Source organism: Phoenix dactylifera, chromosome 1 (genome assembly GCF_051530095.1).
Source record: "Phoenix dactylifera cultivar Ajwa chromosome 1, Ajwa_hap1_PhDact_Kaust_v1.1, whole genome shotgun sequence".
NCBI classification, from domain to species: domain Eukaryota; kingdom Viridiplantae; phylum Streptophyta; class Magnoliopsida; order Arecales; family Arecaceae; genus Phoenix; species Phoenix dactylifera.
In genome coordinates this window covers 11,095,647-11,156,594 of record NC_143190.1, presented here as the reverse complement: position 1 = coordinate 11,156,594, position 60,948 = coordinate 11,095,647, and the positions used below count along the sequence as shown (strand labels likewise).

The following is a 60,948-nucleotide window of genomic DNA, read 5'->3' as shown; positions in this document are numbered from 1 at the left end:
ATAACTAACTATTAAATTTTTGATAATCTGTTATGGTAGAAGATGCTATCTTTTCAAAGAGGACATGGGGTCCAATAATTTTCCTCTCGCTCTCTTCGAAGAACTTATTTTGTCAAAAATTTAGAGTTATATTTTAGAGGCTATTTGAATATTTTTATGAAATTAACCTAAAAATTCTATAAGAATTAGATCTGTTGGTCATCTATCTTGCATTTTTTAAGAGTCTGTCTAAAACTTAATCCTAGAGTGTAAGAAAAAAAAAATTATATAGATATAAAATTAGATGATATTTGGTTGATGTAGGACTATACTTAAATAGGCAGTCCAATTCATAAATCCTACAATTTTTTTAGCCTTCCATCCCAGATAGTTTAGTAAAATGAATCCTTCAAACATGGGTTAATCCAGGTTAAAGCAGCCAGGCAACTGATCCCAAAAGAGCTTGGATGAAACAAGGACTGCGGAAGAAGTTCTTAGACGAACATATTCTCATGGTTTTCACCTCGTCAATTTCCATGCAAAATAAACTACAGTCTTGCCTGGTTCATTTACATGCACGAGAGGGCCATGTTTTATAAAGACATCGCCAGCTCTTTAGTATCAATTGTGGGGGCATATATATTTAGATTGATCAGAATTTCTCGCTGTCTATGCCATCCACCAACTGTTTAAAATTAAACTTTTTAACCAAACTAATGGCAGTGGAGACCGAGACGCGGAAAGCAAACAGTTATTTCATGGCTCCGTTACAGCCAATTATAAACTTCCAACCAGGAACACAGCTAAAATGAATCACGAATCCACATTTAGGCTTAAACCCACCGTTGCTGCTTAGTTTTTTTTTTTTTTTTGTTTCCATAGTTTTTGCGGATAAATATAGATTTAATAAGCTTGAAAGCAAGATAAGTCGTCCCATACCAATTTGGTACTGGTAAAAGAAGTGTATCAATACTTGGTATATCAAACTGATTTTGTACTATACCATACCATATCGATACAGTGCTAGAGTGATACTAATATGACTTTATTAACCCAAAACAATGAAAAACCTAATTAAGTTTTGAATGCCAAACACCTGGACTTAATCACCTTCAACAGCTTCAACCACAATCTAAACCAAGCTCCTCGCTTTTCAGTAAGGGCTCGTTTGGTTCGCAGGAAAAGAAGAGAAGAAAGTGTTGTCCACGGAAAAATAATGAGATGCCTCTTGTTTGGTTGTAATTTTTAAAAGAGAGAGATGAAAAAGTTGTATTCCCATGGGAATATGATTCCTACATTTCATGGAAAAGTCTTTCCCATGAGAAACATGAAAAAGTTACTTTTCCATGAGGTGGAAATTATTCTATTTTTATTTTTTTTCCAAAAAAATTCTTCAGCATTAAAGAAGCATTAAAGACCTAATTTTTATTAAGGGTATAATAGAAATTATACATAACTTTTCCATGAAAGTGGATAGTCAACCAAACATAAGCAATTTGGAAATCTGTTACTTTCCCATAGTCAACTAAACATACCAAAAGTACTTTCCTTGGCATCTTCTTCCTAGGAATCTACTTTCCGGAAATCATATCTCTAGAAGAAAAAATGCTTCCTGCGAACCAAACGAGCCCTAAATAGATTTCTGAACTAACCATAACTTGCTGCAGATGTGGACGCACTTGATGTTGATTTCATGATCATTTTGCCTTACCTGCATAAAAGAAAGAACAATTAACTTCTTGCAAGCATTCATCACGTCATATGCAATCAGTAAATTAATACTAGACATGAAAGAAACTAAGAAAAGTTAAACCTATCAACAAGCAATTATTCTCATATTCCATTACTCGACTTAGATCATAAGGTGAGAAAAGAACAGTGTAAGAAAATATAAAATATATAAATAAATCTACCTCATCTTATCAGTTTAAGCTTCTAGGATAATTGGTGATTTTAACATGGTATCAGAGCAGAAGTCCTGAGTTCCAACCTTGTCTCCCACACTCTTTAACCTTATTATTAAAAATTTTACATGTTGAGCTCACCCATTAAAGGATAACATGCATGGAAGAAACAAAGCTGCCGAGGCCAAAGGCCATTTGTGAAACCTAGCTCTTTGTGTAATTCATGTCCATGGTGATGCTGTACTCCCTCGTCCAAACTTCTCCATCATAGTCTTTTAAGGTCCATATTTGCAACTGGCTTCCATGGAAGTGGCATCAACATGAGCAACAGGATTCTCTATCTTAAAAATTATGTCCCACCCCATGTCCATGTCCTTTGAAACACTTCGCTGCTTAGTTCCAGTGAGATTATATAGATACATGCAACCGTGGGTAGCTTTTGCTAAAATATGGTGCGTCCCTCCAGTAGGCTCCATCTACTGAAAAAGGATACATCTCAGTCCTTGGTTTTCCAAGTATTTGAGCCTGCTGTTAAGATTTCAGAGCCATCTTGCCACCAACCTTTTCAAGTCTGTTTTGTTTTGATGGTCACCACCTTATAGCACTTCCTTGATTGATCAAAATCGAAACCACCGGAAGCTTAGAGTAATGACAATTAGTCTGAGGAAGAGGTATCCATTTCTCTATCATTAGAATAGGAATATAAAGCTTGCCCTTCTGCTGCAAGCTTTCAAGGCAAACCAAATCATTGCATAACAGAGACCATGTCACTAATGTAACTAAAGTCTGCTTTTCATTTCGAAATCTTGTGGGTCACTGCCCATAAATAAGAAACATATTAGAGCTGAAACATTTGTGGCTAAATCATTTATCACTGTCCCATTTTGGATGGAATTCTTGGTGTTGTAGATGTTAGAAGACCTGAAACCAGGCTCATGAACTTCTTGATGAGCTTTAATGGAGAAGTGACTGAGGAGCATGCTGTAACATTGCGTGTGTGAAAGCTTCCGCCTGTGATGGGTCTCTCTAGGAACTTTCACAAGTATTTTTTTCGCAAAACTCTCTGGGAAATGAAGTGCGACCTCTCTTACTGTTGCCTGTAATCTAGTCAGAAACATAGAAAGAAAAATGAAGCTTGAGTCAGTGCCTTCATGACAAGGCAAGGAAACCATCAAATAATTCAGAACTGATTAAAATGATACAAATGGTCTAAAAATAGGTGACCAATGGAATGATTAGTATCGATTCAGGTTCAGCCTGAAGTCATTAAATCCTTAAAGTTGCAGAATTTTGTCCTATACACTCCCTGCATATCTAATGCTAGTTACTTTATAAATTATTAAAATGGGAACTCCAAACCCAAAAAGATTAGGATTGTGTGTGCCAACGACCTGAGATTTATTTCTGGAGTCAAGATGGCCATCAACCATGGGACACTAGTGCTAAAACTGCAAAATTTGCTACCACGGTCTGAAGATTTTCTTGTAATTCTTTAAACTAGTGGAGTCAGAGTTATAATCAACAGATTAGCATACTAATGTAGCATAGTTATGATTAATAGATTATCTGGGGAAAAGGAAGAGAACAGGCTATTATGTCAGAGTCAAAAAACGTAAGTTCTTATGCATTCTCCATGCACATGTCCACATGAAGAAACTAAAACAGTCTGCAGAAAGGTGAAAGAGAACAGCTAAAGGAAATAGTCAAAAAGAATCCTGATTAAGGCCCAATAACACATGCAAACACGCATTGATGCATGGGATGCGTGCTTGAAACAAACCACATAAATGCACGCGTGTGCATGCAGACATTTACAAGCAAAATTTGTTCAAAATCTGCGAAGGTTCAGCGCAGAGCTTTGAGCTCAATCTGATTATCCTTCTAAAGATAACATTGATTCTGTTGGTGATTCTTAACAATGTTAGGACCATGCACTGCATGAGGAATCACCTTAACCAAAAAAATGGAAAAAGGAAAACTCAAATAGTCATTATTTTCTTTAGGTGTATGAATACACATAGTGGTAGACTTAACATGTAGACTATCCATAATTGATTTCTAATTTCTACATCCCTCTATCCACCAGGGTATCCAGGATGGGATAGTGAGTAATTTATGCTTCGTAGGGTCAAATGCACTATATTTTTATGCTTTATATAACAATTTTCTGTCAAAAAAGAAAATCAGGAGAATCCTTTTGCTTTCAGTAATAGATGGTTTATAGACTTCAAAAAGGCTATCAGATAGTAGAGGTGGTGATGGTCATGGACAGACCCAAGGTCTGTTTTGCCTCGGCGCTGTTAAGTTCTTGAAGCTGGTTATAGTGTCAACTTCTTGGATCAACCTGATTAACTTGTAACAAAGTTGTAACATGAATAATTGATTGAAACATGGACTAAACTGACCTTCAGAGAACAACTATTTAGCTTCAGTTACTGCACTCTTTTCGGAAAAATAAATCCGATTCAGGAAATATATATATTGGCACTAACATCGGCATGCAATAGATCTAAAAGATTTCGTCGAGATAAAGGATGGAATAGTTTAATGTACAACACTCATGGCTGTTTTCTTTTAATCATTTAAAGAACAGTAAATAGTATAATGAATTTAGGAAAACTATGTTGACAAAATTTGGCCAATTATAACAGATATCATTAGCTAAGTGTCAAGCATATGCACGCAAGCAAGAGAGTAAATATGGAAACAGGGGAGCACAAGAAGACATGTCATCAATCCGTGGGAGGAGATTATGCTTCTTTTGGCCTGCGTCTGCTTTGACTTAGTCAACGGCCAAGTGTCAAGCATCCGCACACAAGCAAAGGAGCAAACGTGGATACAGATAATATGATCAAAGGAGCACAAGAAGACATATCATCAATCCGCGAGAGGAGATTCTGCTTCTCTTGGCCCGCGTCTGCTTTGACTTGGTCAATGCCTGTTACTATTTTGGGTGGCCTACGAGCCTATATAAAGGGCTCTAGGGATTATTTCAAATACAAGAAAAATTCTTCTTCTCCCTCTTGTTCTTATTCACTTCTCCTCTATTTTTTAATTATTTTTCTAAGTTTCTTTTGAGCTATTTGCAAGCGTAAACGTGCTCTTCTTTCTTTTCTGGAGGCACACTGACGGGGAAGACGTGGTTCTGTATTGGATCATCGTATCTCTAAAAGATCTGTGTTAGCGGACCTGTACATGGGAGGCATAAACTTTTCTAGAATAGCACATCAGCGTGCTTTGATCTACAGGCCATCTTCTTTCACTTCATCATTTTATTATTCTATTGTCAAGTAAATAATTTGCTAGTTTATTCTTCTTATTTACTGTTTATAAATATTAGAAACATTAAATTATTGATTTATCAATTATATATGTGCATCTAGGCTAATAATATAGGAAAGTTTATGTACTGTTAGCACTAGATTTTAAATTACAATATTTATTATACATTTTGCTGCATAATTGCAAATTGTTATATTTTAGCTGTTATTGTTATAAAATAAAAGATAAAGAGATTGGAGACAAGAAACTAAATAAGACACAGAAATTGTAGAAAATTAGTTCTTCAAGAACTAATAGTATTTCTCATTTCTTTCTCATTTCACTTGTGTACATTTCATCCTCTTCAAGGTACCCTTTTATAGGTCTAGGGTTATAATGAGGAGATATAATGGTGATAATAAGGAGATATAATAGTCATAATCACAAGACACCTAAGGATAAGAGAAGGTGAAAATGTGGATGAATATAGATATTCCCAAAGGATAAGGGGCACATCTAAGAGTTACAAAAGATGGAAAACCCAAAAGGTGGGGAAACTCAAGAGGTGAGGCTATGTGGTCATCCATACAAATATGGTGGATCCATAACACTCCCCCTTGGATGACCACATACAAAGAACATGCCTCATTAAAACCTTGCCAAGGAAAAACCTAGTAGGAAAAAACTAGTAGCGAATGAAAAAGAGTATAGTATTCTTGTGTACCATCAAGTGCTTTAGGATTGCCTCATTAAAACCTTACAAAGGTAAATCCAGTAGGATAAAATCTTAGCGAAGGAAAAAGAGTATAATTGGCACAAAACTTTAAGTCCTTGACTCCCCCTGAAAAGTGCATGATCCAAGCTCTTTAAGTTGCCGCATTCCAATGTTATGCACAATCTTCTTAAATATTGCAGTTGGCAATGCCTTAGTGAATAAATCTGTTAGATTTTCACTTGACCGTATCTGTTTGATGTCAATATCACCTTTCTCTTGGAGTTCATGAGTATAAAAGAACTTAGGTGAAATATGCTTCGTTCTGTCATCTTTAATATAGCCTCCTCTAATATGGGTAATTCAAGCAGCATTATCTTCATACAAAACTGTTGGACTATCATTGATTGTGGATAGACCACACTTTTCTCGAATATTCTGAATTACTGATCTCAGCCAAACAAATTTCCGACTTGCCTCATGGATAGCAATAATCTCCGAGTGATTCGAAGAAGTAGCAAATAATGTTTGCTTCACAAATTTTCATGATATAGCAATACCTCCACAAGTAAATAGATATCATGTTTGTGATCGACCCTTATGTGGATTAGATAGATAGCCAGCATCTACATATCCAATTAACTGTGAGTTTGATCTATTAAGATAAAACAATCCCATTTTAGTTGTTCCATAGAGGTAACGAAGTATATGCTTGACCCCATTCCAATGTCTTCGGATTGGAGTAAAACTGAGTCCTGCCAATAAGTTAACTGTAAAGGCTATATTATATCGAGTGCAATTTGCGAGATACATTAGTACACCAATTGCACTCAAATATGGTACTTCAGGATCAAGAATTTTTTCATCCCCTTCAGAAGGACAAAATGGATCCTTCTTCACATCAAGTGATCGAACAACCATTGGGGTACTCAAAGGATGAGCTTTATCCATATAAAAGTGCTTCAGAACTTTTTTTGTATATGTTGACTGATGAACAAAAATTCCACTTGGAAAATGCTCGAGTTGCAGACCAAGACAAAATTTTGTTTTTCCAAGTTCTTTCATTTCAAACTCATTTTTTAAATAAGTAGCGGTTCTTGTGAGCTCTTCAGGAGTTCCAACAAGATTAAGATCATCAACATAAACCGCAACAATAGCAAATCCAAATTCTGATTTCTTAATGAAAACACCTGGGCATATAGGATTATTCTCAAATTCCTCCTTCAATAAATATTTGTTGAGGCGATTATATCACATGCACCCAGATTGCTTCAACCCATATAAAGATCTTTGAAGCTTAATAGAGTACATGCTTCGAGATGTACTTGAATTACATGCTTTAGGCATTTTATATCCTTCAGAGATTTTTATGTATATATCATGATCCAATGATCCATATAAATATGCAGTGACCACATCCATCAGCCGCACATCTAATTTTTCTGTAACTACCAAGCTAATCAAAAATCTGAATGTAATTGCATCCATAACGGGGGAATAAGTTTCTTCAAAATCAACCCCAGGTTTCTGCAGAAAACCTTATGCAACAAGTTGTGCTTTATATCGCACAATTTTATTATTTTTATTGCGCTTCCGTACAAATACCCACTTATATCCAGCAGGCATTACACCTTCAGGTGTTTGGACTACAGGTCCAAAAACTTTTCGTTTTGCTAATGAGCTTAATTCATCCTTAATAGCTTCTTTCCATTTTGGCCAATCATTTCTACATCGGCATTCTTTGACGGTCTTTGGCTCACTTTCCTCATTACCTTTGGTAATGCCAATATTACTTCTAGTAATGTCAAGAGCCACTTTAAATGAAAATATGTTATCGACAACGATTTTGTTTCTATCCCATATTTCTCCTGTACTTATATAATGTATTGAGATCTCATTATTTTTAGATATATGTTCCTTTTCAGGAGGTTGTATTTCTGGAGATTGTAGAGTCGAAGTTATGGTCTCTTTAAGAGCACCAAATTTTATGGTCTGTTTTGTAGGTATGGCCTCTTCAGGAGCATCAGTTTCTTTTCTTTGTACTTTTCTCTTCCAGAAATTCTTATCTTTCGATCCAATAGGTCTTCCACGCTTCAGGTGTGCTTCAGACTCATTCGCTGCTTTATTAGCAAGTTGTTCTTCAGGGACTTCAATCCTTATTGGAGCATTAACAGCAGGAATATTAGATTTTACTACACTTCTGGTGTCAGTAAATATATCCGGTAATTGATTTGCAATACTTTGCACGTGTATAATCTCTAAACTTCTAGTTCACATTGATTTGTATGAGGATCAAATTGAGATAAGGGCAAATTATTCCAAGTGATTTTACGTCGTGCTTCAGGCACCGACTTTTCTCCCCCTAATGATGGGAAGACTGTTTTATTAAAATAACAATCCTCAAAACGTGTCTTAAACAAATCTCCTGTAAGAGGCACAATGTATCTAATAATAGATGGAGAATCAAAACCAACATATATACCAAGTCTACGTTGAGGACCCATCTTAGTGCGTTGTGGGGGTGCAATTGGAGCATATACAACAGAACCAAAAGTGCAAAGATGAGCAATATTTGGTGGTTGACCAAATGCAAGTTGCGAGGGAGAATATTTATGATAAGCAGATGGTCTAACCCAAACTAATGATGTTGCATGCAATATAGCATGTCCCCAAGCAGAAACAGGTAATTTTAATTTCATAAGCAAAGGTCTAGCAATCAACTGAAGTCTTTTGATAAATGATTCAGCTAAACCATTTTGAGTATGTGTATGAGCAACAAGATATTCAATATTAATTCTAATTGACATGCAATAGTTATTAAAAGCTTGAGATGTAAATTCACCTGCATTATCCAACCGGATTGTCTTAATTAGATCATCAAGGAATTGTGCTCTCAATCTGATTATTTGAGCAAGAGGTCTAGCAAATACAACATTTCTAGTAGAAAGAAGAGAAACATGTGACCATCTAGTTGATGCATCAATCAAAACCATGAAATATCTAAATGGTCAACATGATGGATGTATAGGCCCACAAATATCTCCATGAATTCTTTATAAAAATGAAGGAGATTTAACAACAAGTTTTAAGGGAGATGGCCTAACAATCAATTTACCTTGAGAACAAGCAGAGTATGGATAATCACTTGGTAAAAGAATTTTTTGGTTCTTTAATGGATGCCCAAATGAATTCTCAATAATTCTCCTCATCATTATAGAACCTGGATGTCCAAGGCGATCATGCCAAATCATAAAAATCTTTGGATTAATGCACTTTTGGTGCATTACAATATTTGATTCAATCATTCTCATTGGTGTATAATACAACCCAGATGAGAAAGTAGGCAACTTTTCTAAAACGAGCTTCCGACCCGAATTCATTTGAATAATAAGAAGAAGGTCTTTGTTGCCTTCGTCGATGGTTTCAATATGATAACCATTATGATGTATATCTTTAAAACTCAATAAATTTCTTCTAGACTTCGAAGAAAATAGAGCATCATCAATATAAAATGTTGTACCTTTTGGTAACATGATATATGCTCTTCCAGAACCTTCAATTAAATTCGATGAACCCGATATGGTTTTGACATTGGCATTGCCTAATTTCAAACATTGAAAATACTTTTTATTTGTAAGAATTGTGTGAGTTGTAGCACTGTCTACCAGACAAACATCATTACCATTCAATTCATCAGTAAGACCCATGCCTCTATATACAAAACATATATAAAACTTTATTACTTAAAACATAACATAAAGTCTTACAACATGATAAAGAAAAATGCACTAATTAAAGGAAACACTTCCATCACCAATTAAATGATCAATTCCACCACTAGGATCCTCAAAGAAATCAGAAACATCAAGATGAGTAATATCAACCCCATCAGAGTTTTCGAAATATGTTAATTGTTCAGCAAAATTTGTTTCAATTTCTTTTTCTTTTTTTTTCAAAGAGGCTTGGTAGAGATCTGCCAAATGCCTAGGCGTACGACAGGTACACGACCAATGTCCATTCATACGACATCTATAATACACATCTTCATATTTCTTTTTATTTTGAGAGCCTTTGCGCTTATCTGAGTTATTCCACTTCTGGTGGTATGGTACGTCACGCTTGTTATTTTTCCTTTTGGTGAGTTCACTTCTGGTGCCACCATGATAATATTTTCTACCACGTCCTCTCTCATATCCATGATTCTTTTAGAATGATTTATCATTCGCTTCAGGGAATGATGTGTCATTTGCTTCAGGAAATGGTGTGGAACTAGTGGGACGAGATTGGTGATTTTTCAACAAAAGCTCATTATTTTGCTCAGCTACTAGAAGACAAGATATAAGCTGAGAATACTTTGTGAACTTCCGCTCCCGATATTATTGCTGCAAGAGCATATTTGAGGTATGAAAAGTAGTAAATGTCTTCTTTAACATATCCTCATCGGTGACTTTCTCACCACATAATTTCAAAAGTGAGCTGATTTTAAAGAGTGCAGAATTATATTCACTAACACTCTTAAAATCTTGCAACCTCAGGTGCATCCAATCATATCGAGCTTTTGGGAGGATTACGCACTTCTGGTGCTCATATCTCTTCTTTAAATTATTCCACAAAATGAGGGGGTCTTTTACCGTTAGATACTTAGTTTTCAAGTCTTCATGAAGATGGTGCCGAAGAAAAATCATTGCTTTAGCACGATCTTGCAGAGACGTTTGATTTTCTTCCTTTATAGTATTTCCAAGGTTCATCGCATGAAGATGGATCTCAGCATCAAGGATCCAAGATAAGTAATTCTTGCCAGAAATATCAAGAGCAATGAATTCAAGTTTGGTAAGATTCGACATTCTAGAGATTGGAGAATGGCACAAAAAATTTTTTTGTAAAAAGAACACTACGTACTTCCACAATTGGTAAAGCCTTCGTGCTGATAATGTGTTATAAAATAAAAAGTAAAGAGATTGAAGACAAGAAAATAAATAAGACATAGAAATTATAGAAAATTAGTTCTTTAGGAACTAATAGTATTTTTCATTTCTTCCTTATGTCTTTCTTTCTCTTTTCACTTGTGTACATTTCATCCTCCTCAAGGTACCCTTTTATAGGCCTAGGGTTATAATGAGGAGATATAATGATGATAATGAGGAGACATAATAGTCATAATCACAAGATACCTAAAGGACAAGAGAAGGTGAAAAGATGGATGAATGTAGATATCCCCTAGGGATAAGGGGCACATCTAGGAGTTACAAAAGATGGAAAACCCAAAAGGTGGAAAAACTCAAGAGGTGAAGGCTAAGTGGTCATCCATCCAAATATGGTGGATCCATAACAGTTATACATTTTTGCTAGCTTCACTTTAGTACTTAAGTTTTCAAGCAAAATATTAGATTGCCTAACCTCCAAGAGGTTTATTAATACCTCTATTTGGACTCCTTGCGGAGTAATTTTCAGATTCCATTCAAACGAAAATTTGTAAATTGGTTAATTCTTAAGAGCTAACTTAATATTACACTTAGGATGAAATTGAACGATATCTAGTAAAATTATCTATTGAATAACGGTGTCTAAGAAAAGCTTGTCAAAAAGGCCTACATGCCTAAAAGAGGTAAGTACTTAAGTGAGCCAAGAGTACCACCACTGATCTGGAGCTGATCTGGCTATTATTCTTTGAATTTTTCAACTAGACATCTAAAGTTTAAATTAGATATCAACACAATAATTTGTCATAAATCTTTTTATTTTCACAGGTGTCGAAACTGTGTTAAGCTATAAATCAATCTCTTTCTTCTTTTCTAATCAATGGATTCCCACGTATCTGAAAATCTTAGTGCTAAATTTGAAAAATTTAATGGTCAAAACTTTAGGAGGTAGCAGAATCAAATGCAGTTCTAGCTCATCACTCTAGGCTTAATCTCAGCCATTGGTGAGATTACTACTAAAGTCAGTAATGGGTCTAACCCATCTGCTTCACGACCTGCTACTTGCTGCAACCCAAACCTTGCTCCTTCCTCTTCCCACTCAAGGTGATCTGTCTCTAACTCAAGTCCTAAATTCTATTAGGATTGAAAAACAACATCGCGTTAGAAAAATATCTTACTCCTCCAATCCTTTGCCCAAAGTTAACAATGTTGAACCCAAGCCCAAATCCAAAAATCAGAATTGTTCTTTTCGTTCCAACCACAACAAGTCCTTCAAGAAGAAATCATTCAACCATAAAAACTCCTTCCAGCCCAACAACAGAAGACCCAACTTCTTTTAGAACCAGAAGAAAGAGAAATGAGAGTTTGTTCGTTGCTGTTTTGTCTGTGGTCGGACCAACCATTTGGCCAACCGATGCTTCTACAAGATCACTACTCCTCGTCAACCTAGAAGTAAGGGTCTTGCCACTTCTAGCGCCCAGGCCAACATGGTAACCTATGGGGCTGACTCCTCTGGGACTGCTATCAGGTCTGTTTCCTTCATACCTGAAGTTAACATGACCCAATTAGCGAGCTAGTATACATGTTTGTTCTGATTGTTCCTGGTTTTCATCTTATCAGGTCTTATGTGGAAGAAATGTGACCATGGGTAATAATGCTGTGGCGCGCGTGCTTGGAGTAGGGCGAGTGGATCTGACACTTATCTCTGGAAAGATCCTTACTCTGTTCGGACATCCGTAGGAATCTAGTTAGTGGATCCTTGCTTGTCCAGCAAGGATACTGAATTATTTTTGAATCAAATAAAGCTGTAGTAACCCATGGTGTCTCTTTCATCGAAAAAGATTTTCTTTGTGATGGGTTGTTCAAACTCAATATAATTATTTCATCTATGAACGAAAATTCTATTATTCTTTATATTGACTCTCCTGTTGTCTGGCATGGTAGGCTGAGATATGTAAACTACAGTTCAATTAAAAAATTAATGCACTTGAACTTAATTCTAAAATCATAACTTAAGAATAATGACAAATGTGAGATATGTGTAGAGGCCAAATTACCTAAAAGATCCTTCCACTCTGTAAGTAGAGATTCTGATCTCCTTGAACTCATACATAGTGATGTATATGACTCAGAGAAAACCTCAAGGGGTGGAACAAATATTTTGTAACTTTCATAGATGACTTTTCTTGATACTGTCACCTTTATCTTAGCCCCACAATCTGGGTAGCCTCCTTCTTGTTTGTTGTAAGCCTGTATCCAAAAGTCTGGTCTCTAGAAGTACACAAATGGTTAGCTCATGCATGTGCACTAGCCTCCGAAAAGTCGGGATAAAGGACGGTTTATCCACACCCCGGCAATTCCATAGGAGCATCTTCATGACTAGTGATTTGAGGGGGAGATTCTGCCCTTCACACTTTAAGACCCTTCCCAACCTTGGATGGCCTTCTTCAGCTTGGTCACAATATGTCTGTTAGCATCCTCTGTGGGTGGCTGACCTGCATACCCATTGCTTGCCTCCCCTTTTCCTTCACACTAAGAGACACCCTGCCATCTGCATCCATGCTAGTCGCCTTCTTCTCCCCCACCATTCTTTGAGTCTGCCGCCTACCTCTCCTTATTTGGTCACTAGGCTGCCGCCTAATGGGGCCAACCCTCGGATCACCCTGATCCTTGCCATGTCGTTCCTCAATCGTGATGACCACCCCTCGCTAGCCATTAGAACCCATGTCAGCAGCCTCTGGTGCAACCTGGGTTCCCAGAGGTTACCCCCAATTCATCTCCCTGAATGCAGCCCCGCAAGGAATCACGATCCCCAATTGCTCCTTGCAAGTCCTCCGCCACCGGTGGATTCTTCACCATCGATCGTTCCTCTGCCACCGGTGTTGGGGTGGCCGAAGATTTGGTGAAGAGCCCGGTGGAATCTGATGAAGTCTGCTTCCTGGTATCAGATGGGGCTCGGTTGGTCTCAGGTGAATGGGTCCCGGATGCAGATCCGCCTTCCAGTCCACCCACCATACACTGACTCGCTAACCCGGACCTGCCTTGGCCTTTCACTGGGTTTTGGGCCGGTTTAGGCAAGCCAGGTCCATGGTGGGCTGTTGGCTGGCCGAACTCACCACTGCCCCCGTGGGTCAGGCTAGGCCTCCCGATCCTTCAGGCCTATTCCAGCCGCGGCCCTTCAGTGAACTTTTGGCCCATTTGGACGGGCCTGGTTCGTTGAAGGCCCATTGCTGGCTCGATCCCTTCTGGGCTCCCATTGCTCGGCCTGATTGGGCCCGCACAGGATCCATATCCTCCATGTTGAGTTGACACGGCTCAGACTCAAAGGTAGAAAGTGAGTCAAAAGAACTAACCTCCACCGGAAAGCCCGAGTCATTGCCGTGACCATCCACTGTCGGCGCTTTCCCCCAGTCTGGCATTGCCCCAATCCTTTGCTCATTGACCTCCACCAACTGCTTGACCGGCCCCGGCTTGGTTGGCGAGGTCTAGGGACCCTGGTTGACAGCGGGTGGATCACGAGTTGACTCAATCCCCAACCCGGTCGTCTTCTTCCTCAGCTCCAAGCCGAAATGCTCCGACTTGCGGTTCCAACTAATGGCCAGCCATGGCCCATAGGCTGCCGGTTGTTCTGGTCGGGGCAGTCCTCGACTGGAATTGTTGGGGTTGCCTCTTTCTTGCCACTTTGCCTCAGGTCCCCCCTCGTAGCCGGAGGTGAAAGGCCACATTTCTCCCTGCCGTGGCCGAGACACCCGCACTTGTAGCAGACTCCCGACAGGTTTTCAGAGGTAAAACCCTGCCAAATCTTCTCCAATTCTCCTTGGAGGTATATCCCCAACCTCAAAGGTTTTAGGCCTTCTAGTTTGATTTTAACCCTAGCAAACCCTAGTCGACGCCTGCCATATGTCGTTGCATCCATTGCCAACGGGCATCCGGCCACCCCAGCTATGTGAAGAATCAATTCCCTATCCCAAAATTCGAGAGGAAGCGCTGGCAGTCGAACCCACGCCACCACCCTGGTGACCTCGTGGACGTCGAGAACGAAATCAAAGCGCCATCTCTCCATAGCCAGAAGCTGTCCGGCTATCAACCACGGTCCACTTTGAAGCATCGCATCCTTGTCCTCCTCCTTCTTGAAGCAAATGGCCAGATGCTCGGCCGCTAATGGGAATCCTTCGACCTCAGCCAATCCAAGCCCTAATCCGGATCTCCTTCACAATCTGATCAGTCGGGACGGGGCGGCCGAGGCTTCGGGCTAGGAGGGTCGTCGTCGCCCAGGTTCTCTGGGCCCTGTTAATCCTTTCCAGCGGTAGCTCCAAGATCTCAGAGAAGATCCTCTAGGTCTGCCGGAGTTCTACTTGGAAGATCTCGAATGAGGTCCATTGGGGTCGCCGAGAGAGTGCCTAGGCCACAAACGACCATTGAGGCTTCTTCGCTGCTACCTGGTGCTGTTGAGTTTCCTTCCCCCCGTTTGCCTTGGTTTTTGTCGTCTGGTTGTCCCGCTGCTGCTCCTTCGCCACTCTGCCACATCACTCCATCTCCAATAGCTCTCCTCTAGAGTCTGCAGAACCCTCATGTAGTAGTCTTCTCAAAAGTTCTTTTTAACTCTAGTTCTTTTACTTCTCCTAGGTTCAGTTTCTTCTTCTTCATCCTCTCTAAATTTTGTTCTGCTTAAACTAGTCCCTAGATTATTATTGATATTTATTTGATCATTTATCCTTATTTTAATAAAAAATATACTTTCAAAGTAGATTGCATCTCTTGCTTCCATTATGGTGTTATTATAATTTTATTTATTTGAGAGTTAAACACTAAAAATCTATTAGCATTACTCTCAATTGCATATCCTATAAATATTGCATCTACTGTTTTGGGTCTAATTTTTTTTTTCTGAAATTTTTTACTTTAGCTAAGCATCCTTCTTTTTTAAGTTAGGTTTTCTATGTTTTCATATTTCATATGGGGTTTTATCATTATGTTAAAATGGAATTCTATTTAAGATATAAGATGCAATTACTAGTGCCTCTTCCCAAAGATTTTTTGGTGCACCTAAACTAATTAGTATAGAGTTAACCATATCCATTAAGATTCTATTCTTTCTTTCAACTACTCTATTAGATTGGGGTGAATAGGGAGCTATAACTTCATGAATTATCTCATGTTCTTCACAAAACTAGGTCAGCTCAAATGAGGTATATTCACTTCCTCTATCAAACCTTAAGGTTTTAATCTTTTTACTAGTTGGTTTTTAGCCTCTGCTTTATAGACTTTAAATTTATTTAAGACCTCATTTTTAGCTTTAATAAGATAAAGGTGATAGTATCTAAAAAAGTTATTTATGAAAGTTACAAAATAATTGTTTCCACCCCTTGAGGTTCTTCCTGAGTCACATACATTACTATATATGAGTTCAAGAAGATCAGAATCTCTACTTGCATAGTGAAAAGATTTTTTAGGTACTTTGGCCTCTACACATATTTCACATTTGTCATTATTTTTAAGTTCTGATTTTAGGATTAAGTTCAAGTGCATTAATCTTTTAATTAAACTGTAGTTTACATGTCCTAACCTACCATGCCAGATAACAGGAGAGTCAATATGAAGAACAATAGAATTTTCATTCATAAATGGAATAATTACATTAAGTTTGAATAACCCATCACAAAGAAAACCTTTTTCGATGAAAGATACACCATGGGTTACTACAACTTTATTTGATTCAAAAATAATTTGGTATCCTTGCTGGACAAGCAAGGATCTACTAACTAGTTTTCTACGGATGTCTGGAACGTGGTGCACGCCTTGCAGAGTGAGAATCTTTCCAAAGGTAAGTGTTAGATCCACTCGCCCCACTCCAAGCATGCGTGCCACAACATTATTACCCATGGTCACAGTTCTTCCACATGAGACCTGATAAAATGAAAATCAGGAGCGATCATAACAAACATTTATACTAGCTCCGATATCAATCCATCAGTCAAGTGCTAATTGAGTCATGTTAACTTTAGGTATGAAGGAAACAGACTTGATAGCAGTCTCAGAGAAGTCAGCCCCACAGGTCACCATGTTGGCCTGGGCGCCAGAAGTGGTAGGACCCTTACTTCTAGGTCGACAAGGAGTAGTAATCTTGTAGAAGCTTTGGTTGGCCATATACTTGGTTTGACCACAGACAAAATAGCAACAAACAAATTCTCCTTTCTCTTTCTTCTGGTTCTGAGAAAAGTTGGGTCTTCTATTGTTGGGCTGGAAGAAGTTTCTATGGTTAAATGATTTCTTCTTGAAGGACTTGTTGTGGTTGGGACGGAAAGAATAATTTTGATTTTTGGATTTAGGGCTTGGGTTCAACATTGTTGACTTCCGACAAAGGATTAAAGGAGTGTAACTTTTTCCTAACGCGATGTTCTTCAATCTTAATAGAATTTAGGACTTGAGTTAGAGACAGATCACCTTGGATGTGGCTCAAAGTCTTGGCAAAGTCTAACCAGGTAGAGGAAAGTTTGTCTATGATACAGGCAACTTGGAAAGACTCATCTAGGTGGGTTCCATTTGCTTGGAGTTGAAGAATTCGGATTTCATATTAATAGATTTGATCATTCATAGATTTGGAATCAACAAATTTAAACTTGCTAAAGTCAGAGACCTTGAATCTCTTTACCTCGGCATCATCAAGTCCATATTTATTTTCTAAGGTGTCCCAGAGATCTTTGACACTCTTACCTATATAATAAATATCATAAAGTCTATCAGAAAGGGCTCCTAGGATTCTATGAAAACAGTGGTAGTTGGTTTCTTCTGAAGTCTTAGTGAAGGAGGTGGAGAAAGCAGCAGTAGTTTGGGGAGAGGAAGGAGCAGGGTTTGGGTTGCGGCAAGTAGCAGGTCATGAAGCAGATGAGTTAGACCCATTACTAACTTCAGTAGTAATCTCACCAATGGCTGAGATCAAGCCTAGAGTGGTAAGCCAGAACCGTATTTGATTCTGTCATCTCCTAAAGTTTTGACCATCAAACTTTTCAGGTTTAGCACTAAGGTTTTTAAATGTGTGGGAACCCATTGATTAGAAGAGAAGAAAGAGATTGATTTGTAGCTTAACACAATTTTGATACCAGTAAAAAAAAAAAGGTTTATGACAAATTATTACAATGATATCTAATTTGAACTTTAGATGTCTAGTTGAAAAATCAAAAAAATAACAGCCAGATCAGCTCCAGATAGGTGGTGGTACACTTGACTCACTTTTTTTTTTTGGTGAAATGGCTTCTCACTACACTCGGCTGTGAGAGAGCCCAGAGCCATCACAAAACAACTTGGCTCACTTAAGTATCAACCTTTCTTAGGCATGTAGGTCTTTTTGAAAAGCTTTTCTTAGACATTGTTATTCAATAGATAATTTCACTAGATATTATTCAATTTCATCCTAAGTGCAATATTAAGCTAGCTCCTATAAATTAACCAATTTTTGAATTTTCGATTGAATGGAATCTAAAAATACTCCATAAGGAGTCCAAATGGAGGTATTAATAAACCTCTTGGAGGTTAGGCAATCTAATATTTTGCTTGAAGAATTAAGCACTAAAGTGAAGCTAGCAAAAATATGTAACAGCTAAAATATAAAAATTTGTAATTAAGTAGTAAAATGTATAATAAATATTGCAATTTAAAATCTAGTGTTAACAATATATAAACTTTCTTATATTGTTAGCCTAGATGCACAAATATAATTAAGAAATCAATAATTCAATATTTCTAATATTTATAAAGAGTAAATAAGAAAAATAAACTGGCAAATTATTTACTTGACAATAGAATAATAAAATGGAGAAGTGAAAGAAAATGGCATATGGATGGAAGCACGCTGATGCGCTGTCCTAATAAAGTTTATGCTTCCACATACGGGTTCGCTGGCACAGATACCTTAGAGATACGACGACCTAGTATAGAACCACGTCTTCCCCGTCAGTGCGCCTCCAGAGAAGAAAGAAGATCACGTTTACGCTTGTAGATAGCTCAAAAGAAACTTTGAAAAATAATTAAAAAATAGAGAAGAAGTGAATAAGAACAAGAGGGAGAAAATGAATTTTTCTTTGTGTTTGAAATGATCTCTAGAGCTCTTTATATGGGCTCGTGGGCCACCCAAAAAAAGTAACAGGCGTTGACCAAGTCAAAGCAGACGTGGGCCAAATGAAGCAGAATCTCCTTCGGTGGATTGATGACATGTCTTCTTGTGCTCTTTGATCCGGCGGCTTGTTTTCACATTTGTTCTCTTGCTTGTGCGCGGATGCTTGACACTTGGCCGTTGACCAAGTTAAAGTAGACGCAGGCCAAAAAAAACATAATCTCTTTCCGCAGTTTGATGACATGTCTTCTTGTGCTTCTTTAATCCTACGTCATGTTTCTATATTTGCTTCCTTGCTTCCGCGCGGATGCTTGACACTTGGTTGTTGACCAAGTTTATGCTTGATTGGTAATAGCCCAATGTGCTCGATTTTCAAAAATATTTAATTTAATTTAAAATTAAGTTGGTACAAATGTGGAGCCCAAGTTCACGCGTGGTGTTTTAGGAAAAATAAAAATAATTTTGTCCGTATGAGTCTGGAAAAAAAGTGCGGAAATCCAGAAGCAAGCAAGAACAAGAATATAAAATATTTTCGAAGCCAATTCTTGAGAATATTTGCAAGTAATTGTATTATCAGAATCTCCAGGGAGATGAACAAGTTTGCAGTTGACTTTGGAAAATAAAGTTTTGTTACAGTCCATGGTAACTGCCTTTTTTTTTTATTTGTTTCCGTCAACGGAAATTCTTCTTTCCCTCGTCCGCGTCTCGGTCTCCCTCTCGCTCTCTCCGTGGAAACTTCCTCGAGAATTAAAAGCCCCAGTCCGGCGATCGTTTCCACCCCCATTTAGAGGTTTCTACGGTTTCGTTCTCGAGAACAAATCGAAGACTAGGGTTCGATTTTTCGGATGGCGAGCGGAGATGGCGGCGGCGGAGCTGGCGGTGGGAGGGGGCGGAGGTGTGGCTGGGCGGTGGGGGCTCTGATCGCCGTCCTCCTCGCCACGGCCGTGACGTCGAGGACCTCCCCCAAGATCACCCTCTTCGGGATCACCGACAAGCCCTGCGAATGTTCCGTAAGCCTCTTTTCTTGTTTCCTCCGTCAAGATTGAATCTTGATGATGTTTGCATCTAATTGGGACTCAGTTGAAGTGGGATCGACGGGGAGGGGTTTAATTGGAGTCTTGGGAATGGGATTGCAGAACGGTGCTTGTTGCGATTTTTTTCCTGGTGAATTAAACTATGAATTCTTCTCAGGAATCGAGGAAATACACGGGAATGGTGGAGGATTGTTGTTGTGATTACGAAACTGTGGATTCTCTGAACAATGAAGTGCTGCATCCTATACTACAGGAACTTGTTGCCTCCCCATTCTTTCGATACTTTAAGGTAAATGGTCAATGTATTTTATTTTATAAGTTGTATTAGTAATTTGAGATTCCATTCTCAATTTACTTGCATTCTTTTCTGTTTAACTTGTTGCCTCCCCATTCTTTCGATACTTGTTGTAGCTTTCAATATCCTATATTCTGGTATTGTAGTAGTGCTGTTCTACACAGTAGGATAATATGTTATGTTGAAGCTTATGGTCTTTTCTTTTCCTGTTTTCTGATTAGTGTATGATGTGGTAGGTTAAACTGTGGTGTGACTGCCCATTCTGGCTTGATGACGGGATGTGCCGTCTTCGGGATTGCAGTGTCTGTGAGTGTCCAGATAGTGAGTTTCCAGAGCCATTTAAGAAGCCCTTTCAAGGGCTTTCTGCCGATGATCTGATCTGTCAGGAGGGAAAACCACAGGCTTCTGTCGATCGTACACTAGATAGAAAAGTTTTCAGAGGGTGGATTGAAATTGACAACCCATGGACATATGATGATGAAACTGATAATGGTAGAGTTTTAGTACCGCATGATGTCTTGTTTGCCTTATGTTGTTTGCAATGCTTGTTATATTTTTGCAGTTGGTTTGCCATAACGAATGGTAATTTATGCCCCAGTTTCTTTTTGCAGAGGAGATGACATATGTGAACCTTCAGCTAAACCCTGAGCGCTACACTGGTTATGCAGGTCCATCAGCTAGGCGGATATGGCAAGCTATTTACACTGAAAATTGTCCAAAATGTTAGTTCAATTAACATGTCTATACTGGTGTTCTCTTCTCAGTTGAGTTATAGTCTATTTTATTCTGTATGTGGCATGTTGTTGGAACTAAAAGATTTTTGATTACTTGAGAGAGAAATACCCTAGTGCACATGAGATACACCAAAAGTTTGGATATTTAAAGTGCATACTGGAGGGTCTAGAGAAGTCGAAACTATGTTAATTAATGTAGATTCTAAAGAAATGTGTGGAACAAGGAACTAATATTTGAGTTGATTGTTTCAATAAGAGCCTACCTAGTGTTTGGAGTTAGGCAATATTAATATTTAAATGATCTTGTAATTAATTTGTTTTCTGTCTTCTTCACACTATTGTTCACAATATGTGATCCCTCAATGTCCAAGTAATAAAGTCACTCTTTGAGAGTGAAGTATGATGCTCGTTTAAGCTGTCCTCCTTGCCCACTGTAATGAAAAGAAACCCATGCATACAGTACCAACTTATGCTGGACATAATGCGAATTGCAAGTTAGGACATTGTAGCACGATATTACATAAGAAATTTCTCATTTGTCTGTGAATGGTGGATGCAGGTACCTGGATTTGATAACTGATATCTTCTCTTGATTTCTTTGTGGGATGTTTCTAACATCTGGAACACTGAAAATGGTTAATGGTTTAGATTATGGATTACGAGCCTATTTAATTAATACTCAGTCCGGCAGTTTGTCGTAGGGAGGGAGGGGGGGGGGGGGGGGAGAGAGAGAGAGAGCACCTTGTTGATAATTGTGAAGTGCCATGATTGTAGGACATTTGTCATGGTCGTGCACTATCACCCTTATGCTCTTTTTTTTTTTTTTGATTTAGCATCTTTTAAATGCTGAGGATCATAACTTATACAAGGTAACTGATATTCTACTGTAAAAAAACTGAAAAGATAAAAGGCTTTTAAATTTTCTTAAGGAACATGTGTCAGAGCAGTTTCAGGTACTGGGTAATTATGAATTAGCTTCATGTGGGGCAACTCCAAACTATCTTAGGGTTACATTCTTCATGCAACTAGGTGGTGTGCTTTATGTAAAGAACGTGATATGTTCATGATGCCCATGGCTGAATCTAGGGACATGTTATATGTATGAAAATTATGATACTGAAAAATGACCATGCAAAACTTGAATCAGCATAGGATGGTTGCTACTTGCTAGTCTGCTAGATGGTTTACTGGAATAGGCTGTTCAAGATCTTATTTCCTTCTACTTCTTCAGATCCTTCAGGAGAATTTTGCCAGGAGAAAAGAGTGTTATACAAGCTGATTTCAGGACTGCATTCCTCAATTTCAGTTCATATAGCATCTGATTATCTTCTTGATGAAGCTAGCAATATGGTTATGTCTCTTGAACTTGTCGCAGCATTTTCTAATCATAATAAAGTTGCTTGTATTAAATATTTTTTGATGGTTTTTTCTGTCATCTTTCTTTCCTTGCATGATTTCAGTGGGGCCAAAATCTTGACGTGTTTTATGAACGTGTTTTGAGACACCCAGATCGTGTCAGAAACTTGTACTTCACCTTTCTTTTTGTTCTCCGGGCAGTTACAAAGGTAAATTTGGTTAATCACTGCAGTTTCCTTTTCATCTTTGGGATGTTTATATGATATTAGTGCTTGTATCTGATCACCTTCTACCATAGCATTCATGATTTTAAAAATGTCTATCTGTTTAATGTCTTACCCCTTATTTTTCACATATTGGTTTTGGATTTTTCTGTAAGCTTAGTCTTGACTTGTGAGCCTTATCCCAGCGGTTGGCCTTATTTTTCAAATTTTCATAAATTTTAACTACTCACTCAAAACATGATGCCAGCTATCTGCGAATCAGTGTTGAATTTCTGGTGAAAGGAACTTTGATCAAGAGAGAGATCTGCTATATATAAGATCATGAAGCTAATGAGAAGTACTCTATGATTTCCCTATACTTTGATAAAGTTTAGATAAATAGGGGAAGTCCAAAGTTGTGTGTATGGAGTTGCCTTCATGTTTAAGTTACAAATTGCTGGTATTGGGCGCGTGCATGTAGGGGTAAGCATGGATGGCTGTGATAATATGAAAGGAAGCATTAGCGGCTGTGATCCCTATCTGATAAATGCACTCTCTCGTTTAGTTGGTGCAGTCCTTTAGTTCCTCTCTCTTTAGAAAAAGCTGAACAAAGGCGCATTCTTTTATTAACACATGGGGTAGGTATAGAGAGCCTTGACAGGTGGCAGATTTTTCATGTGGAAGGAGGCTAACAGCTCAGTCAGGGTCTCTGTGTTATAATAGTAGAGATTAGACCATTCAATTGCAATATAATTTAGATTTTTAGCTTATTTGTGTGGTCCTTTACAAGCAAGATTTTGGGGACATGCATAGGATGTTATGTGATAAGAACCAAAATGTGCGCCTGCCATGTTATGTGGTCACTAAATACTATTAAGACTTGAAATTTTGTGAGGCAGTTATACATTAACTTATGGATTGAAGTGTCAATGAAGAATGTACATGAAGACAAGATGAGAATAGCATTAGAAGAGGATGCTAATGATAGAGTTAGAAATGAAAGCATTTGATAAAGCTAAAACGAGGCACTTATATTATATAAAGCTGGCAAAAAATAATAAATGTTATGGGCATGCATGTGACATGGCTTTATGCAGCTGTAGTGAGGAGAGTTTTCCATTCAGTTTGAGTGGAATATGAGACCAAGAAAGACGAAGTTTGAATTGTCAAGATGGAATTTTGATGATGGGAAAAGTTTCAGGATGATTGTGATGCTACTATCTGCTACTGTATGCACAACACCTCTACCTGATTTGTGCTAGATTCACCACTCATGCCCATTCTGTTAGAATGAAGAGAAAACAGCTGGCTGCCAGCTTGGACATGGAAACATGCCATGCTTCTAGTGCATATTAGATGCAGGTGTCATGCATATAGGCAGGGTAGGTGTCATGCTTCTATAGAATGTTTGTATGATTATATCATCATTATTTATTGAGATCAGGGAGGCCAGTGCCACCCACTACTACCCTACTAGGTACCTGGACAGACTTGAGACTAGTGCTTGTGAGATCAGGATTTTCTTACTCCAGGAATATCCCCTGTGGGGCAGGGTTGAAGTCTTGAGGGATAACACCACTTCGAGACTCAAGACCTGACCTCTTGCTTGAAAGCAAGAGGGCATTAATGTTTTCGTTATAAAGATTTGTGTGCCTGTGTTGTTTTATCATATTTTCCTCCCAAAGTAAAACTTGCTGCTCGATATAGGGTATATATGGGGAAGTTAAAAGGTGGTGTCAGGTCAGATAGATGGAGGAGGTGATCTGAATATGAGTGACATGATTTTACTTTTATGCCACATCAGTTTTTCATACTTAATAAACTTATTCATACTTTATCTGTCCTTTTGGGTAGAGGTTTGCTTCTCTTTTTTTTTTTGGTGCAACGGCGGCTCACACACTGCGGGTGTGAATGCGGCCAACAAAATCAGAAAATAAAACACTACGTAATGGCCCTAGAACAGACCCACTCCCAACCCAAACAAAACCACCGGAGTGGTGGGCTGCATAGGAGGCCACCCAGTCCTTTTGGGTAGAGGTTTGCTTTCTATCCTTACAATGTTGTTCTTTTCTTTATGTGTTTCAGGCTGCAGATTATATGGAGCAGGCTGAATATAACACGGGCAACTTACAAGAAGATCTGAGAACGCAATCATTCGTGAGGCAGCTAGTCTATAATCCCAAGTTACAAGCTGCTTGCCCACTACCATTTGATGAAGCCAAACTCTGGCAAGGTGAAAGTGGGCCTGAACTGAAGCAGCAGATCAAGAAGCAATTTAGAAATATAAGGTTCAAATCTTGAACTCCATATCAGCGTCCCTGAAGCTTAGACCATGTTAATCTAACCAGTTTCCTAGTAAATTGTAGTGCATTGATGGATTGTGTTGGATGTGAGAAATGCCGCCTTTGGGGAAAGCTTCAAGTTCTTGGTCTTGGCACAGCACTGAAGATTCTCTTTTCAGTCAATGGCCAAAACCTCATGAATCAGCATGTATGTCACTTTCTTGTTATTGCTGTACTTCTTACAGTAGGAGGATGTTTATATTTCTTTCACAAGCAAAAGTAAGCATAACATTAGTTCTGCATCATCACTTTTCAGCCCAGAAACTAGGATATGATATAGCAAGCTTGACTTATGTCCCTTGACATTATCTATTGCTAAAGTATCTGCCTGCACAATCAGCTATTGAAAGAATTCTATACACATCTAGTGCCACTTGTTTAGTTACTCTATGAAGCATGCTGCAAGGGCCTTCCATCCTTATTAAGTAGATATCAGTAGATCTTGTGTGATGCTGGTAGGGTCAAGCTGTCAAGGAGGCTTGGGTAGGTTCACTTTTGTATGTTTTTCATTTTTTTTTATGCATTACCATTTACTTATATGGATGTTTAAGTGAATTTCGTTTCTTATTTGAGAGGATGGTAGCCATTGTTCACGTCAGATTCCAAAAGCTCTAGATATATATTCAAATACTCTCTATGGATATAAAAGCCATGCCATGTTCTTGTGTGGAGCAATGTCATGTCCTTATATGCCTTTATACTGGGCCTAAATTTTTAGTTTTTCAGTTCTCCATTCCTCCAAATTCTTTTTGGTCTGTAAGTCTCTCTCTCTCTCTATTCTATTCTATTCTATTCTATTCTTTTTGTGTGTGTGCGTGCATGCGCGCATGTGCTTCCTTCATGTTTCTGGTTCCTTTGAGGTGACTAATGAAGTTGCTTAGGCATCCTGTGAAGGAAATGATACATCAGTCGGTAACATTTTTGTGAATTCCCATATATTCTTGCAATCATGGATCTGTATCTGATACCAGAATTTGTTTTTGGCCTTTCAGCTGCAGCTGCAACGAAATGAAGTTATTGCTTTGGTGAACCTTCTAAATAGACTTTCAGAATCTGTTAAACTTGTTCATGAAATGGGACCTTCTATTGAGAAAATCATGGAAGGACAGTTTTCTCCACCTACACGCAAGAGTAGTTCGTAGCAAAGAATAATCTCTAGTCATTCTTGTAAGACTTCGTTATCCTTCATCTTGTTTTGAGTCAAATTGTATTAGACTTGAACCTCTCGCATCCTAACATCTTCTGTCTTCTGAACAACCAGGGGCCGAGAACATTATAGTCTGACCTGTGTAAACGGCATGTATTATTAAGCACAGCATCGAAGTGGTATAGAGAGCCAGTGGGCTGTGGAATTACTGGGGACCTGAATAAATCCCCTATTATACTCCAAATTAGATCAACAGATGAAGATGCAAAAGTTCTTTCAGTGACTACCCTTCAGCTTTGAAGCTCGCTCAAATGGCATCACGGCTAACTTAACCAAATAATGCTACCTGCATCTGATTGTATGAGTTGCAAATAGAACTGCGCATCAGTCACAATTGTACTGTACTTGGAGAGTTGCAACTTTTGATTTATTGAGAAAAATCTTTGCTGATACCTGTCTAATTTATTTTTCATCCTTCAGAGTTCGGACACAGAATGTTGATGGCATATCCTTGAAATGTTTTCCGAATAAGACTCGGTTTTCGAAAGGTGTCTGTGCCTTGGTTTGGAAAGGGTGGAAAGGCAGGTGTTATTTGTTGATGGCAGCTTATGAAAGCGAACAGGAGAAGAGGATGCGGGCACATATCGCTAGAGAAGGAGGTGGGAGACAATGCCTCTCTCGATAGGCTACGAGCGAAGTTCAGCAAGGCAGTGATGTTTGACGAAGGATGAGCCGAAGTGCCTGCGCCAGCCATGGCAACTCTACCTGGCGGGCAAATTTCTCGGCCGGCGACCTCAGCCGAAGGTTATAACGGTTCAAGAGTTAACCGCTAAGTGGGGCCTCGGCAAGGACTTCCAGTTGCTGCTGGCATCAGGAGAGATCGTCGGATTTCGGTTTGTGTCAAAGCAGGACATGCTCCACATTTGGGCGAGCCGGCGGCCTACTGACCTCCCTAGGTCGAGAATCGCCCGAGCAGAAAACCAGATCCTGCATCGAAAGCTTGGCGTGCCTATTGACCTTCCTAGGTTGAGAATAGCTCCAACAGAAGACCGACCCTCATGCCAAAGACTTGGTGTGCCATCTAACCTCTCTAAGTTGGAAACGGCCCGAGTGGAGGACTGAGCCTACTCGGAATTCCTCTTGGATCTCAATCCAGGAATGCCTCTAAGACCATAGTCCAGAGATGAAAGGAGATACCTTTGGCTGACTTAGGACCTCCTTTAGCCGAGATCACTCAGAATTCCTTAGGAGTTGAACTCCAAGAAGATCGATGGAGAAGCCCAAGACAGGTTGAAGCCCCACAAGGGGAAAAGCTCGGTGCAACGACCTAAGCTCAAATCAAGAAGTGGTCGAACATAAGTAAAGGCCGAAGTTAGATACTTTGAGAATTCCTTTTCTTTTACTATTATCTTTCGATGTATACTTTGAGCTCGGCCGAGCTCGAACGAAAAGAACTGCATAAAAGGTCAAAGTTTGGGGCGACGACCAGAACACAAGCAAAAGCAAACAAAAAGGATGAAAACTGAAGTCAGATATTTTGGGAAGTAATGACGCCTCGAGGGAAACCCTGCAATAATGATGCCTTGAGACAACTCGGATACGACGACGCTTCGAGAATATAGATCAATGCATTTATGGCCCATGACAAAAGTCTCACCCTCGATTGAAGTGGCGATTTGACTTCCGTCGCCTGAACCGAAATGCAGTTCGACCTTGAAAGTGGGGAACAAGTGATGAGGAAAATATCGGACACCTCAACCTTGGGCCAGACCGACCTACTTGACCTCGGAGATAAACTGATGTAAATGATTCAGCCCCCGCATCAAGGAGCTGATCAGCCGAAGAGAACAATTAGCACGTGTCGATAAGGGTTGACATTTCTAACAACCGACGGCCTTGGCAGCCAACAATCGTGGTAGCACCATGCTCTGTATCAAACCTGCGTTGCATGCCGCCCGCATGAACTGATTTCCACATCGCGACCATACTACCGATCGTTACCTGGCCATTAGTGCACGCTATGTCAGCCCATGTAACGACAAATCTTACCACCTATATAAAAAGGTAGTCCGAAAAACCATAGTTACACATGCAATATTATTTATAAGTTACTCTCTGTTGAAATTCTCTTCCTTCCACATCGTTGCCTCGTTATTTTGATTTAGGCATCGGAGCATCCCTGCCGGAAATGCTTCGACAAGCGGATTCCTTGCAAACCACTAGCCATGGTATGTCGTACCATACCGGACGATACCAAGTGTTACATACTGGTTCAGTATCGGTACAAATAGCATACCGATCTTCGGTACGCCAAAAAAAATCCGTATTGTACCATACCAATACTATGCTAGTGTGGCACCCGGTACGACGAATCTTGCCACCAACAGAAGAGACCAGCACCCAACACATCAACCGGTCTCCTCAAATCGCCTCCAGCCAATCTCAAGGTCGATCAAGTTGTACTCCGACCTTAGTTTGGATTCGGCGGTAACAGTAGTGATGCTAGGTGTCAAGCCAGCAAGGCTTGTCGTGTCCCGGGGTGGGCTTGCCTTTGAAGGCCTCTCCTTTTAGGCCTGTTAACGAGCTGAGCCGAGCCCGAGCCTGGGAGGCTTAGGCTCGGCTCGTTTCACAGAAGCTCGGGCTCGGGCTCGGTACCGAGCTCTGTATTGTTCTCGAGCTCGGGCTTGCTTGGCAGGCTCGGGCTTGAGCTCGTAAAGCTCGTTTCAATTACGAGCTCAAGCCCGAGCCCAATATAGAGCTCGATACCCCTGAGAGAGAGGACGGTTTACGAGCTCAAGCCCGAGCCCAATACAGAGCTCGATACCCCTGAGAGAGAGGACGGTGAGGTGGGGTCCTGGGAGAAATCCCAGGCGGGGCGGGCGAGGACGAGGAAGTGGTCGTGGCCGCCGCACCAACCTCAGATGATAGGGCGGTCGCGGCGGAGGAAGTCGGCGAGGTCACAGCCGTGGAGGGCACTAGAGTTGAAAAGGGGCGGATGGTAGAGGAAAGGGAGGGCGTCGAGGGCGGTGTAATACGAGGGTGAGGCAGGGGTACTCGAGGAGGCAGCGGTGGAAGAAGGGCTCGAGCATGTAGGGGTCAGTGCAGTACCAACTCCGGGAGCGGTTGTGGGTGCAGGGGCCAAGGCCGTGATTGGCGAGATAGGGATAGGGGCAGAAGTTGTGGTCGTCGTAGAAGGAAAAGGCGTTGCAGGATTGGAGGAGGTCAGTATTGAACCGCGACGGGAGGTCGCAGATGTGGATCCACCGCCTTTCGCACTCCGTCTGCCGCTGCGCCTCTTCTTCCTTTACGACGGTGACTTCCTCCTTTCCTAATAATGGAAGGCTACCGCCGGTTTTGGAGGTGGATCGGGATCGGGCTTGGCAGGGGACAAGGAGGAGAACAGAGAGGACGAGAGAGATGATAACAAGAACGGAGGGACGAGCCATGGATGCGAATGAGAGGGAGGGCCTTGCCCCTTGGGTTGGAATCATTGGATGCAGGGTTTCCAAGTAGTGAGATGAGATCCAGATCTAACCATGCATAGTTCTGTTGGTGGCGCAATCTCGACAGGCGGATTCCAAAGCCACCCCCTTATTTGGTCATGTTAAATCATGGGCTCTGTTTGGACTCGTGAGCTGCTCGGGCTCGGATTTAAAGGAGCCTCATTTTGGTCAAACGAGCCCGAGCCAAACTTTTACCAGGCCGAGCCCAAGCAGCTCGGCCCGTTAACAGGCCTATCTCCTTTCAACCCTCTATTTTGCCCATTGCCACCTCACGGCTTCTCTACTCATTGCCATGGCAGCCGGCATGGAGTCGCCGTGGACCTAAGGTTGGGTCGGTTTCTTACTTTCGGAGTGCTATTCCTGTTTCTGTTTTCTGTTTTCTGTTTTAGCGTGTACTTTTGCGTTGTTCTTTATCTCGTTTAGATCTGCAAATTAAGCTGCCGTTTATAGCTCTGGGGTGGCCGTTACTTAATGTACTAATATAAACACCGCGACTTTTTCCTATCTAAAAGAAAAGGTTCTCCGTTGAATGCTTTTGGTCGCTTGGTGTTTTGGAAAAAAGAGAAGGAAGCTTATTGAGGTGGTTGAGCGCAAATGGTGAATTTATGGGCATTATGGATTGGAAAACAGCGCAATGAAAGATTGGATGGTCAAATAGAATGCAACGAAAAGCTCAGCAATTCAGAGTTTTGGCTTTGGAGCTTTTGGCATGCCTATATCATTCACGTTCTGCTGAGGGTATCCATTCTCGGATAACATGGTTGCAAATTTGACCTTGATGCATATTGGTCGGACAGGGATCAGACTGGTATTGCTACTTCTTGAATGATATATTTCTGATAAATAGTCTCACTGAGAGGTAATTTATGTGGAGGCCTTGGGGAACCCAAATAAACATCTTTTGTAATTTTCAACAGGAAGACTGAGTTCAGTGAAGGAAAAAAAACGTAGTTTGGGGAAAATATTTTTTAAGAAAAAAAGACTGGATAACAAAATTATACTTGCTTTTGACCGAGGGGGAAAATGAAAAAGTCTGGGACTGCATTTCATCATCTCACTGGGAGTCAAGATCATCTATATACAGCAAAGGAAACTAGCTTCTAGATCGAGACAATGCGTTCAATGCTCAAGCTGATGATGAAACAACACTCGTATCCGTAGCCTGTTTAGTCAAACGACAATATGTAGTTGAAACGATGGATGGAGCAGAATAAACATGAGGAAAACGACCATTAGCTGTAATAGACCGGCAGATAATTAGCCATTCTCAGGATCAGTGGAATGCAAATTAATTTTTTTCAAACAAATGATGAATTTGTTGAGATGCAGTGTGTACTATTTCTTGAAGCTTCTTTACTAGTCACCCTTTATGCTGTCTCCATCTTCGGTCTCCTTGCCAGTTGCTATGAGCTTTGAGTTCTTAAGTTCCTCAAGCTGCAGTAAGATTAGACAAAAAAAATAAGGATATCCAAATTGTAAAGACAATGCATGGTTAATCATTTAAAGAAAAAAAAACACAAATTTCTTTTTATTTTTTATCTTTCTTCAACTGTTCTCTATTATCTAAAGGTCTACAACAGCACAACTCATGACACTCAAGAATTTCCAGTTAAAATCTTACAACCACTGTATCAGGTCATAGTTTGGGAAGGAAAACAATCAAACACACTTGCAACACAGAACGCCCTCTGCTCTATACCATGCCTAGGGTTTGGATATTCCCTAACACCATCTGCTCCACACCATGCCTAAGGTTTGGATATTCCCCAGTTTGGACCTAGTATGCTGATCATAGAGGTATCAGCTTTCGAAAATGAATGAATAATATGCAGGTTTTCTAGCATCAGAAAGGGGAAAGAGGAAAGAAAAGAGGATTCATCCCCTATCCAACTTGGTAAATCTTGCATCAACCTCTTGTGAATCTTACAGCAAATATCTATCAAATTTTTAGATGACTTAAAGCAATTAACATTGAGCAACGAATTGAACTCTTAATTCACTTGTAGTTAACTTCTAATAGCATGACTCATTGCCAACATTGGATCTGACTTTGCCTGCATAAGATGGCCCATCAACACAAAATCATAAGAAAAACCAACAGAAATTACAAGCCTAACAGGTGTCCTCTTAATTAATTTTCATGATTTATGTGGCTTCTCCCAATGTGAAGATCCATCCACTTGCCTCTGTTTTAGTAGACCAACCACCAGGAATCTTGAGAACCACTATAGTAACATGCATTGTTGAACAAATCCTAAAGAACTTCCAATAGGTTTTGCAATGTATAACTTCCAACTTCACGGTGGTCTAAAGTCCAAGCAAGTTCCATCTTTCTCAATGGAGCCAGGGCATGAGAGATCTGGTGGTGAAAACAGATGAACGAGACTGCCAAGCACCCAGGAGGACCCATGAACTGGTCAAACTAGCATTGGATTTGTCAAAAGGTCCGTTGGATGAAGCATGATAGTCAAATCACGCTAATAACAGTTGGAAGATGTTCAATGCCCAAGCCCAAGTGTCAGATATTGACACCAGTAGACAAAATCCAATGCTTGAGTTAGCATTGCATCAGGCCCAACATCAGCAGCCGAACAAGAAACATAGAAGAGTTACCCGATGCCAAAAAATGCAGCATCAGAACATTCGGAAATCTGGATATTTGCATCAAGAAAATGAAAATTTCCTAATGTTAACAGACCAATTTGACACGAAGACAGGATCCTCCAAATGACATTACCGACCATCATAGAGCAGAATTCAAAGTAACATCATAGGACTAACTATTTCTACATCACAACAACATTTCTTGGGAATTCGACAAATTTAACAATGTCGAATTTTTGAGACAAAATTACATGCATACATGTTATATGTATTGCATGTACATATGGAATTGAGAGGACCATTTCTTTTTTGGGAGAAAACTGAAAGGACCATTTCAGACATTAGCAAAATCAGTTGGGTATAATTGTGAATGACAATTGGTAGAGAAAACAGTTAGTCAGCCATACATTGTAACAGCTACAAGAACTGATGAAGCATTCAGCAATAAATATGAAAGAATTTACTGCCATGCATCCACACTAAATAAATGCTAAAATTATGTATGTTCTAATATAAGATATGCAGGTCTATCTTACTATCTTCCCAGTTGCTTTAGGTAAATAGAAATATATTATTATTCGTAGGCATAACAATTTACCTCTCCGCATGTTTCTTTATGAGCTGCCACGAGTTCATCATACTTTAATTGCAAATCTGCCTTCTCAGCTTGTAGCTTTTCATATTCAGAAATTGATGGGCCTCCTAATTTCTGTTGAACATACCTGGCAAATGAAAAAATTTTCACTCTCATTGCACCAGAACTAAGAAATCTAACTTTACCACTCTTTTTGAAGGGGAAAAAAAAAAGATAAGAAATAAATGCTGCAGTACAAATCTGTAGAAAATAAAACATGGAAGCATTTTCCTGAAGGTATAAGTGAAACTTGAGGTTTTCTTAAGATATAGGCTTTCCTCGTGTGGAATTAGAAAGAACTCTCTCGATGGTTCAATATCCATTTCCTCAGGCAACTGGCCACATTGGATTGAGATTTTTTTCCCTAGGAAATATTTTTTTTGTCACGTCAGAAAGAAGCTTCTCTATATTTCCTTCAAGACAAAAAAAAACCGCGGTTTGGTGTCCCAAAATCACACTCATGCTGCTCCATCAAGGTACATTGTTTGCTCCCTTAAGCTAGGTAGCTGAATGTTGTTATAGACCTTCCTTACCAAAACTACTCAAGCCAGGATCTCCACAGAAGCATGATTTTTGTGAATTTAATGTTCAGAATGACATAATCAGAGAACTTACTCAACTGCAGAGTGAGGCTTGTCATTTTCTTCATATAGTGCAACTAGAACTGCAAGGAAAATACAGAATGGAAATTAACAATAACAGTGATTACCAAATATCTGAACTGATTTACCAAAACAAAACAGACCCAAGGAAGCCAGTTGAAAACCTTTAGTCAGAGCATCAAGAACACCACTGGACTCTAGATACTTCCTGAAAGCCTCCTTCTTTGCTTCCCTTTCCTGCACAAAACATCATCTACTTAGGCACACACTTTGAAACGAATTATTTAAGATAATGATTCATACAAACAGATTTAGATTTAGAAAAGGGTACCATCCTAATAGACAATATATACTATGTGGTCTATGATATAGCAGTTAATCTTGTAAATCCACCCCCTGGATTTATTTCTACTTACATTTAATCCCTGGCCTGTTTGTAAGTGTGTAAAAAATTGGGAAAACCATGGAGAAAAAACAAAACTATTTATAGGGGGGCGAAACAGAAAATGTTAACTGTAGATCGGCTAAACATAACATGGCTGTCAAATAAAGGGTTGAGTTTCTCTCTATGCAAATGGATCTCTCTCTCTCTCTCTCTCTCTCTCTGTGATCTAATGAGATATAAGTTTTTCTCCTTTTTTTTCCAGGAGGAAGCTTCAGTTGTAGCTTTTTACTAAACTCGTTTTCCCTCATGAAGGATTATATTTACTTTTATAATCAATCACTTGTCAAAATCAATTAGGAACTTAAGCAGAGGCTGTTAAAATCAAAGAGTTGAACTCATTGTCAAACTGCACTCTTATTTCCTGTTCCACTGTTAACTTTGAAGGGCAATGAATTCATTGTTCACTCCATCAGACTAAATTCTCATTTCGCTCATTTTATGTACTTTGCTTCCAAGGTTTGAGGAACCAGTGTTTCTTTATTTAAAGGTCTTTTGTTCTTGTCTGTCATTAAATATGGCAATACAGCGGGAGAAAAAAAAAACACAAACAAAGGCTGCTGGTCAGATAATAGTTATTTCTTCCTAAGAATATAAAGGCAGCATTCTATAAAATTCTTGATCAAAATATTTGCAATCATAAGAAATCTTTAGTAAGTCAGATTTGAAGAAATTCTTTACCACTCGGCTCGGGGTTTTATATTAGAAAGACAGGTCATATTCTATGTTAACAGGATGATTGTAACTAGGGAAGCTCAAATGAGTTTTTTTTTTCCCTCCAGAAAGCTCGAATGAGTAATTTACTACAACAATTCTGTTAACATTATCTGCAAAACTTGTTATTAAATGCCAACAGTATCCTTTTGGCCCAGATCTACATCAATGTGGTACACTATCTATATCTGATGAGTAAGTTACAGGATATTCTTTTGCCAAGTTCAAAAAAAAATTCCATATAGAGGCGCTTGCAAGTTGCGATTTTACTTATACCTTAGCGCAATCTTACATATACCTTAGCCAGAAATCCTCTTATAGGTACATTGTAAGCCCATGCAAAGCTTAATATCTTGTCAGACCTAATGGCATAAAAAAACATAAGCAATCTGATTCCATCCACCAAAACATAACCCTAAACACAACAATTTCTTAATTTGAGTAAATAAATGTGACCTTTCGACATCAGCCAGACAGAAGACACATCGAAAAAACAACACGTAGAACACAACCAATAAAACCCAAAACACCTAAAACAAATGCAAGAAATACGCCCGATTGCATGCGGATCAACATCATAAACATGGAAAACAACATCGAGGAAGGACAGAGTCAAAAAAGACAAAATGCAGGATGTCAAAAAGAAGATGAAGTGTGATTTGAGGAGCATACCATCTTTGGTGCATCAATCCCTGACAGTGTTCAACGGAGAAGAAGTAAGATCCGGAATCAAGAACTGGAATTAGGGTTAGGGCTAGTGTCAGGAAAAGGATGGGAGGCGATTGAGGCTTGGAGAAAGAGTTTGAGCGGTCACTACCCGCGACGGTGACCGCAACCCAATAAAAGGTGAGAGCTCGAGAAAGCAAAGAATTTATTAAAGTAGGCTCTGGTTCCTTAAATTCTCATAATATTTCTTGAATATTTTTTTTTCCTCAGTGCAGAGTAGCGTGAGCAAGAGCGGAGCCTTCTTACACGATTTAGGAAATAAAATTACGAAAATACCCTCCTGGGGCCCAGTGCTTGGTTTGTTAGGGCGATTCTGGGCCGTCGGATGAGTTGATTCTTTTTTGGAGACGTTGACGTTGACTCGGAAAGACGGAACGGGAAGGAAGGTTGGCTCGGCGGTCGGTGTCACGCAGGGCCCACAGACATGCAGCCCACTCCCAATTATTCTTTTCCAAACAAATAGAAAATTTATTATAGCAAAAAAATAAAAGAGTAAATAAATTAGAAATGAATTAGAAATACTAGTTAGATAGGTAAGAAATTATTTGAATACAATTTTGTAGCCACTGAGGTGGTAGCTCAGTAGAACTGAAAGTTTACTTCCACCCGCACGGTTCAAGTTCGAAACGTGCGGGCGTCGATTAAATGTGGAGATTTTCGCTCGGACATATGGGGTGAGAGAGCTTATTGGTCCGATGATAGCCTCAGTGGTGCCGAGTGTGACGTATTCACATGAAGGAGTCGTGCTGCAGCCCAGAAGGGTAACCGAGTCGGACTCACTGATGAAGAGGATATAAGTAAAAACGGCCGGCGTGCCCCACACACGGTCAGTTCTGCTCGCATCGAACATTCTCCTAGCAGGGTGGAGGTCCAGTGGGGGCTGCTATGCGGAGGTGGGCTTGTCCCTTCCTCCCCCCTTCCCTTTTTTTCCTAAGCAAAAAAAAAAAAAAAAAAGATAGATAAATATATGAAAAGTACAAATAATTTCTCCAAACAAGTAAAAATTGTAATTTCTTTTATATAACTATAATCTAAATTTTATATTTTGTTTTGCAGTGTAGGTTCAAAGTAGTTTTATAATATATAATTCTCAAATGCCAAATATATAAAAATTACATATTATTTTAAAATATATGATGTATTTTTATAAAATAAATTATTAGAAATAAAAGCAATGTCAAATATATCATTGCATAAAATGGTTCCGTGGCTTTCCTATTTCTTTTCCCTTATGCAGCCCACACGTTATGAACTCTCACCAAAGCATTTCAATTCTTATGTTACCCACATTCTTTATCCTATCCAATTAATCAGTCATGACTTGGTTCTCAATTAGTAAATGAAGTCTAACTTGATCTAATAAAGTCTACATAATTCTCCACGGACGGTTCGGAATCGGATAATTATCTCGAGTTGGTATCATTATTCATATAATCTATAGCTCGGGTCTCTTGGAAAACTTTCCTCTTAGTAAGGGAGTCAGTCTCTCCTTCCAGAGTCTGTTTATGACATAGCTTGGCTTCGCAGGTGCAATGCAGCGGGAGCCATAGCTCATGACAAATAGAGTATGGGTGTTTTATTCTTATTTCTAAATAATTTATTTTGATTGCTCTTTGGTACCTTAATTTTCTTTTTCACCCACAGAAAAGGGATAATTGATCGTATGCAATAAACTTGATCCAATGGTATCAAATTTCGGTGTGAAAGTTTGCAATCTCAGCACCGGACTAATAATAAAATTGATTCAACATATTGACATTTGATATATCTTTTTGTATTAAGTATCAATTTGATATCGGTATGATACATGGAATACAAGATGGTATGCACTGATATTACGAATCTTGGCCAGAACTTTATATACTAGAGTTCTGTTACAAGAGTCCACTCGCTTCAATCGTGGAAGCCATGTTGTAGATTCGCTTCACCAACCCCACCCTGGTGGCTGGGTGCTTTGGTGGTGGTTATTTCCCAGCACAAGGGCATCGTATGGACTTGATGTCTGATATGATTCAATAAGATTAGTCATTTCATATCATATGAAACTATGTCAAAATCCAACATGGCTTTCAGTCATTTCATATAGCTCTGATCATGTTTTGTTTCGAATCGGGCAAAACCACCTGATGTCGCTGGGCAGCGATCTATACCACTTGGTACCAGCATATGGCTTTTAGAATGATCTACATTGCTCGCCAGATCTAGTTGACCAGAAATATTCGAACTTTCGGCGAATGCAGTCTGTCTTCACCGTTCGCGATGGAGCGGGGCTAAGCACAAGCAGCGAAGCTTATTCGGGGGTGCAGACTTCGTTATTAGGGACTCGCGCTCGAGGATGGTGGCGGCTGGTGGTTGTCAGCTATCGGACACCACTGTGCTCGGAACTGAGCTGCGAGCGGCTTGGGCGAGCATTCGTTATGCTCGACGGATGCTGTTGGCCGACTTTATCATCATGGAGGATGACTCGGTCACTGTAATAAATTGGATCCAGGGGGCTCGAGTGGCCCAAGCGTCCCCCTGCTTCGAGACATTTGGTCTATGGGCGGGGATTGGATGGTTTTTTAGGCTAAACAAGTCATTAGGGAGGCCAACAGTGCGGCGGACTGAGTGGCCGCTTATATAGCCAATCGCTCCGATGGCACCTTGTAGACCCAAGAAGAGGATTTGCCTAGGGCATTACGTAATATTCTATTTTCTGATTTTATTGGGTGTGATCATACTCGTGTAGCTTAACTCGCCCGTCTTAGCAGCAACAACAAAAAAAAAAAACACTTGGCACCAGCAATACTATGGTTGGAAGTTAAAAAAATTAAAAGCCTCTATATCGTATAGAATGTGTACCTTTGAGGAGTAACTATACCGTGCCAACAATAACGTAGAAAACGAAAATTAAAATGACGTAGAAAAATAAACATCCACAAAAATCCATAGTTGCCGGTCCTTGGCATAGATTTTGCCTATGAGTGGTATTCATGAGAACTTGGGGACATACTTAAATAATCTATAGTAACAGGAGTGTTTGGTCTTCCTTGGTCATCCATTGCATAATGTCTCAAATGTCCACTCCCCCCCGCAAATAAATATGCTCGGAATAAACAATTAAAGTAACTGATGTACAAATTCTTTCAACCATTTATTCAATAAATATTCATTCTACCATTACAAATATTTAGCTTATTATAAATAGATATCAATGCTAATAAAAACGGGATGTTTTCATATATATACATACTATATATATGTGTGTGTAGACACACACACATACATAAAATATATATGTAATGTATAATGTAGATACGTATGTATGTACGCATGCATACGAGAGAGACTGCTATTAGACTAAAATATTACATAACCACAACAAAAATCTTTCTAGCTATATGGATGCATACCTGAATAAATCTCTCCCCTATTGTATTTTACATTACCATTTTGCCCATCAAACTTTTGAATGTATTTAAATCTGGTTATCATATCTTGATATTTTCCAACTTTTGATTTTCTTGTTTATTGTAATGGATCTACCGAACTCTCACTCCAGCTTTATACATTTCACCTTCTTTCTTATTAGTCATGCGGGCCCCATAAAAGCTACGGGCAAGCAGAAACAAATCCCCATGCTTGAAACATCAAGCCAGTGAAAATTCGAAAATACTGATAATTTAATGAGTGAGATCATCGCCTCATCCTCATCATTGCACCCTCTCCTCCTACCCCTGGGTCCTGCTTCTCCCCTCCACCTCTTGCGTGCTTCCAACACTTGGAGATTAAAGAGATATTCAAATGATTAGAGGGGTTTTTTAGAGAGAGTTTTTGAGCCTTGACTACAAATATTAGTCACTTCAATGCTTATGTTGCTGTTAATCAAAGTCTTTTTTTTGTTTTATGTATTTTTTTTTTTTGTTGCTAGGGCAGGTAGATCATACCTGACGAGTACGGATACACTTAATAAAATCAAAAAATAAAATACATCGGAGTGTTGGGCAACTCCCCATCACCAGTCCATAAGATACTACCGAAGTGACTGGCTACGTAAGCAGCCACCCAGTCCGCAGCCTCATTAGCTTCACGGAACACATGCTTGGCCTGAAAGGCCCCTCCATTCCCCACCATTGCCCAGATATCTCGGAGCAAAGGATAAACGCAACCATTATCCCCTGGTCCCCCGGATCCAACTAATGACAGCAGCCAAGTACCCCTCCACGATGATGGATCTGACTCGTAAAACACATCGAGTGTGACGAAGGCTCGTCTAAGCGGCCCACAACTCCACAACTGAAACCAATATGTCGAAAAGTTGACTGCTCCCTGCAGCCACGACTCTGGCAAACAGATTCCAAATAATAAAAACCCGCACTGCCCCTCGTACCTCCGTCCAAGACAGATCCGTCGAAGTGCAGGATTGATGTTAATAGAGGAAGATCTTAAAACAGTTAGCAATGATGGGAGCAAGTACACATTCTTTTAGCTTTGACTACAAATATTAGTCACTTCAATGCTTGTTTTGTTGTTAATCAAAATCTTTTTTTTTCCTTAAATGTGTTCTATTGCTTGTTTGATGCAAAGAATTGCAGGGTTGATGTTAATAGAGGGTGATCTTAAAAAGGTCAGCAATGATGTAGCGAAGTGCACATTCTATTCCATTGTTTTTTTTTTTTTTTTTTTTTTTTTTTTTGGTTGTTGTGGCTTCCATTGTTGTTTTTTGTCAGCATGCTTTATACTGTGTATTTGGTGAGTAAATAACCTAACAAGACTTTCTTCCTCTCCAAGCATATTATCATCGTCATCAGTTACTCTAATTTTTGTTGGTAATATAACATGAAATAATGTGACATTCTGCTTGACACAAAATTTAGGAAGAAAATTGTCTAAGATTTAAATCTATCCAAAAGGGTCAAAAGTCATATAAGTGCAGGAAAAATAAAATTCTTATGGTTATCATCCAGTGATAAATTTAAATTTATCCATTTTCACTTATGATCTAGAAAGCATAAAATTGTCTACAGCATCTCCCAGAAAGACTTTAATTTCAAGTCCTGCACACAATATCATAGGCTAACAGATATGTCTAAGGATAACTATTGTGGTAGTTTGCGGTATATTTTATTGATCTGCCATGCAGATGCAGTCCAATAATACAACTGCTATAGTTTCATAAAAGCAAGGTCGAGCCATATAATTTCATATAGAGTAAGCAAGTGTTAGCTTGTTTTCCTGAATTTCTTCAAACTCCTGCAACGCTTTCCATGGCCATTTATTTTAATAGTTTTGTTTCCTTTTATTTTTCCCTTTTTTCTATTAAGCACTTGATGAAGGGTGAAAAATACTTACCTAAAATCTTGATTTTAGGAGAAGTTACTTTTGGAAATCAAGCAAACCTTTACATGATTCAAAATTCATTTATTTTTTTTAAAATTATAATTAATCTTAACACTACCATTGAATATCATATTCTTAAAGATTTTGTTTGCTTATAGTTGGGTGATTGGGACAGGTTAAGAAGTTTTTCAACTACTTATCCATGCCTCATTACACCTTAATATCACATCGGGTGACCTAAAATCAATCTAAAATCACATGTCGCCACTGATTAGGGTGGGGTGAGTTTAGTATTTTCGAATAGAGGCTACCATCCATTGTGTAGCTATTTAAGTAAAGAAGTAAAAGCAAATGCAAGTACAACCCAACTCTCATGCCTATAGTAAGATGTATTAAAAAAAAATATGATGTTCGTGTGAATACCACAATTAATAATTTGTTTTGGATGTAAAAACTGATCACGAGCTCGCCGCATGCAAGGACGTATAATGTACTGGCAAACTTAAAAGCATATAAATTTAGCCAACAAAAAAAAAAGTGATGTTCATATAGCATCTTCTACATTAGAGTTGGGCACTGGGCCGGGCCGCCCACGGCCCGGCACGAAGAGGGCCGTGCCTGGCACGGCCCATTTAAAGAGGCTGTGCCGGGTCACAGGTTACTGGCCCGCGGGCCGACCCAGGCACGGCCCGCTTCGGGCCTGGGCCGGCACGGCCCGCTCTAGGCCCGCGGGCCAGGCACGGCACGGCCCATCAGGGCCTGGGCCGGGCTGGCCCGCGGGCCTGGGCCCGGCCTGGCCCGATAAAAATTAATGCTTCATAAATTTTTTTAATAAATTAATAAATATTGAAAACTAAGGATTTATGAATATAAAGCCATCTTAATGGTGGGGGGTTTGGCATAGACCCCTACCAGTTTATTAATTTAAATCAAAATGGTACATGAAGGGAGGTTTGGACCTTGGTCTGACCTCCAGAATACAATAAGAAAGGGCCGAGGTTTGGACCTTGGTCTGACCTCCAGAATACAATAAAAATGTACAATTATAAAATTAGCACGCCATTTAATTTAACTCTAGGATCAAATACAGCAGCTAAGTTATGCATAGGACATATCTTGTCCCAATACTCATTCCATTTAGATTCCATTAGGTCAATAATAGGCATTAAAACATCATCATATCTATGTTCTGCAAATTTTTGACTAATTATATATGCTTGTTGTAAAAATGAACATGAAGTTGGATAATAAATACCAGAAAGAACATTGGTAGCATTATAAAAACTATGCAAAAAATCTTCCAAAATTTTTTCTTTATTCCAATCAGTTTCAGTCAATGTAAAGCCTAATCCACGATCATTAATATATGCACTTAATAAGTTTCTATATGGGTATGCATCATGTATCATGCTATATGTTGAGTTCCAACGAGTAATTACATCAAGTTTAAATTTTTTTAAAATGTTTACCATGATTTATACATAGTTCCTTAAATTCTTGAAGTCTTGATCTTGAAGCATGAATAAAAGAAACTGCATTTCTAATTTTACCAATCACATCTTGAATCATACCCATGCCAGCTTGAACAGAAAGATTTAAGTAAAACCGACTTTTTCCCAAAATAGCCGTTGGAAACGGCTATTTTCCTCACCCCTCACCGTTGCGGGCCGTGCCTGGCACGGCCCGTTTGGAGCCGTTGTGGGCCGTGCCTGGCACGGCCCGTTTGCACCCGTTACGGGCCGTGCCTGGCACGGCCCGTGGCGTGCCGTGCCCGGCCCGGCCCGCCAATAGACGGGCCGGGGGCCGGGCCGGGCTTCCTTTTGCGCCCGCGACGGGCCGTGCCGGCACGGCCCGCTTCATAAGCGGGCCGGGCCAGGCACAGCCCGTTTAGACCTTGGGCCCGGTGGGCCTGGGCCGGGCCGGCCCGGCACGGCCCGATGCCCAACACTATTCTACATCATGTACAATCATGAACTTACCTATCTAGAGTCATTCCTAGAAAACAAATTAACAATACCCTTTGCAGAATGATCCATTATATGCATTGCAGAAATTTCTCCATAATTATCAACTAACCAGCCAGGCCTGCAACACAGATTGATTAACAGTTGAAAAGGAATGGATAAACCTGGTAACAACATCAATTAGTAATAGATAATGTCTTAGGTTTACTCCCATGATGTGCAAAGCATAGATCTGTAACATGGAAAAGCTGTTTGGATGCCATATACAAACGCTTAATCTTGGAGAGCTTTGACGCGAGCAGTGAGTTCTCTGACTTGATTCCTTAGCCGGTCAGGGTTGCAGAAAAAATCAACAAATACCTGCCTCTCCCGCCCCACCTCATGCGGGTGATGTTTCACAATCTAGATGATTGAAAAAATGTCAAATACTTATGAGATGTTGAGCATTGAGAGCATAAAACTAGGGAGGAACAAACTGCACTAACTGCAATATTTACTTCTCTTTTCTATTAAAAATTCTTCAATAGCTCTCTCAGAAGTTCTGGAGCAACCGGGTTAAGATATATGGATTCATGATATCAAGTTTTAAAAGATCGATTAGAAGATGTAAAGCATGTGCAGAAACAAACTAAAGCAAAGTGAATCACCTCAGCCTTCTGACGATGAGCCTCTGTTACTTCTTCAACAAAAGCAGAGACTTGTGAGTTGACCTTTTCCATATCATCCAGTGCTCGTATTAGAGGCTGCCATGCAAAAAGAAGCATATCCATCAGGTTAGAATGAAATTCTTTGAGAAGGACCGATACAAGAAGCTGATTGGTAATGTTTAAGCCAGAATACCAAACAGAAACATAGTCATAGCAAACATAGAAACATAACCAAATATAACAGAAGGAAGCCGATAAATTAAGACTTTAGAAAATGTAATAAACATGCTAAATAGGTTGCACATCTTAAAACTTATGTATACTGCAAGTATATGTTGTCAGAACAACCAGAGGCAGCACATGTAATCTCAGCTTCATTAGCCACAGTAATGCCCACACCCAAGAAACTTCTTGTCTACTAGCAACAAGACCAGTATAAGGCTAATTAAAATCTAATGATTTTATCATACTAGTAGTAATGATTTTTTTTTTTTTTGCTACTGCGATGTTGGCTGTTAAACCTGCTGCCATGTTAATCATGGCTTATTATCATAAGGAGACTAAATCTCATCTCTAGAACTCCACAAATATCAAATTAATAGGAAAGAAATACTTCACAGTCAAGAAATAATGACCTCTATTTTATAAATGAAGGGTTAATAACAATAAAAGGACAAAGGATACAACACGCAAATTAGTAAGCAAAGCACGTACCCAAGGTGTCAATAATGGTTCTGCTGTTGCTGATGATGCATATAAAAGCTGCTCTAGAGTTTGAATAAGTGCGCACCTGTCACATAAAATGAAAAGGAGAAATTACATGTTTGCTTTGAATGTGAATTTAGTAAACATCACTAGCAAGTACAAAACCAAAATATATATTCAACAATTTAAATTGAACCTAACCACTTAGCAGGTGTGATGGCTAAATGAAACACACAAGGAGGCAAATGCTGTTATGATGACAAAGAAAAATCTACTGCTGAAAAAGTTTCTAACCCAATATTCTACAAAATTATGACCAAAACATAAGAGCTGTATATAACTAGATCGATTTAACGTGGCAAAGACATGACAATTGCCTTAACAAATACAAATTGCTGATGCACCTTTGCATGACTTTGTAACAAGTCAAAACTAAGGCTAAATATGCTTTTTCTAAGATCGGCATGTTTTCTAGTTTTTTAGCCTGGTTCATGTCATATTCCTGTTATCTATTGCTGAGTGACTTGTGGGTCAAGGCAACTTCAAGCCAAAAGAAAAAAAAAAAAGAAGAGGGGGGGGGGGGGTTGTTAGTGGTGAGGTTTGTTAAAAAGTCGGTAAAGATTGTGGTTAAAAACTCCTAAGCACAGAGAAATGCAGTGCTAAAGCAATTTCTAACAATATTGAGGAAATAAGTGAACATATTCGAAATAATTCAAAAGCTCGCTTTGAGGGAGGATAGAGTCCAAAGGATAAAAAGAAATGACCATAATAAGTCTTGTGAAAACAGAGAGCCAGAATCACGTGTGAAGGAAGTCAATGCTGGATTTTTCAAAATTAAGCTAGCAAATAGTGGAAAGCCTGATTTAAACAATTGATTGTTGTTGGTTGGGGGCAAAAACGAAAATACAGTCATGATAAAGGATGAGGGCATGAAATTTCTTGAGTTAGTATATTCTAAGCAGTTTTGTCGATGTAGTCTGCTTAGATGCGATGGCAAGGTCCAACACAGGCGAGCACCAGCAAATCTGCCAGCTAGTTTTAATTTATCATTTATGTTATCAGATTATGTTAGACCAAATTAAGTATATAAGCTGGATGGCATGAATGCAAGCAGTTTAGTGAGGCGTTTAACCAATTGAAAAAGAATAATGTTGACAGTGTGTGGCCTAAGGCCAATTATAGTGTATAAGAGTCATATCTTTCATGGTTCTTGATGAAATTATGAGCCTGAATCAAAATACTCATTCAAAAGGAAAAACATTTAGAAGGATCTGCAAAACCTCATGAATATTTGCATCTTCTTTCACAAGGAAGCTGGCATAAGATGTAAGCCGGACTTCGCAAATGCTTATAGTAAGGCACCACAGGGTTTCTTATCCATATGGTGGTAATATCAAGAAAATGCATTGAGCGAGCAGAAATAATTTTAATTAAAAGGGCCTTGCTTGAGAATTGCATGTTATGGTGCCTCCTATAGACACCCATTCTGTTATCTTCTGTCCTTTTTCTTTTCCAGCTGGTCAGTCAGATCATAATAAATTGCTAAACAGAACTAATGAGTTGGTGCTCATCACATGATTCCCTCCCATCCATATGATCCTAGAAGTTAATAGATAACACATTAATCACGTGCACATGTAGGATGTAACCCAATTTGGAGCTCAAACTGTGCTCTACAGTTTTCAAAGTTCGATAATTGACGCCAACATGTCTAAGCCTGAGGACTGAGGGATTAATGAGAACGAACTTCATTGGTTGTCCAATCTGAATTTCGGTCTTTAGAATTTGAACTGGCTTGGAACCCTGTATCGTAATAAAAATATGAACCAAAATAATTGATGCAGACAAGCAAATTTCGCTTGTCTGGAGGTATGTTTAACTTTAATATTGTTGCTTCAAATTATAATTGCATGTAATTCTATCTAAAGGTTTCAAATGGTGTAGAGAGAAAAGCTTTAAAGAAACTTCTTTTAGAGGAATGGAAGAAGATTGACAGTTCAATGAAGAAGAGTCTATATGACTTAAAAAGAATGGAAGTTTGACCATCATAGTTCTTAAAGTATGAACAAACTTGTGCAGTCAGGTGGCTGTGAGACTGGAACCTCGGGGAGCAGAAATCTAAGCTATTAAGACTGTCATAGAAGGAATAGGGTAAAGGTAAGAGAATATAGGAATTCAGCCTGTCAATACACAACCTGCTGTTATTTGGAGAGAGTTGTCATCTTAAAAAAAAAATCCAAGTTTTCTGCAAGTTCTGGTGGTGGGGGTGGATGGCAGGGGCATATGTTTTTGGTATGAGTGATGCTCTGGGAACATGATTCTAATATAATATTGTTCTACAATATTCTAGATATGGTGGACAAAGAAGCCCAAACACACAACAATGATAAACTAGGATCCATGGGCAGCATTAGTCCTCCAGAGAGGAATATGAAAGAAGATGAAATAAACAAAATCTATAATTAAACAACCATATGGCATTTAACCAAAAAAAACAACCATGTGAGAAAGTACATAGTGTCTGATCATAGCAGTGGAAATAAGACTGTGTAGAAACAATTCTTGTAAAGTGTGCAACAACAAAACTGGCAAACAAAAAATTTCAAACAATGGAACTCATAGAACTGAAATAAGGAAAATTGGGGAAAACGATCATTACTCTGTAAGGGGTATTTCACAAAAGAATGACAATAATTAAGGTCATCCGCACGAGATCTATAATGATCACTCACAGTTCATTGATACATCTTCTTCGGTCTTCTGGAAGAGAATTTTCAAGCTCCAATTGAAGAGATAGCAAGTCAGACTGCAACACTGATATCTGCTGAACTATTCCATGTGCTGACACATATGTTGGTAATGCAGCTTGAGCATCTGCAAAGAAAATGTACGAACCAACTTAAAGAAAGGTGCACAACCAAATAAACATGCTTCAAGTCAGTAAAGACTATCATAATATCATGCACTTACTAGAATGAATGCTCAGAAGATCTCGGACACCATGCAGAAAAGTATCGCGGTCGTCAACTGCCCCTTGTTCTTGTACCTCAGATGCAGCTTGAATGAGTGATAGACAATGACCCTATGATGTTAACAAAAGACTCTTCCGGTCACTAAGAGCTTCCTTCTGGATGAAGATGTTACATGATGCAACTATGTGAAAATAGAAGACAATAACAAAGTGATGCCCATGAAAGAAGATCAGCAGGCTTTTAGGAAAAACAAAAGGCAATCATATAAGAAGAGAAAAAGGCCTTCTTCAAGATATGATGCATGAAACATGAGGAGGCACAGTAAAACATTGATGCTACAAGTCTTAACCAGATAGGTGCATACCACACGAGCATTGGCTGCTGAAAGATAGCCCTGCAGCTCAGATTCAATCACCTTAAGCAAGGAGTGTGCACCAAGTATGGTTTTACGTTCCAGTTGGCAAGCTATATTCAAAAACTGATGTCTAGCTAGCTGATGAACTAGATGATTAATGAACTGCACAAGAAGAGAATGCTGCAGTAAGTTCCACAGTTTTTTTTTTTTTGCTGAACTAGTATTATGACACTCATGACAAACATAACTGGTAGAATATCTATTTCAAGATAAAAGAATGAAATGGCATTAGAAGAGAACAGAAGGCAAACCAAGAAAGATAATCTCATTCCAAAACCAATGAGAAAATAAAAGAGGTGGATTGGTGAAACTAGTGTGGTATACACTAAAATATTGGTTAAAATTGCAAAAAGACAATCCACAAAAAGCAATTCAAAGCTCTGAAGATGTTGCATCTCAATTTTGACATTTCTGAGCTTAGAATAACTGACAAAAACCATATATAATTTATCAAGAAGATAGAAGAAAACTAACAAGTAACCCCTTCATCCAGCGTGCACATAACTATGCAATTTTATATTGGACAGTCTCTGCTTTGACGTGCTAACAAGTCTGACAAAACGTACATATTTTCATACTACTGTATACAACCCATTTGCATCCAACCATCTGCATCACTGATTAATATCTAAAAAATATGTAAACTTTGCATCTCTATATAACAAAAAAGGGATAAATGGACATAGGCAAGTGCCTTCTAACATGACTATGTTAGTCCTCCTCAAAAAAAAAAAAAAAAACTGAATGAAAGAAAATACTAGCTGCCTTCCCATTGATGACATACCGATCACGGAGAAAGCCCTAGTAATTCCCTCAAAAAAAAAACTAAGGACATGGTGAAATGAATCAGATCATGATTTGGAAACTGAAATATGTTCTGATCATAACATTAAGAATACGTCAGGAAGTTCAGCTACTTGTTAGAGTACAAGCCCTCCTTATAATGCTAAGAATAAGCTTAATGATGTCCATCAAGCAATTGCAATGTGTAGAATTCATCACAAACTTGAAGGATACCATAAATCATACAAAAATCTGACAATGTCTGCATCATATGAATACAATTCTGTAAGGCCCAATAGATAGGTAATTTTAAGTGCTATAAGGCAAACATGGACTGATGGAAGTGTGGATTTTGCATTGCACTATATCAAACTTAATGTCATTCTTAGAGGCTTATATGTCAGGTGAAATTTGGATCTGAGAGCTGAAACCATTAAGTGGATGTGTTCATGTAAGACCAGGCCCAATTAAGCCATTTTGGACTGAAGTCGGCAGGCCCAACCGAATTCTATCTGTGATTCCAAAAAAAAAGGGGCTCAAGCAGAGGACACAATCACGATCCTCTAATATCCCCCCTTATGTTGAATCGTTAAGGCCACGATAACCGTGGTCGGTGGGGACTTCAGGAGTCCGGCACGGAGCGGCTGCTCGGCCGTTCGAGCCACTCCTAACTGCCACTAGATTCGTGGTTCATCGTGCTTATCTTCCTGTTAAGCCGAGTTCATCTTTCCAAAAGCCCACCTTTAAATTTCCTCTTTTTCGGTGATTGATCACTGTCGAGCCTCCCTCCCTTTCTCTTCCTTGTCTCCAGTGGCCGTCGCGCCACCTCAGTTGATCGCCGCCCCAAAACCTCATCTTCCTCTCCCTAACTCCTTGTGTGCTTTGTTTCCCAATTCTGAGGTCTATCATGTTCTTCCCATCGGAAGCCGCCACGGTCGCAAGATCCACCGCCGCCTTCGTCTGCTGGTAAGCCCCTCGCCTTGACTTGCTTCTTGCTCGGCCGAGGGAGCTGCCACCTTAGGCAGCTAGGGGCGATGCCCTTCCCTTTCTTCCTTTTTTGTTTTCTCCTTGTGCATACTTGAACCACCACGACACCTCGTTGCCGGCTGCGCCACTGCGCTGCAGGCCACACCACCGTCGAGCCATCAACCACCTTCCCCGTTCATCCCCATTTTGGGCTGAGAGGGAAGAAAAAAAATGATTTTCTTGTCTAGTTGTTAATTCCTCTTTTCTAGCCCATAGGCCATATGTAGTGATGATTTATGCCGCTATGATAGACCAAACCCAGACCCCTGATTGAACCCAGACTAAGACTCTCTCTCTCCTTCCTCTTTCTCTCTCTAAGCCAGACCTAGAAATCTTAGTTTAAAGTCTTGACTCTCTTTGCTCAGATTCAAGTTGAACCCTGGGTGGAGGCCCTGAACCGGCCCGATACCCGAACAACATACCGACCCAGTGCCTCAGTCTTGTCAGGTACCCCCTAAAAATTGGTTACCCTTGACTTTTATTGAGCCACTTTAATCAGAGCTCACCTTGATCAGTTTAGTTCACCTTGTTCAGACCAACCCATGCAGTCGCCCCTGACCGACCTTGCCTTTCCTTTGCCTTGATTTGGGTATGAGATCGTATTCTCCAATAGTATTTTAATTTTTGACTTCACTTGGCTTCTAAGATAATAATAGAATTAATTGTATTTTAATGATATTAAAATAGGTGAACCTGACCCGCCTACCTGAAGTAGAATTTTGAAGCAAGAAGAGGTAAGTAGCCTAATGCTTCAAAGTGTGCTTTCCGAATTTTGGTTAAATGATAATTAGTTTATTGAATACGATTGTTATATCTATTTTATACTTGGTTAAACAGGTCAGGCATGTTTTTGTTATAATAGTAAATCTTTTTTTAACTATATTGTGTGTTATGCCATAAAATTTGAAAAATATAACTGGATAAATTATGAAAATTGTTTCATATGTATGTATTTTCAGCACAGCTATGATCTGACTTCGACAATGGAAATTATTCATTGGTCCTATCGACTTGTATTCTAAGAAATTAGTTTCGATACCGAACCACTGGTGATTAGAATAGTAGTATTTGAATACCGAACCACTAGTGGTATTTGGCACTTTGCGCATTCTGACCCATACCACTGGGTTATGTGGCCATAGCCTGATGTTGGGTTTCTAATATCAGTTTATGAAAATAATAGCAAACTTCAAAAGAGATGTATATATTATTCGAGAATTGATTTATTTTCAGTCTATATCTTACTTTTTAACTAATTATTTGGCATGCTTAGATCACACTTTGGGGTGTTATGTTGCTTACTAGGCTAGTGTAGCTCATTATTTCTTCTTTCTCTATTTTTCAGATCCAGATTCACGATTGCTCGGGACTTGCGAGAGTGCGCTAAATCTTCTGAAGATATTCTCAGTTCTAGTTAGACTATTTAGACTAGTTAGAACATTTTATTTGAATAAATAGTTGAGCATATGTTGACTTATGTCACTTTGGAATAATTGATTGTAAGAATTATTTGTATAAAATCTTGATTAAATTAATTTTCAAGAATTATTGCTTTAATATGATCGGTAGCTTTGTATGTCTGTATGGTCTGCCATACAGGTATGCGGCGTCTGTTATGCTCTGGGTTCGAAGCGTAACAATTCATCTAGGAGGTATAGCGGTTTTATGGCGATCAAGAAGCAAGTTTTAAAGTATTTTGCATTTTGTGTTGCTAGATCATGAAATTAAAAATTGATGATCCATCTGTTGTGTTAAAACAAAGAAGATCAACAAATGATTTCAAGAAAGATTTCTACAACATAAGTTCAGGAACACTACTATAAAATATAATGTATCAAAAACTTCCAAGATATAGACTTCATCAGAAAAGCTAACTGGAGTTTGAAGAATTATGCAGATGTTAAAAATTAAGATGTTTTAATAGAATTTTTTTCTTTTCTTTTTAAAGTAAAAAGAGCAATTAGATTATTGTTGACAATGTGGAACCAAGGATTGCCAAATCGATATCGGTAGGCGTATCGGTCAGCCACCGGACCGGTTTGGTACCGGATCAAACCGGTACCACTAGTTCGGCCTCCAAAAATCCAAAAAAAAAATTGGTCTAGTCGGTACCGGCCGGTACGGAAGTCAATACGGACCGGTACGGGCCAGTACCGTTTTTAACGCCGAAACGGACCGATCAGAGACCGGACCAGTTTGGTACAGGCTGAACCGGCCAGTACGGGCCGGTTCAACATTCCTTGTGTGGAACAGAACTCCAGATTACAGGTTCCTTGGAAGGTTCAAAAAGTTCGATAGCAATATCTACAAAAGTTCGCACGATTAAAATGTCATATTATTTATTAATAAAGAAATTCCATCTCTATGATATAGTCTGCAACTTTACAAGATTCTACGTTCAACAGGCAAATGACAAGAAGCAGCTTAGCATATTTTTTTCTTTTTTGGTGGAGGTAGAGGTTGTTTAGCCCATAGGCTAAGATACATCACCTTCCTAGAAAAACCAAACCTGACATATCCAAATTGACTTGCTGACCAGCTCACTAGGGATTGCAGGCCCTTATGCTGGTTTCTTCAAATGTCTTCTAGCTAAATTAGTACTCTAATTCAGCAATTGTGTTTCCCTCTTACCATGGTACGCCATACCATACCGAACTGAGCAGTATGAGATATATCGTACCGAACCGAGCAGTACGAGATATACCGTACCGAACCGAGCAGTACGGAACATACCGTACTGTACCAGTTCGGTACCAGTACACGGTATGAGGAGCGCACCGACACTCGGTACATCAATCCAGCCCCCATACCAAGCATGCAGACACGGTGATAGGATAGCACCAGTACGAGGCTCGGTGCCGAGATGGCATACCTTGCCTCTTGCCATATGACCGTAGCACCTAAATCCTTCAAAATATGAATAACAACATAGGATCTTGTAGAATGAAGGCAAAATGTTGGTATCCTTTATAGGTGACTAGCAATTCTCTAAGAAACTGCACATAGGATGCAAAATTACAAGGCAATATGCATGTTGTCAAAATGACAACAACCAACAGTGCCCTTGAAGGCATTGTTTGCAAACACAAATGATTAAACATAGAATATTTTGTGAAAAGTCATAACAGCTACCCAGAGATTTAAATGTAAAAAGTCACTGTCCATAACAAGCCAAAATGACGGTATTATTGCTTAATATATTCATCTAAAAGAATGTGAAGTTTTTCACTTCATGGCACCAGTTGCAAAGTAAGGTAGTCAATAGGCATACCGTTTTCAGCCGATTAATGTAATACTCCTGACGCATAACCTTTAAATCGTAATCCCCTAGAAGTCCAAAATAAGAAAAACGTTATACTAATATTATGTTGAACCTTGCTTTTCTGCTAATATTGGATCTGAAACTCTTATCAGCATACCCTGCAAAATATATGTGTCTTGGAGTTGAGCAAGCTCTGAGCAGAGGCTTGGAATAGTCTGGAAAGGAAAAGGATTCAACAAGGGATTAGAACTCACAAACATTAAACACAGCCAGAACAAAGGGCATAGCAAATGTAAAGCAAGTCTTCCACATCCAGAAGCATGAACAATGGTATAACTGGAACACCAGTTCCATCATCTTTTTACAAATGCATCTAGATGACATTGTATTTTTACAGTGCAACAGCTCAGAGTGATAGTGGCTAATTGAAAAACAGAAAACATTGTTCACATGAATTTGCTACATTTAGATTGCAAATTCTAAGATTTTTTTCTAATAGAAGACAAAGTAGTTGCCTATTTTCAGTTCTTTGGAGCTAGATACGATACACGGCTTAATAAGCACATCAGGATAATGTACAATTTGAAAGAAAATATCCTTTTAAGGCATGCAAGGTTTCAATGGAAATTAATTTTTTTTATTATGTCCAATTCAGGAGTATTGATAATAGTTTCAGACCCGCCCAACTTCCTAAAAGAGGAAACAGCTGGCCCTATAGTCTGCTAGCATGTAATATTGGATTAAATTATCATAGTAATCGATTGGCATCCTCTTCGCAAGTACAACAATAAACTGAAAACTAATGATTTTAACACCACCGTGGCCTGTATCTCTTTCTTTTTTTTAAAGGAACAACACTTCATAATGTATAAGAAATATGAAACAAAAAGAGAATTGTTATATATACAAGAAAAAGCTCCAATAAAAAACAACTCATTTTTGCAAATTAAAAATATTAGAAGGCTTCACATATACACCATATGCAGTATACACCAAATTAAAAATATACAACTCATATCTAAAATATTTTTAGTAATTAATTGTCATAATGATGGTTCACATATACACCATATGCAGTATGGACAAGTGTCAACTGTATACCTCAGATAAGAACTTCTGCTCTTTTCGGGAAAGATTAGATAGTTCTGCTGCCAGTTCATTAAGTTTTCTCCTGCAGGGTGGATGGAGATGCATGTAAATAGAACAATATGGGGGACTATAATATTACTGCAGAGAATAATCATAACTTCCACAAAAATATCGATTTTTTTAATAAGATTTTCCTTGTAGATATGTTTTAAAGCTTGTCGAGATAAGCACAAGCTTTAGATCCCAATGAAATGGGAAAAAAGGTTTCTTCATTATACACCATGAGTTCCATTTTACTTTGCAGCTATAGGGGTACAAAAAACTGACATATCAGCCGTTACCCTTGACAACCCTGAGGAGAATAAAGGATAACATTTCCCATTTAAGGTGACTTATCACTACCCTTTCACCATCTATCCTATCAAGAGCAAGTAAACTGAACTAAAAAAGGTTCAACAAGCACATACAAATCACGAAAAGATCAAAAGTTGCCGAAACCTCACATTTTGAGGCTTGCTCCAGTACTATGTTAAGGCAGTCCATAATCCTTGGACCACAAACTGATACTATCAAGAATATAGATTTTACAACATAGGGATTGATGGACAATATGGTTACCAGCTTATAAAAATTACATTATAAAGATCCAAAACGCCGCCATAGAAAAAGGAATAGCAGCTTCCCACAAACAAACATGCAGATCAGCATCTGTTGCACAATATCATATCCAATATATTCAAAGATGGCAAGAATGTGTTTTTTAGTATGCTTATCTTTAGCATCAAATGGACATGCCTATCAGCATTGGCAAAAAGACTGACCCAGGTCTATAGCCAAATGTTATGCATTGTTAATTCCAATCACAAAACTCATTCAATAATAAATCAATATAAATTTAAAAACCTGTCAAATAACAACGTTATAATAGTCTAACTGGTGACCAGGTACTGCATTTTTAAATACAAACAACTGGTTCACCTGCACCACTGAAACAAGGGAAAACAAAACCTTAATGACAAGTCTATGAAATATGTTTTGAAAGCAATAAAATTATTGAGCAAAAAGAGAGCAAATTTTGAATTGTATACTGGAAAACCATAAGAAAACGATAATATGATATAATTAAAATCCGAGTAACAAAAACAGTAGCCCCCACCCCTTCTCTCTTTAAAAACAATGCAAAATGACAGAAAAGCATATGCAAGAGATTGATGATGGAAAGAAATACCTAAGAGAATGAATATCTCGATGAATGTGTGCTTCGTCAGATGATATTTGAGACTTGAGCATAGACAGGATAGCTTGCTGCTTAGCATTCTCAACTTGGGCTTCCACCCACTGTCTTTCACTTGTCGCGAATCTGTTAAGTTTATAAATACATAAGTCGTATAAACATAACCAGCTTCAGTCATGAAACGTCAAACAAAAGAAGTGCAGAAAACAAATGCATCATAAACAAGTTGTGGTTGTTTTGTGAGAGGGATCGAAAATAGCAAAAGCCGAATAATTTTCATCTCAAAATTGCTATCATCAGGCGCCAAGGAACAAGTTTTATAGTGCAAGTTCTAGAGTATATAGATGTTGAAATAAATATCTGCACTTGTCTCCTATTATCAGGAATATTATGTTGGTTATATTTTCAAAGGTTGAACAGTAATACTTACTAATTTCAGAGAAAACTGAAACAAAAACTAGTGAAAAAATAAAGCACTTTGAGCTCTGAAATTTTTTTAACAATCAAAAGACAGATTCCTAAAATTCACGGAAAAATATTAGAATCCAGTTTTTACAATGTCTAGAAACAGAAAAAAGTGAAACATCCACACATCTTTCAATCTTCCATATCAATGTTTACTGTATAGTTATATTGCATATGTAGCATTCAATGATTATACATAGTGACGCCAACTTTAGCCCCTGCAAAAAAAAGAAATGAAACCCTAGAATGTATTTACATGGAGCGAAGCCGTTGCAGCTCAGCTACACGATGATGATGAGATTTTTCAGAATCTCCTGTATTGCAGCATCAAAGAAAAAGATAAGTGATATCCAGGATCTTTAAAAGCTCAAAAAAATGCAAGTAAAAACATGTATAATTTGGTATAGACCACATATGGTATATGTGCAGAAGTCCATTAACCAAGTTAGATGCATTCTGGTCAAATTTAAAAACAAATAAGGTGAATAAACAATTGAGTTTTGATGAAGATCTAGCAATTAATCAAATGGCATTTTCATTTTCTTTATCTGGAAGAGCCTACTTATCTTCTAACATGTAATTGGACCCTAATATGTGCTTTTGCTACTAGTTTCATGGCACAATACTCATTGTAATATAAACTTAGTGGAAAAACCCTTGTGTTCATCGGGACACCAAGTGCAGCAATGCTAATCGATATATCAAAAGAGAGGAGCATAGGATATGTGAAGTTAAACCATGCAGGCATGCAGCCCCCACCTCCCAATCCACCATGTGTGCCTCTTTCTTTCCCTCACCAATATATTCTTCCTCCTTCTAACATCTGTACAAATTCATCCTTAATGTTGTATTTATTTTTATCTTCAAAGGACTGCAAACATACAGTTATCTGATTTTTGCAAGACTAAACATGTCTGGCTTGTTGCCACCTTTGAGACCTCTCAGAAATTAATCTCATGACATAATTGATTACTTTCAGTCCGCATTATTTTCGCATTTTGCATCATCTTTTCATCCTCTCCCCCTGCCCCCACCAAAAAAAAATCTAGGATATCACTGAAGACCAATTCAGAAGCTGATTTCTTTTTCCTTTTTCATTTTTTATGTTTTAAGTGATATGATTCTGTTCCATGTCAGCACTACTTGTGTTGAAGATTTCTTGTTAAAAGTCAAAGGAGAATATGGAGAGGTCAAAGTATTGATGTTGTTTGAAATTCATTCTATATGATTTTATTTAGCAGAAAAATCTAAAAGTGCAATAATATTTCATTTCTTGCCATCAATGAAGAAGGTGACCATGTGCTGTTCAAATTAGCAAGGGTATGTATTTTTTTCCAAGATTTGGTTTCATTGCATCTACTCATGGTGTAGATATTGGCAGTTGATTTCAGCTTCAAGGTAATACAATATTGATTTCTGATGCAGAGCAGCTATAAATCCATTAAATTAAATGGAAAAGACTATTGGCAAGAATCAGCCTGTATACAAAGAATATTTCAGGGCAATCTGTGCAGAGATTTATCTTACTTTTTCACTACCTAAATATTAAAGATCATAGGATAATATGAGGAGATGTTAAAGTTGTGCGATATCCCCAAAAAAACTCAAGAGAGGTCTCGGGGGAAAACTGAAGAATACCCACGCTCCTCAAACTTGCACATATCCCATGTATTGCTTGAAGTGGACATCCATTAGTGCAGACTAACGCTGTCTCCTAGCACTTTGTCATATGCTAGTAAGAGAAGTTCTGATGGTAGTATCCAAAACTTCGTGAAAGTAGTGTTATTGTAATTTTGTTGGTACTAATTGACTAATCACAATCACTGGCTCTTGTTAGGATTGCTACAGCAGATCCTCAATTACTTGCATGCACCCTCCTCAACACAGATATCCGCTGAAGGAAATGTCCCAGCATAACCAGTAACCTTGCACCTATAGCTTTGTAATGTCTTCCTAATAATTCTTTTGCAGATGTAAAAAGTAAGACATGACACAAATTCAAAGAAAATCCAAAAGTTTAATTTTCGACACAGTTGTACCAGCCAAAGTGGTCTTTTTTCTAGTTGCAAAATAATTACAACTGAAGAATTCATAATGGTTGTATAAAATTCATTAAAAATAAAAGAACAAATAAAAAAGATTGTGCAAAACATGTAAGAAGGGACTGGATATATACCTCGTATCAAGCAATTAGTAATATCATCAAGGCTCACCCATGAACACTTAGATTTACCCTCTTCAGCAACAAGTCGGAGTGGTCCCTGCTAGAAAAAACATATCAATTCCCAATGAAGTTACTTGTAGCCGACTCTGCAAGAAACTCAAACAATGCAGTGAAACCTCCAAATAGGATGTGAAAGTTCTAATTAGAAATCTTTTATCTTCACATATCCCAGCACAGTTGCCTATCCTATCTTCTATTGATTATCTTCCAACATTTGTAACCATTATTTCCACTTATGGATGCAAATTTAGCAATCCCTCACTTTAGCAGCCATCTGATATTATACTCTCAGATAAAGAAAAGACCACTCCCAGCAAATCGAGCTTCTTAACTACCAATCACTCCCAGCCAAATCAGATAATAAATAAGGTAAGTAAAAGACCACAGATAAAATCTCTAGTGTCCTAGAGAAAGTTAAGATTTAATTAATCAAAAATTAATGCTTAAAAGAATCATTTTAAAAGAAAAAGAAGTATACCTTGTCAAACTGCTTTGAAAACCACTGGTTCAGCTCTTTTGTGCAAGCTAAATCTCCAATTAAGTAAGTATGGAAATCAGAATAAGCTAAGTAGATCCCATCCTCTGCATATGAGGTCATACTAAAGATTCATCAGAAGCCTATATATGAACCTCTACAAGTCATATGTTATTTTAGCAAATTTCTGCAAAAAGATAAATGACAGAATTCGATCTTTTAAAAAAAGACAGTCAATAAGCATCCATGTTGTAGCATCAGGTCCAACATCCATGACAGATTTGAAGAAGCATACCATCCCCTCTATGATAGTGAGCCAGCTCCTGAGCAGTGGAGGCAATTTTTCCAAGAACTGCATTCATCTGAAAATTAGAAGAAAGAGGAAAAGATTTTCATAAAGCATTCAAGAAGTTAAAGCATGCATCTTACAATCTATCCAAATTATATCCATAAATGCAAAGCTAAACAAAGAAACATGGTCCCAGTGCATCAAAAAGAAACAGAAACATGAAAGTTTCAGTCCAAAGTAAAATATTTAAAAACATTAAGGCTGTGTTTGGATGTTGTATAGCTAACCACTCCCCAAACAGATTTAACCATGTGTATCTACTTCCTAACGAGCTAACCAGCGAATAAAGTTTTTCATTATTTGGTTGGTGCTCCCATTGTTAGTGGGATAAAGTTGCAGAAAAAAGTGAAAAAGGAGAGAGAGAGAGAGAGAGAGAGAGAGAGAGAGAGAGAGAGAGAGAGAGAGAGAGCTCTGTGTGGTTAACTTTATTTCACCCTCAGACCTGAAGTTGCCCAGGTTAAGTACCTTTTTAAGCCAAATAAAGTTACCCACCATTTTTTGAGTGGTGTGTGGCTGGTTAAACAAGTAACACCCCTTACCCACCACTTAACCAGCATCCAACCGCAGCCTAAGAAACAAAAGTATAAAATTTTGATACGAAATAATGCATGTCCAATTACCAAAGTTTAAAATATTCATGAAAAAACTCAATGAACATACTTTATGCTTTCCTGAAGAATTTAACGAAGAGTAAATTACAAATAAATTTGCATAAACATAGGACAATAACTTTAGATAAGAAGTCATTGTACTAATGCAAATTCTAAGCATTTGATGATGTAAAAAGATCTATTTCCAATGGCATTAGACTCTTTGAAATAATAGCAGATATTTGATTTCAGGTGCTAAACAACAAGTATTTGTAATGGATCTACTGCATCAAGAGCAATACCAGCCTGCAGTGATCCTTCAACATCTTAATTTAGACCTGGATACCTTCCCACATTAAAACATATCAAGTTCATTTCCATTTGTTCCTGTTGCTGCGAATTGTATAAAGTTTTAACGGAATTTCTTGCAATGTTCTCCACTTATTCATCAACAATATTAATACAAAAAACATATTTTGGTACAAGCAAACATCTTTAACAAAAGATATTGTTTACCTCCAAATTTCTAGCAGAAAGCTTCTCATCCAACACCATAAGTTGTCCATTAACTGCAGATGTTGCAGCTACTCGAGCCCTTCTTCCCTGGATCAGAGCAGAAGCTTGGCCTGCTAGCAAATCAAACTGCGACTGCTGGCGTGCAAGCTGCTTTTGCAATTCTAAAACTTCTGCCTTGTAAGCTAGTTTTGCCTCCCTATAGAAATTATAAAAGAAGATTTCGGATTATTGTTACCAAAAAAACTAGAACTATGTGTGCAAAGGACAAGGAGCTAGTTGATGAAAACGAAGTTAGAAAAAATATTTTCAACTATAGATTGAGTCCTGCAACTTATTGTTAGCTCAACATATAGTACATCAAATAGATGAAGAGCAGCTACAAAAATACCTTTTATGCTTAAAAAATGCATATTTAAATAAGAAACTTGAAATGCATACTTCTTTAAAAAAAAATCCTCTGCTTATATATCTTAAGTAACTCCATTTTTTATAGTTTTCTTGTATAGCTGTGGCACCTCAAGTTAATATAAATATGAGGTCTTGATGTGCATTAATCAGGAAAACCATATTTTGACATTAACAATCTTTAAGACCTTCTTGTTTAAAATGCGAAGCAACTATTCCAAATTCTAACGATGTCTGGTATATCACAATCATGGAATAACGATATCTGGTATATCACAAGCATGGACTGTGCAATAGGCCAACATATAAGAGATGAATCTTTAAATACAAGGTTCGCAATCTCGGTAACGGACCTTATACTGGTGCCATCTTCTTATAATGTCGTTATGCGCAGTATGGGGTCGGTTTAGCATGCTGATATTCAGTACCACCCCACCCCACGCGCACAGCATACTGGTTGGGTACCGCTACAGTAGGGTATGCCCAATATGCACCAGCTTGCACCAGTACGCTGCAAACATACAACAAAAATAACAACAACTCTGAAAACTTATAATTTCATAGAAAAGCCTCAAAACCACTCCAGGAAAAGAGTAAAGCTTTACATATGCAGTATTCAACTGTCTACTGAATCAAGCTTTGCTGAAAACTCAGTATGCAATCACAGTGGAAGACAGCATATGACACAAATATCGCCCTCCAAAAAAATCATTACAAACTACAAATATCCGTATGATGACATAAACATTTTAACCGCATGGAACTTATATAAACTAAACAACAAATTTGACCTACAAAGTAGTAAAAGAAAATTCAGTGATGCATAAAATCTATGGAAAAAGGAGCTTTGTCAACAAAGCAGACTTGAGAGCACTAGGAACATGGCATAGTGGTAATTTATATAATTTAGGCAATTAATTGGAGAAAGGACAAAGCACTGGAACGTTACCGGATATCTATTAGTCTCTCCTCAGCACCAAATACTGCTTCCTGATTGTCTCTCCTACTTGAAAAGGCTGAAATGCTATCAAAAGCAGAATCCAAGTCCTCTCCCTGGGAAAAGAGTCCATATCATATGACAAGATAGTGCATGAAATGTTGCATCTTGGACAAATGGAACTGATACGGAACATAACATATGTTTAGCTTTAAAAAATATAAACAAATAATAAACAAATATATAAATAAAGAGGCATCAATTCGAAAAAAAAGGCAAATGAGAAACATAAACCATTATGACCTTAAGCGACTCGGCTTATTCCAACTATTTGGGGTTAACTCTATGAA

General features: G+C 38.6%; 3 protein-coding genes across 6 annotated transcripts in view; 1 reads left to right on the top strand and 2 right to left on the bottom strand.

The window, feature by feature from the left end:
- The first annotated feature begins 19,363 nt into the window (after nt 1–19,363).
- LOC103710174 (endoplasmic reticulum oxidoreductin-1-like) lies at nt 19,364–26,446 on the top strand. Its single transcript, XM_008795803.4, has 10 exons — nt 19,364–19,895; nt 20,077–20,208; nt 20,451–20,706; nt 20,826–20,936; nt 22,180–22,298; nt 22,409–22,513; nt 24,593–24,795; nt 24,874–24,997; nt 25,842–26,016; nt 26,111–26,446. Exons 1-9 carry the CDS (start codon nt 19,731–19,733, stop codon nt 25,989–25,991), a joined length of 1,365 nt encoding a protein of 454 aa, XP_008794025.1. The 5' UTR covers nt 19,364–19,730; the 3' UTR covers nt 25,992–26,016; nt 26,111–26,446.
- A 4,071-nt stretch (nt 26,447–30,517) lies between these two features.
- Nucleotides 30,518–36,151, bottom strand: LOC103710175 (c-Myc-binding protein). Of its 3 annotated transcripts, none has more exons than XM_008795806.5 (6): nt 35,168–36,151; nt 33,504–33,576; nt 33,353–33,401; nt 32,702–32,825; nt 30,836–30,933; nt 30,518–30,735 (listed from the first exon to the last, which is right to left on the bottom strand). In XM_008795806.5, the coding sequence occupies exons 1-5, from the start codon at nt 35,168–35,170 to the stop codon at nt 30,856–30,858; spliced, it is 327 nt and encodes a 108-aa protein (XP_008794028.1). In that variant the 5' UTR covers nt 35,171–36,151; the 3' UTR covers nt 30,518–30,735; nt 30,836–30,855. The 3 variants fall into 3 exon arrangements, with proteins under 3 accessions (XP_008794028.1, XP_088576989.1, XP_008794027.1); XM_088720863.1 differs by having other exon boundaries at nt 30,518–30,661; nt 35,168–35,439; XM_008795805.5 differs by having other exon boundaries at nt 30,518–30,933; nt 35,168–35,439.
- A 6,508-nt stretch (nt 36,152–42,659) lies between these two features.
- AUG3 (HAUS augmin-like complex subunit) overlaps nt 42,660–60,948 on the bottom strand; it is a 21,139-nt gene continuing 2,850 nt past the window's right edge. For both annotated transcript variants that reach the window (XM_008795808.5, XM_008795809.5), the window contains exons 3-18: nt 60,611–60,714; nt 59,257–59,452; nt 58,097–58,163; nt 57,805–57,908; nt 57,279–57,363; nt 55,359–55,416; nt 54,632–54,763; nt 53,416–53,485; nt 52,472–52,529; nt 52,324–52,379; nt 47,193–47,345; nt 46,827–46,938; nt 46,589–46,730; nt 43,866–43,941; nt 43,152–43,247; nt 42,660–42,906 (exon numbers count right to left, since the gene is read on the bottom strand). In XM_008795808.5, the coding sequence (XP_008794030.2) occupies nt 42,778–42,906; nt 43,152–43,247; nt 43,866–43,941; nt 46,589–46,730; nt 46,827–46,938; nt 47,193–47,345; nt 52,324–52,379; nt 52,472–52,529; nt 53,416–53,485; nt 54,632–54,763; nt 55,359–55,416; nt 57,279–57,363; nt 57,805–57,908; nt 58,097–58,163; nt 59,257–59,452; nt 60,611–60,714 (1,638 nt within the window). In that variant the 3' untranslated portion in view covers nt 42,660–42,777. The remainder of the gene's footprint in view (nt 42,907–43,151; nt 43,248–43,865; nt 43,942–46,588; nt 46,731–46,826; nt 46,939–47,192; nt 47,346–52,323; nt 52,380–52,471; nt 52,530–53,415; nt 53,486–54,631; nt 54,764–55,358; nt 55,417–57,278; nt 57,364–57,804; nt 57,909–58,096; nt 58,164–59,256; nt 59,453–60,610; nt 60,715–60,948) is intronic.

Excerpts from the sequence above, each read along its gene's own strand:
- LOC103710174 (XM_008795803.4), top strand. The coding sequence starts at position 19,731 with ATGGCGAGCGGAGATGGCGGCGGCGGAGCTGGCGGTGGGAGGGGGCGG. Across the intron at positions 19,896-20,076 it reads ACAAGCCCTGCGAATGTTCC|GAATCGAGGAAATACACGGG; the intron begins GTAAGCCTCTTT and ends AATTCTTCTCAG. Across the intron at positions 22,299-22,408 it reads TTGATGAAGCTAGCAATATG|TGGGGCCAAAATCTTGACGT; the intron begins GTTATGTCTCTT and ends GCATGATTTCAG.
- LOC103710175 (XM_008795806.5), bottom strand. Across the intron at positions 33,402-33,503 it reads TCTTGATGCTCTGACTAAAG|TTCTAGTTGCACTATATGAA; the intron begins GTTTTCAACTGG and ends TTTTCCTTGCAG. Across the intron at positions 32,826-33,352 it reads AAGCCTCACTCTGCAGTTGA|GTATGTTCAACAGAAATTAG; the intron begins GTAAGTTCTCTG and ends TTCATTTGCCAG.